This window comes from Odocoileus virginianus, chromosome 6 (genome assembly GCF_023699985.2).
Source record: "Odocoileus virginianus isolate 20LAN1187 ecotype Illinois chromosome 6, Ovbor_1.2, whole genome shotgun sequence".
Taxonomy (NCBI): domain Eukaryota; kingdom Metazoa; phylum Chordata; class Mammalia; order Artiodactyla; family Cervidae; genus Odocoileus; species Odocoileus virginianus.
In genome coordinates, this window is record NC_069679.1 from 73,174,203 (window position 1) to 73,243,956 (window position 69,754).

General features: G+C 47.8%; 3 protein-coding genes and 1 long non-coding RNA gene across 8 annotated transcripts in view; 1 reads left to right on the forward strand and 3 right to left on the reverse strand.

The window, feature by feature from the left end:
* Positions 1 to 11,810: 11,810 nt before the first annotated feature.
* Positions 11,811 to 13,043, reverse strand: LOC139035684 (uncharacterized). Its single transcript, XR_011488380.1, has 2 exons — positions 12,956 to 13,043; positions 11,811 to 12,258 (listed from the first exon to the last, which is right to left on the reverse strand). It is a non-coding gene; the product is annotated as an uncharacterized lncRNA (long non-coding RNA).
* Positions 13,044 to 13,329: 286 nt separating this feature from the next.
* Positions 13,330 to 32,827, forward strand: DLST (dihydrolipoamide S-succinyltransferase). Its single transcript, XM_020906912.2, has 15 exons — positions 13,330 to 13,447; positions 14,040 to 14,073; positions 17,104 to 17,152; positions 19,881 to 19,936; positions 20,068 to 20,142; positions 20,383 to 20,438; positions 20,938 to 21,049; positions 22,582 to 22,737; positions 23,107 to 23,183; positions 24,060 to 24,157; positions 27,378 to 27,508; positions 29,269 to 29,342; positions 29,643 to 29,726; positions 30,117 to 30,284; positions 31,273 to 32,827. Exons 1-15 carry the CDS (start codon positions 13,385 to 13,387, stop codon positions 31,405 to 31,407), a joined length of 1,368 nt encoding a protein of 455 aa, XP_020762571.2. The 5' UTR covers positions 13,330 to 13,384; the 3' UTR covers positions 31,408 to 32,827.
* A 1,127-nt stretch (positions 32,828 to 33,954) lies between these two features.
* RPS6KL1 (ribosomal protein S6 kinase like 1) lies at positions 33,955 to 50,027 on the reverse strand. Of its 4 annotated transcripts, XM_020906914.2 has the most exons (11): positions 49,876 to 50,026; positions 48,194 to 48,478; positions 46,721 to 46,845; positions 45,685 to 45,777; positions 40,051 to 40,098; positions 39,533 to 39,665; positions 37,986 to 38,597; positions 37,456 to 37,545; positions 37,230 to 37,312; positions 35,732 to 35,827; positions 33,955 to 35,482 (listed from the first exon to the last, which is right to left on the reverse strand). In XM_020906914.2, the coding sequence occupies exons 2-11, from the start codon at positions 48,456 to 48,458 to the stop codon at positions 35,372 to 35,374; spliced, it is 1,656 nt and encodes a 551-aa protein (XP_020762573.2). In that variant the 5' UTR covers positions 48,459 to 48,478; positions 49,876 to 50,026; the 3' UTR covers positions 33,955 to 35,371. The 4 variants fall into 4 exon arrangements, with proteins under 4 accessions (XP_020762573.2, XP_070325737.1, XP_070325738.1 ...); XM_070469636.1 differs by lacking the exon at positions 37,456 to 37,545 and having other exon boundaries at positions 49,876 to 50,027; XM_070469637.1 differs by lacking the exon at positions 35,732 to 35,827 and having other exon boundaries at positions 49,876 to 50,027.
* Positions 50,028 to 69,558: 19,531 nt separating this feature from the next.
* The window catches only part of PGF (placental growth factor), a 13,262-nt gene continuing 13,066 nt past the window's right edge, over positions 69,559 to 69,754 (reverse strand). For both annotated transcript variants that reach the window (XM_020906917.2, XM_020906919.2), the window contains one exon: positions 69,559 to 69,754. This exon is cut by the window's right edge and continues 546 nt beyond it. The gene's annotated coding sequence lies outside the window, so the exon portion shown is untranslated.

Here is a 69,754-nt window from a genome sequence, read left to right on the forward strand (position 1 = left end):
GCGATAAATTTGAAATAATGATCAGACATTTCAATGAGGGTGCTGAGAAAGCAGTTGGATAACTAGGCCTAGGGTTCAATGGGGAGATTTGGGTTCAAAATAAATAATTAAGAGTTGTAGGTATGTAGATGGATGTACTCATCAAGGAGTGAATATAGGCAGAGAGGAGCAGGGGGCTGAAGTCTGACTCCTGGGACTTAATAGCATGAAGAGGCTGGGCAAGAGGGGAGCCAAACAGGAAACATAAACAGCAATCAATGAAGTAGGAAGAAGTTTAGTGAAGGAAGTGTTTCTAGGAGACAGGAGAGGTCAAGTCACATAAGGATTGTGAATTGACTGTTTAAGTTAGTAATTCCAGATGTCATTCAGAGTCACTTGGGGTCTTTATCAGAGCAGTTTTGGTGGAGTGGAGGGCAGGGGAAGCCTGGTTGAACTGAATTTTAAGGAGAGGCAAGAAGAGGAATTGGTGACATTGACTGTGGCAACTTTTTCAAGGTGTTTTGTAAGGAAGAGAGAAATAGGAAAGTAACTGGAAAGAGAAGTGGGGTCAGAGAGGATTTCTCAAAGAAACCCTCCCACGCCATTGGTGGGAATGGAAATTGGTGCAGCCACTGTGGAAAAGAGCATGGAGGTTCCTAAAAATAGTTACCACATGATCCAGCAATCCCACTCCTGGGCATATATCAGCAGAAAATTCTAACTCAAAAAGATACATGCAGGGAGTTCCCTGGCAGTCCAGTGTTTAGGGCTCCAACCTTCCACTGCAGGGGGCACAGATTCCATCCTTGAATGGGGAACTAAGATCCTGCTTGCTGTGTGGAAAAAAAAGAAAAAAAAAAGATATATGCACCCCCATGTCCGTACAACTTACAGTAGCCAAGATATGTAAGCAACCTAAATGTCTGTCAACAGATGAATGAATAAAAAATATGTGGTACATACATACAATGGAATACTACTCAGTCATACAAAAGAATGAAATAATGCCATTTTCAGCAACATGGATGGGCCTGGAGATGATCATACTAAGTGAAGTAAGTCAGAGAAAGACAAATATATATCACTTATAAGTGAAATCTAAAACAATGATACAAATGAACTTTTTTATAAAACAGAAATAGACTCACAGACATAGAAAGCAAATTTATGATTTCTAAAGGGGAGCTGGAAGGAGGATAAATTCGGAATTCGGGAGTAACAGATACACACCACTACATGCAAAGCAAATGATAAACAACAAGAACTTACTACATAGCGTAGGGAACTGTAGTCAATATCTTGTAATAACCTATAATGCAAAAGAAGCTGAAAAGGAATAGTACACATGTATAACTGTACATCAGAAACTAAGACCACATTGTAAATCAAATATACACCAATAAAAATTAAATTTAAAAAAAGACAATCTCTCAGGATAGGAGGCATCACAGGATATTTGTACGCTAATAGCAACGCTGTTGTAGAAAGATAATATTTGTTAATATAGACAAGAGGGGGAGAATTTCTGGAGCCTTGTCTTTGGGTAGGAAGGAGGGGGTGTGATATGGTGCAGATGAGGAGGGCTGACTTTAGAGAGGAGAACCGTCAGTTCATTGGTGGTGGAGGAGAAAGGCAGGTATGTGGGCAGGTGCTGGCAGGTGGGTAGATGCGGTGATGGGAGCTCAGTGGGGGAAGTCCCTTTTGATGGTTTCAGTTTTCTCAGCAACATTGTCATTGACATTAATTTTCTAAAATGTAGGTCTGCTGACGCCCCTCCATGGAATCCAAGCCTTTGCTAGCTTCCTATTTACGGTAAGGTGCAGATGTCTGGGCTCCTGGTAACCACGGTCTTACTCTAACTCCCTGGAGCCCCTGCCCTCAACCGTTACCTGTGTTGCACTGTCCTGGGCTGTGTTTCCTGAGCTCACCAAACTGCTTCATGCCTCCAGATCTTCACACCTGCTGTTCCCTCCACCTGGAAGGCCCTTCTGCTTTCCACCTGATGAACCTCTCCTCCTCTTTTAAAATCCAACTGAAATGCCTGCTCCTTTCTGAAGCAATCAGTGGTCTCCCCCTACCCCTGCACTCCGCTTCAGTCTCTGAGTTCCCCAAGTAGCACCTGATCACCAATTGTCACCAAACAGGTTTGTGCTCAATTACATATTCTCTCAGCACTTTATTCGGACTGACTTTTGTCTCTTCATTAGAGGTACGGTATTTCAGATCCCTCCAACACCAAGCGCAGAGCCTTGCGCGTGAAACAAAACCAACACAGCCAGACCGGGAGACAGAAACAGACAGAAGGGCACTGACCCACCAACCGCCAAATCTCCCTTGTGGGTTATTGAAGGTATTGCTCCTGGTGTTCGGTGTGGTCTGTGTGCCCGAGACGGCACAGCTACTAGAGTCAAGGACAGGACTCAGTGTATTCGATGAAGCAAAAATCAGCAAGAATGTTTTGATGTCAGAAACTGGAAGTCCAGCCAGACACTGCTGTGGCCAGTTGCCCAGAGATGGTCACGCCCATCTCTGTAGGACAGCCATGGAAACTCTGCATCCGGGCAGCCAAGAAACAGGAAACCTCTAATGCTGGGGCCAGCCTGCTGCCCGAGCCCTGGCTCTGGGTGTGGCTTGAAGCAGCGATGCTGTCTGTTTGAAAATTAACTAGCAGCACTCTCACACTCACTGATAGATGTGACCATTGTCACAACCCTTTAAAAATAGGTTTACTGCTTTCCTTGAAAAGTGAAAATCATGAAAGTAATACAGGATCATTTTACTTCCCAAATACAGAAATGTGTTAATAGGAGAAGAAAGACACTTATAATGCTGCCTCCCAGAAAAAAAAATCACAGCCAACATTTTGGTGTTCATCATTTTTTCCGAATTTTTTGTCTGTGTACAAAGTTCCATAATTTTCATAATTCTATTTATTTAAAAAAATAAAATGGAATCATACATAGTTCTGTAGTTTTCCATTGTTCCCTTTTTTATGTGTCAAAGAACATTAATATACAGCAACATTGTAAAAGCTGATAGTAGTCCATTGTATGGATGGACCATAACTTATTTGGTAAATTCTCTTCCTGTGTGTGTATGCTTAGTCACTCAGTCCTGTCCAACTCTTTGCATGGATAGTAGCCCGCCAGGCTCCTCTGCCCCTTTCTAGGGACATTCCTCTGTTTTCATTGTTATAGCCATAGAGAGGAGTTGAGAGCAGGGACCCTATAATCAGCTTGGATTTTTTTTTTTTTAATTTTTTTGCTGGTTGACTTTCCACTTGGTGCCAGGCACAGAGTTATGGGGTGTCGGGAAGGTTCTTGTGTGGCTTCAGTAGTAAGGAGGGAGATCCTCTGAACTGCCTTTTTGACGTTTTTGCTGTTTTGATGTTAAAGAATGGAGCTGTTTCTGCTGGCTACTGTCTGTGAAATCTTGAGGTGGGGAGCTGGGGGAAGGGGAGGGGTGGGGCAGAGCTCTTAGCACCTAGGGCCTTGGAAGGAAGCCCGGTGGTGGGCGGTGGCCACTCTGGACAGGGGCCTGGTGTTGGTTTTATTGGGCTGGCCACCAGGCTGCTGCTTCCTCATGGTTTTCCAAGCCAGGTCACAGGTGACCATGTCGCTGGACGCTGGGGTACTGAGGACTTCAACACCGTGGCCATGAATAGGGGTGTGGACTTCTTGAAAAATAAGGTGGCCCATCAGCGCCCGAGTCGGCCTGGAGGGGACTGGGGTGGTAGGGGCTGGCGTCCCCAGGGTACTGGGCACCTCCGCAGGAGCTGTTATCGAAAGTGAAACCCAGGCAGCACTGGCGGCACCGGCGGTCATGGGTGGCCACTGGCCGAGACGCTGGAGGCGCTGGCTGCCTGCTCTTGCTTGTGGGCTGGTGGGAACCTCGGCAGAAACCCGCGGTCATGGCTGGCAGGGATGAGGGTGCTTGATGATGGAGCTCGTCTGCAGAGGAGACCACGAGTGGCCACTCCGTGCCCCAGACATAGGGCTGCCTGCCCAGACTGAATCCCTAGAGCCATTTACTAGCTTTGGGACCTCTTGGTACTCAGCCTTCCTCTCACTTAAACAGGAATAACCATAGTATGCACTGTTATCATAGGGCTGTTGTAAGGATCCAATGAATTAACGTATGTCATGGATTCAGAACAGTTCCTGGCACATAGTAAATTGCTGATGTGTTAGTTATTGTTATTATTATTATTGATGGTATTGAGATGAACACTCCTATCTATATCCTTGGGAACATATTATTTTCTTATGTTACATTTCTGGAAGTGGAAATTCTGGGCCAAAAACTAGGTGTATGTTAAACTTTCATACTTGTCACCCACCTGCCCTCCAGAAATGTACCAACTGATTGGGAGTAAAGATGAGGGTCTGAAGGAGAAATTTTAATTTTCACTGTATACTTCTGTATTAATTGAATTTTCATTAGAAGGTACTCATGCATTACTTGTACATATACTTTTAGTCAGTTTGCTCTCTTAGCAACATATCTTTAAAAGAACACATATGATCTCACCCTCACCAACACTGGGCATGTCAGTTCTTTGTTAGTGTCAGTCTTTTAAATCTTCACCAACATGATAGGTGAAAATGTTATCTCACCATTTGTATCTCTTGCTCATTTTTCATATATTTTGGGAGAAATAGTTATGTTGCATATATTATGAAACTTAAACATGTTTATGTCATTTGAGTCAATGACTCTATATCTAAGAAGTAAAATCAAGACATTATTAAAAAATAAAATACATTTTTAAAAATTAAAAAAAGAAAATTGATGCAATACCCACAGATTTATGTAACAATGGCTACCTTAATATTATTTATAAGGCTAGAGAATGGTTAAATAAATTATAAGGTATGGAATCATCTATGTGATGCTATGTCATGCAGTCACTTAAAAAATCATGTTTGAGAAGAGTGTGTAGGACATTATTTTATAATAAAAAGGGGGAGAGAAAAATCACATATTAAAAATACAAAGAAAAAAGCATGAAAAGGAAATATATTAAATTGTTAGCAATAGTTCTTTGGGGGTGATGGAACCTTAGGTAATTTTTTTCTCTGTTTCTTTTTTTTTTTGTTAACTTTTCTGTATTTTCCATATTTTTAATGGGTATGTTCTCACTCTTGTAATTTAAAAAAGGGATCCCTTGCCTTGAATAATTAAAAACTTGCATTTATAGGGGAGGCTGTGAATATTTAGGGGCAGAGAATATATAGGAAATCTTCGTACTTTCTGGTTAATTTGCCAGGAACCTAAAACTGCTCTAAAAAAAATGGGATCTATTAAAACAAACAAACAAAACAGGCATTTTTCTTTCCCAGACATACATTTCTGGGCACCAGGAAGGAAAAGCCCCGCTGGAGAAGCAAATTCAACTACAAACACGAGCACAGAACTCAGGCCTCCTAAGATCACTCCAAAGTTATGTAGGATTTTATAACTCAAAGGGGCAAAATGTGGGTGAGGTTGAATTTCAAGTAAATAACAGACATAAGAAAGAAGCTCTGTGTCATTTCTTTTCAGCTGAAGTGTTTGAGGTCATGGGCACCAGCTGAAAAGACAGTCAGTATCTGGGGTGTTCTCAACTACATAGATCACCTCCTGACCTGAGAACCTTTCTCCCTGTGGGTTTGTGCCCTTCCACGGGATCTCTCTCGAGATCTCCCAAAAGCTCTTCCCCAAGGGGACAAAGGGGAAGAGCTGCTCACAGTGTAGGCCAGGGTGAGACCAGCAGCTCACAGGCTGTGTCTCTCCTTCTGTGATGTGTCCACACTTGTGGAACAGCAAGCACTTCTGACAGACTCCAGCAGGGCCACTGAGAACCAGTCAATAAAACAAGGTTGGCCATGGGGAGTCCTTAGATAAGAGGCACCATGTGAAGCCCGAGAGATACTGACTCATTCTCATCCCTGTGACTGATGCTCAGCCCAAGGTTTATATGAGGTTTACTGTTGTTTCCTTGATAATGTTCCTTTCAGGTCTGGGTTGGGAAAATTTAGTGTTTGTCTTTGAAGGATTTTGTTCATTCACTTCCTGGACTCAGCTGGATTTTTATTGGACCAGCCTAGTAGATCACTGCCCCAATATGGTTAGAGAAATATGGAAGGAAGCACCTTATCCTGAAACAGCCTCTCCTGAGCAGATTATCATGGGATCTAAGGGCCCACCACCAGTGATTCATAATAACGATCACTTAATCACGTTATATACAAATGCATTTTTGCCTGCTGCTGCTGCTGCTAAGTCGCGTCAGTCGTGTCCGATTCTGTGTGAACCCATAGACGGCAACCCACCAGGCTCCCCAGTCCCTGGGATTCTCCAGGCAAGGACACTGGAGTGGGTTGCCATTTCCTTCTCCAATGCATGAAAGTGAAAAGTGAAAGTGAAGTCGCTCAGTTGTGTCTGACTCTTAGTGACCCCATGGACCGCAGCTTACCAGGCTCCTTCGTCCACAGGATTTCCAGGCAAGAGTACTGGAATGGGTCGCCAGTGCCTTCTCTGGCATTTTTGCCTGACCCATAGTATTTCTAAACAGCTTTCCACCCAAGTCCCTAGCAGGCTCAGCAAACTTTAGCTGCCACCTAAGACCTGTGCTAAGTGGCATATCTCAAGGACATGCAGCATTTCTATGTTCTACTGAGGTGTTTTCACATATGACCTCACCTCTGCTTCATCTTCTGGGGGCCCCCCGCATTAGTGCCATGTGGCTGTGGGCAGGAGCGGAGGCACCCATTCATCTCTGGTCCAGCCCTGAGTAGCTTGCCCTGCTGCACTGGCCGATAGTGGGGATGGTGAGAGGAGGTCAGATGACAGCCCAGTAGGCACAGCCCTGACCGTTGACAGACTGAGACAGAACCACTTCAGAAGCCCTGGTGGTCCGTGTGACTAGTGCCCATGAATTATGGAATCATCTTCTGGTGCTGGACTTGGGTCAGATTCACCAGCTCATGCAAGTTAACTTTGCCTCTTTCCTCCCTTAGTTTCTTTGTCTGTGAAATGGCGTTGCTAACAATGCCATTTTCTAGTGAGAATCCCAGGTGTTAACACATGCCGGGTGCCTGAACTTGCACTCTCCAGCACTGATAATAGGTGTTCCTTAAATTGAAGCTTCCTTTCCCCCTTGGGCGGGTCTGGGAGGCCCCATAGCCTTGGCACTTTAGCACTGGAATGGACTTAGGGATGCCCTAGTACAGTGAGTGGTTTCCAGAATTTTAGATTTCAATCATTAATAAAATTTTAAAAAATAGGATCAGCTTGAGAGTTGCTGACACTTTATTTGCAGGTAAGGGTGCAAAAAATAAGCATACAAAGACTGAATCTACCCTTGTTTTATTTCATAAAAAAAGAATCTTAAAAAAAAAAATCTTAAACCACCTTATTTTAAAAAAAGAGGACTGGCATAATATCCAAATAAATTTAGCTTGGGAAAAAAAAATAAAAAGCAAAACTCTTTACATTGTCTTTTCTGAAAATCAGTGAAAACATCACTGACGATCCGTGATCATCAAGTCAGGCCTTTGCTTTACGGATGAGTCCACTGAGGCCCAGCGAGGTGGAGCGGCATGCCCAAGGTTACACTGTGGCTGCCATGTGGCCCCGCTGTCTAGAACACCACAGCTCAGAGGGAGAGTCCCTTTCTTGTGGCTGAGATGGGTGCTCTGAGCTGACAGTCAGTAGGTCTGGGCTCCACTCCCAGCCATTTGCCCTCAAGCCACATTTTCTGTCTTGTCTGCTTCACTAAAATAGGGATGGTTATCACCCCCTCACTCAAGGCTGTCTGAGAATCTAATGAAAGAAGAGCTTCAAAACTGCTTGGAGGGACTTTTCTGGTGGTCCGGTGGTTAAGACTTCACTTTCTAATGCAGGGTGTGTGGGTTCGATCCCTGGTTGGGAAGCTAAGATCCCACATGCCTCCAGGCCAAAAAACCAAACCATAGAGCAGAAGCAATGTTGTAACAAATTCAATAAAGACTCCCACATCAACAAATCTTAAAAAAACAAAAAAACAAACCTGCTTGGAGATGCATTCCAGGGTATTAGAGAATGAGGTATCAGGAGTGAAAAGTTTCACGGTCTGTGATTTGCTTAAAAGTGTTTCAGTCAACAAAAGGAGTTGAAGCAAATACGGCAACATATGAACAATGGTTAATCTAGGTGAGGGGTGTGTAGATGGGTATAGTTACCCTTTCTCTACACTTTTCTGCATACTTGAAATTTTTCATAGCAAGCATTCCATCATCATACAAAAAAGTGCTCGAGCAAGGTAAACGGAAGAGACGGTGTTGTTACTCACGGAGAATACGCCCTCGGAGAGTTCCGGTCCTGGGCTCTTCAGCCAGGTGGGATTCACCACCCCAGGAGCTGGAGCAACCCACCCTTTACCAGCCTTGGGCACAGAGCCATGGTCAGGAAGTGACTTTGGTTTCCCTGCTTCCTCCCCAGGCAGGCCTGGTGCCTGTGGCTGGGTGAGGGAAGCCTCCCACCTCTCCTCAGTGCGAGGCACTATCTGACAGACCCAGCTCTGAAGAAGCAGCCGCAGGCACTGGGGACAGTGGGGGCTGCCTAGCACAGCCAACCAGTGGGGGGGTGGGGCGGGGGGGGGGGTTAATGAATATGCAGATAGAGGCCGGAGCTGGTTGGCTGCCCCTTGCCATATCCCATTCCCACCCCAACTCAGATACGCAGAAGAGCCAGCTCAGAGAGGACCTTTTTGAAATGCCATCTCTTCTGCTGTTGCCTAAGGATCCACAGAGCCTCTTGAAATTTTGAGACTGAATTATCAAGCTTCTCCCATTACATAGCGCTCCTGACCTCTGCTTCCAGATTCTCCAGGGAGTCAGCACCAAAGGGATCATCTTTCTCCCTGTCCCTCATCTTGAGGATACGGAAACCAGTCCAGCACCAAAAACATGGCATCTCAGCTCTGCAGGAAAGCTATGTGACTTCTCCCCCCAGCAGAGGTCTGGAAACCATTGGGGAGGTCATTTGCTGGGCCCAAAGCCCCCTTCTCTGGCAGAGCTGGGGAGAACTCACTGGCCAAATCACTTCCCCTGAACATCACTTGAATTTTAACAACTTCTTCTTCAGTTTGGGAAGTAAAGTGAATGCTGTGAAACACAGCAATGAAAATAGATGAGCTTAAAGCTCAATTCACCATGGATAAGTCCTGAAAACATAATGTTGAGTGAAAGACTTAAGTCACAGAATGATACAGGTACTGTGATTCTATTTATATTACATTTAAAAATAGGCCAAAATGTCTAAATATTTGCTGAGTACTTATCCATCCATTATTTTTAATTACAAATGAATGAAGAGATAGATGGATGAAATCTGGGTATCATGAGCAATACAAAGAGAATATAGGATATAGTCTCTATGGACCCCAGGCTCTAGCCCTGTCTACCATCTGGTAAATATTAGGAAAAATGTAAGAAATGATGTGAGTGTGTAGTTCAGGCCACACTTACGAATATTGGAGGATTTCAGTTAAAGAAAAACGAGTCTGTGTGTATTATTTAGGCTGAGCTGCCTTCTTTGTGGGGCTTTCCAAGTGGCACAGTGGTAAAGAATCTGCCTGCTGATACAGGAGATGCAACAGACGTAGGTTCGATTGCAAAGACCCGACACAACTGAGCATGCACGCACATGTCCTCTCTGTGGTGTTTATTTTATTTTTAATTAACTGAGCCATTTATTCTTCCTAGAAGTATATATTTTTTTGTACAATTTGAAAGTAAATATGTCTTTTCCTCAGTTTGAAGAAGGGCCAAAAACATGTGTACAGTTTCGGACACATGCATACTGAAACTGCAATGAAAATAAGGAGATGGTTAACATACAGTCCAGTATAGCAGGGGTTAACTCTGGGATGACCAGCAAGGAGGGTCACACAGGGCTTTGTCATTTCTTAAGTTGCATGGTGAGTATGGGTATTCTTTTTATTCCTTTTCTTTAAATCACACACATATATTTTATATGCCATTTTGAATATATATTTTACCATAAAAACTTAAAAATTTTATCACCCCTGCCGTAATCACAAGTCTATGAACTTGTAGTCATCAACTCCTGTCCCAATAGATGATGCTGTGTCTTGGGAGGCTTTAAATACAGAAGAAGGTATAAGCTGATTGGGTTGGACCTTGGGCTCCATGGAAGCTCATATGAGAATTTCAAGAAAATTAGTTTCAACCTTTATCCTGAGATAAACTTTGCATGTTACCACATATGTGTGTACACGTGTGTGTACACACACATGTATACTCCTACATATGTGTTATCTAATACTGTAACATGTAATTAACTTGGGTGATGACTGAAACTCCAGGAGAAATGCTTTGCCACATTGTCCAGGCCTGAGCTTCTAAACTGTCAGTGAGAATCTCAAAAACCAATTGAAAACTGCAAAAATTAAGTAGCTATTAAGAAATATTAACAGCTACCCCTGGAAAAGATTGCCATACCCCTGGAAAAGATTGCCATGACTCCTGATTACTGTTTTTGGATTCTTCAGCTGTAACCATCAGTGTTGTCAGCATGGCAGTATGTATTCATTCTACTTGTATTTATTGAGTACCTATGGAATACCAGAGACTGCATCCTGTGCAGAGCATTCAGGAAAACAGAGTCAAGTCTTTCCTCCTGCTACTCTTTCCAGTAGAGGAGACAGGTAAAAATGACATTACAATGCAATGTAGGGATACAGGCACATGCTTTGGAAAAACAGAAAAGATATAATTCTGCTACATGGGATTGGAAGGGATTCAAAAGGTATTTAGAGGATGATTAGGAGTGCCTAATCAGGAGTTGGGAACAGCCCAGGCAAAGATTCGGAAGGAGTGAAATAACTAAAGCTACTAAAGCTCAGCACCTGTGAGAATGGGGATGGGCAAGTAGGGAGCGGATTACAGTATAGCCAGAGGCCAGATTATCAGGTGAAACTGAAGAGTTTGGACTTTATCCCACTGATAGGGAGAAGCAATCTAAGGACTTTACACAGGGGGGGTGACAGGATTAGATTTGCATTTCAAAGACATCTTTGACACAGGTGTGGAGAATGAGTTAAGAGAGTTTGGGAGTGGCCCCCTGGGTCCTTTCAGGAAGCTTTTTAAAATAATCCAGGTGAAGGATGCTGAGGACTTGATCAGGGGCAGTGACAGGGCAAAGATGTTTTCTCTATTTCAAGTTAGGGCTTCTGCTCACCCCTCCAGAATTCCAGGGCAAGTGCTTTCAGGGTTTGAGTCATTGAAGGCACCAGAAAGTTCCCAAGGACCAGGCAAGAGGACTCAACGAAAGAAACCAACATGAGTAGGCACCAAGCGGCTCATTCATTCATTCTTAATTCAAGCAGAAGCCTATAGAACACCTTTTCTATTAGGAAAGTGAACTATGAAAGTGAATACTCAGGAGCTTGGGGCTTTAAGGGGAGGGGGAGCTAAAGAATAGAGGAAGTGCCATGTACTTTCACTTTGAAGCAGGGCAGTCCAATTCAGCCCAGAATTTTTTACTGCACATCTAAACTATGACAATCTCTGTTCTAAGTGCTGGGGATACATTATACTCCAAAAACAAACAAACATATAGAGAAAGAAATCTGACTGGGGTTACCAAAAGAAGGGGAATTGGATGAAGGTATAAACTTCCAGTTATAAGTAAGTACTAGGGATGTAATGTACAACATGATAAATTATGTTTTATGTTATTAATATATATGAATGTTTTTATCTTTTTTCTTTTGCTTTTCTTTTCTTTATTTTTATATGAATGTTTTAAAGAGCATAACTGCTAAGAGTTCTCATCACAAGAAAAACAGTTTAAAAAAATTTCTTTAATTTTGTACCTATGAGATGATTTGTTGTTCAGTTGCCAAGTCATGTCCGACTCCTGGAGATACCATGGACTGCAGCGCGCCAGACTTGCCTGTCCTTCACTATTTCCCGAAGTTTGCTCAAACTCATGTCCATTGAGTCAGTGGTGCTATCTAACCATCTCATCCTCTGCTGCCCTCTTCTCCTCCTGCCCTTAATCTTTCCAGCATCAGGGTCTTTCCCAATGAGTCGGCTCTTCGCACCAGGTGTCCAAAGTATTGGAGCTTCAGCATCAGTCATTCCAAAGAATATTCGGTGTTGATGTCCTTTAGGATTGACTGGTTTGATCTCCTTGCAGTCCCAGGGTCTCTCAACAGTCTTCTTCAGCACCACAGTTGGAGAGCCTCAGCCTTCTTCATGGTCCAGCTCCCACAACTGTACATGACTCCTGGAAAAACCATAGCATTAACTAGGTGGACCTTGATCCTCAAAGCGATGTCTCTGCTTTCCAATATGCTGTCTAGGTTTGTCATCGCTTTTCTTCCAAGGAGCAAGTGTCTTTTAATTTCATGGCTGCAATCACTGTCTGCAGTGACTTTGGAGACTTTATTAAGTCTGTCACAGTTTCCATTTTTTCCCCATTTATTTGCCATGACGTGAAGGGAATGGATTGACAAGATCTTAGTTTTTTGAATGCTGAGATGATGCTCACTAAACTTTTTGTGATAATCACTTCATGAGATGCATAAAACAAGTTACGCTCTTAAATTTATACAGTGCTACAAGTCAATAATATTTCAACAAAAACTGTAATTTTAATAAATGGCCGGATATACAAGAAGTGAACAAGATAGACCAGGTTCCTAAATCTCATGGAGTTTATTTTCTAGGGGTAGAATGACAAATGAGCAGTCTCCAAAACGCGCAAGAGGTATGGGGAACAACCAGCTCGGCTGGAGAGAGTTTGAGCAGGGACGATGAGGAGATAAGGATGCAGAAGGAGGCTTGTTGAACATCTTCAGGTCAGTTAAAGGGCAACGGGAGCCCTTTAGAGGTTCCTCGGCGTTCCGTTTCTTTGTTCCGGGAAGTGATCCCCCCCCCCCCCCCATCTTTGAGGAACCTGAGGCTTAGGGAAGCAACGTCACCTGCCCAAGGCCACACGAAGTGTTAAGATCGCACGTGCACGTCAGCCAAGGTCCGAGTCCGAAGAAGCCCACGCCGCCTTCTGCTTTTTTCCCCCCGGGAATGTGGGGGAAGAATGGCGCGGTGTCCTGGGTGGGGTGGGGGTTGTCCCAAGGGAGATGGGCGCCGAGTTTATCCGAACGCTCCGCGGGGAGATACGGGGAAGAGGGGACCCCGGGGCGGGGCGATCTGTCGCCGGAAGGTTTCAGGAGCTTTCGGGAGGCCCAGCCTGAGCTACAGCGGCCCCCCCCGTCCCGCCCGGCAGTGGTTCGGTCCCAACACCCTTTCCCACCCCCCCCCTCCCCGCGCAGCGGGTGCCGCGGCCCGACCCGCTTCCGGTTGCTGCCGGGCCCAATATCCGGTGTCCGCCCGCCCTCGGCTCCGCTGCCGTGATGCTGTCCCTGTCCCGCTGCGCGTCCCGGGCTTTCAGCCGCTCGCTCTCCGCCTTCCAGAAGGTACGGTCCGACGGAGCCGGGACCCCCGGCGGGTGAGAAAGTCGCCGGCGGGCAGACGGGGGTAGGGTGGGGACGACAAGGGGCGTGGCGCACCGGCCAGGCCGGGCACCAAGGGCACCGGGACGCGGAGGCCGCCGCCGCGGTGCTGGGCTGCCCGGAGCCGCTGTCGTCTCCCCGGCCGTCTTGTGGAGCCCAGCGGCCGGGCGCCTTTCCCGCGGCCGCCGGCGCCGCGGCCCCTGCCGTACCCCACCCTCCGTCCGCGCGGGCGGAGGAGCCGCCCAGAGCCGCGCCCGCCCGGGCACTAGACTCTATTAGAGCTCGGGGGGAGGCGCCGCGGAAGCCCCCGACTGGATCCGGGGACCTCTTTTCTTCTCTGTTAAAAAGCCAGTGGGTTATCACTCCGTGGGGGAAGGTTGAGATAGTCTGGCAGGCCAGGCGTCCCGCCCGCGTTGTTGCTGTTGCCTTTGCCTTTGGGAGGAGGCCTGAGATTCACCTGTCAGCAGTCCCGGGGGCAGCTTTAAGTCTGTACTTGAAAAAGCTGTTTCTTTCCTCACTTTTCGTCTCGGGTGACCGACGTCTTCTTTCTCAACAGGGGAACTGCCCTCTAGGGAGACGTTCCCTGCCCGGTAAGTTCTGCCCTTTTGCCGTCCCCTAAAAATGTTCTCTCCTGGGCAGAGCCGCGTGTGAGGAAATCGGGTGCCTGTGTTTTTTCTCCGCCTCGTGTTCAGAGAGAGAGAGAGAGAGGAGCGAAACAAAACACTCTTATCTATTAAAAAAAAAATTACTGATTTATTTGGCTTCACCGGGTCTTAGTTGAGGCATTTGGGAATCTAGTTCCCCGACCAGGGATGGAACGGGGATCCTACCCCCCCACCCCCCCCTCACCTTCGCTGCATTGATTGAAAGTGCCGAGTCCTAGCCACTGGAAGCCACCCCAAATGCTATTTAGTAACAGCTGCCGTTTGTTCATTTAGCACATAGTTACTCAGTATCTACTCAGTGTCAGGCACTTCTGCTGCTAGGCACTCACAAGGGATACAGCACTGAAGTGGTGGGGCGGGGGCGGTTTCTCACCCTCCGGGAACTTACAACCTAGTTAGGGAAAGACAATATGTAAATTGCTCAACAAATGGACTATCATGAATGCTGAAAAGGAAACAAATGAAGCTGAACACTGAAGCTGTGACCCAGAGGACGTGACAGGAGCCATCCAGATGAAGAGCAGGAAAAGGGAAGGGAATGGCATGTGTAAAGTCCCTGAGGAAGGAAAGCTCTTGTCAATATTTTGGAACTAGCAAAAGAGGTGATTTAGCCAGAACATTTTGGTTGAGGCAGAGAGTGACATGAGATAGAAGATGGCAGAGAGACGAGTGGAAAGAATTCAGGTTTTTATCCCAATGGTTTTTTATATGCCTGGCATAAATATTCATTGAATGAGTTGATTTTCTTATGGGCATTCTATGTGCTAAGTATTGTTCTGAGTGCTTTCTGTGCCTTTTTTCAGTTACTCATCAAGAAACAGTAAAATAAATATTTTCTCTATTTTACAAATGTATGACTCAAGGCTAAGAGAGGTTAAGTGCCTTGACCAAGGTCACTCTGCCAACTATTGGTCAAGCCAGGTCTGCTCCTCAGCCTGAACTCCTAACCCATCATATTATCATTTACTCATAATGAATAGATTATTTGTTGAATTCTCACTCTATGCCAGACACTATGCTAGGTGGCAGGGATAGAGGTGGTCTCTACCCTCCAGGCGGAGAAGGCAGTGGCGCCCCACTCCAGTACTCTTGCCTGGAAAATCCCATGGATGGAGGAGCCTGGTGGGCTGCGGTCCATGGGGTCCTAAGAGTTGGTCACGACTGAGCAACTTCACTTTCACTTTTCACTGTCATGCATTGGAGAAGGAAATGACAACCCACTCCAGTGTTCTTGCCTGGAGAATCCCAGGGACGGGGGAGCCTGATGGGCTGCCGTCTATGGGGTCGCACAGAGTTGGGCACGACTGAAGTGACTTAGCAGCAGCAGCTACCCTCCAGGAGGGTACATAAGTACCCTTAATTACATAAGTACATAGTTACATTGTGATTACTGTGAAAGAGAAGTAGAGAGTGGGCTGATAAAGCCAGGCTTGGGAGGGTGGAGAGTGAGGTGGCACCATCAGTAAAGGCTTCCCCAGAGAAGTGACATTTATGCCAAGTCTTGAAGAATGTATAGGAGTTGGCCAGGAGAACGATATTCTAGGCACAGGGAATTGCTTATGCTAAGTTTTCAGACCGGAAGAGGCATGGCCAGTCATAGAGATGGAAAGGAAGCTTGTCTGGAAGGGCTGGACAGGAATGTGTAGTTTTTGGACTTTATCCTTAGAGTCATGAGATCATAAGCACCTAACACAGTGTTAGCTCATTGGGGACTCTCAGTAATAAACTCTTTAGCTTGGAATTTTGAAAAATGTCAGTAAACATTTTCTCCATTTTATAGACTGGCAGAACAATGGGAAGAGCCTTGTTCTTGCCATTTGTGTTGTGATTCAGGGCTTCTCCTTGGGCTAGCCACTTAACCTCCAAAAGCCCTACTTATATATGAAATGAGAATAATGGCAATGGTCATTCCACTTCAGGGAGTGTGAGATGAAAATAAAAATGAGGTCATTATGTGAAAGCTTTTTATAAATTCTAAAGCACTGTACAAATGAAACTTGCTGTAGGATAAACTCTAAAGTGGACTTAGAGTTCCAAAAATCAGTATGGGCTGCTTGCTGGCTGCAAGCTCATACATGTTGTGTTTGGGATTTGTACTATAGTCGTTGGCTATTGGACATCAAGAGGTGACTTACTTAACTGAAACCTTGAGGATGTTTGTGGGAAGCTGGGACAAGAGAGAATTGTCTTCCAGTTGGTATTTCCTGTGCTTATGGTTCAGAGAGAGCTGTTTTTTGATCTGAAAAAAACAAGACACATGAAAGAATAAAATCTGGTGAAGCAGATAGAGCAGTTGTCTGTTGTGGCAGTGTGGTTATTTGTAATAAGGACAATTGGTGGGGCAGAAAGAAGCTCTCACCTTGTTAAGTGTGACCAGAAGGGAAGGTCTCGGCAAGAGTGGGAGGCAGTGAATGGAAAGGAGGTGTAGTAGTTTGAGCAAGCCGAAGACCTTGGGCCTGAAGGAGCCTAGTCTTTGTTGTTGGGATTCAGGGCAAGACTTCCAGCTCAATGCATTTTAAGTAACCAGGGAAACAAACTCGGACCAAACGTTCCACTGCTTCTCTGACTAGCCTGTGTATAGTCATAGGATAAGCTCTCATGTGTCTCTTTCAGGCTTCAATTGTATTTGAAAACTTGGGAAATAGAGGCATTCTATTGTGAAAACATACAGGGATAATGAAAGTTTATGAATTTTGAGATAAATAAGATTATAGAATTCTCCCCTTTCTTTCTCAAACCCATTCCCCACAGTTGCACATACCTGTTGTTTTCTGCCATTACAATTACTGTGGTGGAAAAGTTTAAGAGGCAGGACTCTGTGATGTAGATTATATTATTGCCTGCTGTTGATCCTGCTGTATCTCAGAGTTAGGGGGTGAACAAATTCTCCATTCCCAGCAGGTATCCTGTATGAGATAAAGAGTTGTTGGTTAAGAGTTGTTTTGTTTCTTGCAGGGATCTCCTTATGTCAGGGACCAGGTTACCCTGACAGCAGGAAGACTGTGTAAGTATCACTGGGGAGCACAGATATGTGGACCCGGGGTATTGAAGACACCAGTTTGACCATCTGCTTTCTTTCCTGTCTTTCAAGCCTAGTAATCAAGCTGGTTATATTGAGTCCCTTGACCTGACCTTAATGTTAATTTATGTTATGAGCCTGAGCTTCAGCCCCATGTGAAGTATTGGACCAGGAGTGTGTCAGGACCAGGTGTTCAGATTATAATGAAAGTGAAGCTGGAATCCTCTTTTTATGGGAATAGATAGAAGGGTGCTCCTACATATTCTGGTTGGATACAAGTGAAGCTGAAGGACTGAAGGTTACATTTATTGTGGAGATTAAGAGCATGCAACTTCCCTGGTGGCTCAGATGGTAAAAGCATCTGCCCACAATGAGGGAGACTCAGGTTCAATCCCTGGGTTGGGAGCATCCCTTGGAGAAGGAAATGGCAACCCACTTCAGTACTCTTGCCTGGAAAATCCCATGGACGGAGAAACCTGGTAGGCTGCAATCCATGGGGTCACAAAGAGTTGGACACAACTGAGCGACTTCACTTTCTTTCACTTTTGGTTGCATAGTTAATGCATTTTAGAAACTGTAAAAGCAAGAGATTAGTCATTTAAGTCCTGGGACTTTGACTAGTGTAGAGGGAATGAATGCTACTATTGCATAATGCAAAATTTGGAGAGAGGCCACCCATGTGTGTTTCAGATTAACTTCTGCTTATGAACGTTGCTTAATGCTACTTTGCATTCCAAGTATTTTCAGGGTGGTAGTAAGAGGACGCTCTTTAGTTTCCTGTTGAGCAGCTGTCAAGCTATTTTTCTCTATAGGTAGAATCTTCAAAATGAAGGGTCAGCAGATTTCTCCTCCTTCACTGTGCATTACAATGGCAATTTGGCATTCCTAAGTCTTTGAACTAGGTGTACCTTTTGATCTAGCAATCCCACTTCTAGGAATCTGTACTGAGCTCCTAGTGTACCTGTATTTCTCAGAATGGTCAGACAACAGTGGATTGGTTAGGCTATGCTATGTTATGTGTTCATTCTATAAGTGGGAAAAAGCGGGTTATAAAATTATTCCTTTTGTATTGTATGGTATAGTCCCATTGTAAATGTTCTTTTTACTGTAAGTTTTCTATTGTTAACATCTAATACTTTTGTAAGTTAAAAATAATTTAGGGAGAGTTAAAGTGTGTTTCTCATCTACAGTTTAAATGAAAATTAGAGCGACCACAAATCCTATGCAATAAATACAACAAATAACTCTTTGAAAGTAAATTATTTTAAAAACTCCTAAACTTTGAGTGTTGAGGATCACAGATTAGGGAATTTAATCTAGTAACTGTTTCTGTATTGTATATTGTCTTTTTTCTGTGAATAAGGTACCCGTTTTACTTAAAAATCTTTTATTGTAAAAATGTTTGGTTTTATGTTTTTATTTAATAGGTTACACATTTACATGGTTCAAAAGTAAAAAGAGTGTCCGTGAGAAGAGTTTATCCTGTGTTACTACATTCCTCTTCCCAGAGACAGCCTGTGTGCTGGGTTCTGGGTGTCCTCAGGGAGCAGTCTGCATTGACACATTACCCAGTAGTTCTTGCCCATGAACATGTACCTATACATGGTTGGAAACTTTTATGCAGAACACTTTGTGTTCTGTATTTTTTTAATAACACATATTTTCCCTTGATTTTACATAGAACTTAAACATACCAAAGGCAACTTAAATCTATTTCACTTTTTATTGTAAAGGTGCTTGTTGTAGAATATTTAGACAGTCCTGAAAGTGTAGAAAGTGAAAGTTCCCATCAGTCCAAATCACTCTTCCAAAATGTGTGTGTATGTGACAGATAACCACAGATAACCATATATATCAACATTTCCCACTCTCCAGTGGTAACCACTGTTCATGGTTTTGTGCATACAAAGTCATATCATTCTCCAGGTTACATTATTCCAAGTTAGTGTCATATCAGAGAATACCTTGCTCTTTTGAGGTTCCTCTTCAATGAGTCCAGAGTGGACTGATGTGCTGCCTTCTGGCAGAACGGGAGATTGTGAGGTTTTCAGTGGGTTTTTTGTTTGTTTGTTTTACATATAACCTTGTTTTACTTTCATCTTGCTGTCTTATCTAAATCTGTAATCACATAGACAGAAATTCTGTTTTACTTGGCGTAGTGGCATGTACCCTGAAGGCACACAGTTTTATCTTACTTGGATTTAGTTAAGAAAAAACCTAATCAGGAAGCTGAGTCCTTTTGTGGTTATGCAAAGGACCAAGACGCTGTCTTTTTCTTCAGAGATGCAAATGTAAGTCTGTTAAGTCTGTTCTGGCATTTAACTGCAGCACATTTCACTCACCCAAGGGCCTGCTACTTAAGGCACCCAGGTCATTCAGGCTTTACTCTAGACCTGCTGAGTCACGGTCTCTGGAAATGGGGCCTAGATAGGTATGCTTTGAAAAAGTTGCCCAGGTAACAGTGATGGGTGCTGCTAGTCAAGAATCACTGGTTTGAAGGGAAGGTGAAAGACTCTAGAAAAGAGTGGATGTTTGTATAACTAGCTCCCTTTGCTGTCGAGCAGAAACTAGCACAACATTGAAAGTCAACTGTGCTCCAGTAAAGGTCAATTAAAATAAAAAACAAAGGGGAGGTGATCCGCCATGCCTTATCTAGACTAAAATGTGAGTGATTTGCCTGTTAAAGGAGTTTATTTTTATGTTTGTTTTGTAGCATTAACAGCAGTAATATCTTCAGCGTTCGCTTCTTTAGAACTACAGCTGTGTGCAGTAAGTACCTTCAGCTCCCTCCGTTCTTGGGAATGGAATTTTAATGAGAAGAATAACAATTGACTGAATTTAATGGCAGAAAAAGAAAGGAGAAATATGGACTGCGTGATTTTCCCCCCCTCTTTTCCTAGAGGATGATGTGATTACAGTCAAAACCCCAGCGTTTGCAGAATCTGTCACAGAGGGGGATGTCAGGTGGGAGAAAGGTAAGATCTACTACCTTCTCACTTCTTAAATTTAAATACTTCTGAAAAGTCCCCTTTACTCCCCTCACCTCCATGATAATCAGTGGAACCTATGGCTCCACCCTTTTCTCTACATGCGGTGTACTTTCCCCTGGCCTGTAAGAAAGGGGTCCTGTAACACCTGCCAAAGGGGATTTTATGGCTACTTTTCTTGTTACCCACTGCTCACCCCTAACAGGTAGCCTTTGACTGTCTTTTCAGCTGTTGGAGACACAGTTGCAGAAGATGAAGTGGTTTGTGAGATTGAAACTGACAAGGTAGGCTTGGCCTATTGGTGCCATCTTTCCATGGTCTCCCGTTGGTTTCTCAGCCTAATGAGAGGAACAGGGGCTTAGTTGTTGTTTGAAGATAATTTTTAGCTGCCTCAGTTGTAAAATTGTTGGAATAGCTCAGTAAAAAGAAAAAACACTTAAAGTTTAGTTTTAGATTGTTCTAGGTGTATGTACTATGTACTTTAGTAGCTTTAGTTTTATAGCTTGTGTGTGTTTATACATGAACTGTTTTCAGTTGTTTTTTATGTATCACTTGGAAACACATTAGCTGAATCCTGCTTTAATGTTTATGAGAAAGGATAGACAAGGTGAATCTTCACAGTAGCATTGATTGCTCTTGTTCTGAAAGTGTGGCCTTGATGTTTATGCGGGGTCTTGTATATCTGTGTTGCAACTCTTGTGACTCATTTGAGATTCTATACAATTAATTTTCTAATGCTGAGTAAAAATTTGGACTCTTTCTCCATCTGTCTTCCTTTTGAAGACCTCTGTGCAGGTTCCATCACCAGCAAATGGCGTGATTGAAGCTCTTTTGGTACCTGATGGGGGAAAAGTAGAAGGAGGCACTCCTCTTTTCACACTCAGGAAAACTGGCGGTAAAGAAGTTCTCCTGGTTGTCAAGGTCTCCAGTGTTCCCCCTTGGAATTGGGGCTGAGCATAATATACTAATTCCTTGATACATCAAATACCATTTTGCACTCCCACTGCCTTTAGTGAGGCAGTAAGAGGAGATACATATATATATGTGTGTATATATATATATATATATATATATATATAGTGTGAACTTTAAATGTCAAGTTTTAGAAGAAAAGGGTATTAAGAAAATAAATCTCACAATAGTGTTCTTTCTGGTGCTTGACCTTTTCTTAAATAGGAAGGAAGAAGATTCTAGAGATAATGTTTTTTTTCCTGTCCCCTCCCCCCACCCTGGCAGCAGAGTCTCATGGGGACTTTAAAAATAATACAAATACCCAGATTCTGAGGCCAAGGGATTCTGATATATTAAATTTGGGGTTTTCAGATCCTGGTTATCTATCATAGTTTTTGTTACTGTCTTTAACACTTTCCAAGTGATTCTGATACATAGCCAGGGCTGGGAGCCACTATTCTAAAGTGAGAAGAAGCAGTGTTTCATCATGTCTATTATGGAGAATTTTGGACTAGTTTTTTCACATCTGTTCTGTCACAATATTTTTTAGGGAGGGTTGAATTTTTTTGGGGAAGAAATGAGAAATAAGGAAATGAATTTATATTGGATCTTATAGTCAGTATTAGAGATTAGGAAAGAAAACTTTTGATTTTTAAGTGCTATAACTACTAAAGTCTATTTCATGGTTAAGATAGTTAAGCAGAAAGATGGTAGATGGCATCATTATGTTCGATCAGGATAAGATCAGAAGCCAAGAATGGAAAGAACATACAGTAGAAGACTAGGGAATAAGATTGATTCTTCTAGTTGGAGAATTTCACCTTCTGACCATTTCTTAGAGGATATTCTTCTGATTTAAATATAAACCCAGATGGTGATATCCAAATGGGTAAAATAAAAAGATATTTAAAGTTGTGAATTTCATTGCTTGACCACCTCATTAGTTTCTGAGAGTTACTCTAGATAAAATGCTTTGAACTCTTAAGTCTAAATGTGTCCTTGATTATTTAAGCGTTTATTTTTTAATAGTTAAGACAGTTCTTCCACATGTGATGTTAAAATAGGAGACACAGGAGACAATCAGTATTACTGTAACTGGAAAGTTGTTTCTTTTATTTGTGTGTTTCAACATCTTAAATTGCTGGGTTTCTTTTGCTTTGAAGTCTATTACCATTGACTTAGGTGCTTTGAAAGTATTGGCTGAACTTGATGACTAATAGATATTTATGCAATCAGGAAGGCAGCTGAATTCAGTCAGTTATCTAATGTAGGACATCTAGGAATCCTGGGGAAAGAACAGTGCTTTAAATCACTCTGTGTATCTCATAGCCTTACACGTATAGCAGGTACTCAGGAAGCATTTGTTAATTGATGAGAGAGAGAGAGCTTTTGCTGTTAAATTCTACTTAGTATCTGCAGTTTGGTTGCTTTCTGTTCCACATAGTGCCAATGGCATCTATTTTTCTTGTTTTCCAGCTGCTCCTGCTAAGGCCAAGCCAGCCGCAGCCCCTGCTGCCGCAGCCCCAAAAGCAGAACCCGCAGTGTCTGCAGTTCCTCCTCCCCCTGCAGCATCTGTACCTACCCAGATGCCACCTGTGCCCTCACCCTCACAGCCTCTCACTAGCAAGCCAGGTAAGCCTCTGCCTCCCACGTGTCTTTCTATGGCAGAACATCTCACCTAATGTCACATTCCCTCGGAGGGCAAAGTCTAAGACTAATTATGGCTCTGGACAGGCTTCATTGGCTGTGTTGTAGAAGAAACTCTAGACTTTGTATCAGAAGACCTGAGTTTGCATCGCAGCTTCCTGTGTATAGCTGTGTGACCTTAGACTAGTTATTTAACTTCTCTGACCAGATTGTTCATTTGTGAAGTAGGAATGATACTAATATATCTCAGCATACCTTGAAGATTAAATGACAAGTGCAGTGTGAAAGCATGGGCATATATTCAAGTAAATGTTTCTCATTTTCTGATTCAGTGTACCCTCTCTTCATTTACAGTGTCTGCTGTAAAACCCACTGCTGCCCCTCCAAGAGCTGAGGCAGGAGCTGGTATAGGTCTGCGTTCAGAACATCGGGTAAGCCTGTAAGGACCACTTCCAAGAAAGAAGCCGAGGAGCACTGTTAAGATTAATAAAATATGGGTATGCTCTGCCTGCCTTTGAGTGGCCGGCAGCTGATTCCCTTGGCCTGGCAAGGAAATTCAGTTTAGGAAGTGACTTGTTCATTCACATGACTGTCAAATGATAAGACTAGAATTGGAGGTCTTCTGAACACTTGTCCATTGGTTTTTTTCCCACTCTGTCATGCTACCACTGAAGTGCTGTGGGTGAGAAAGGTATATGCAGGGGATGGTAGCCTAGTAACGCTTCTCCTCCCACCAACACTTCAGAGAGGTGGTTTAGTGAGCTCTATTCCTGTTCTTCCGGGATGCTTAGCTGAGGTCTGCCCAGTGGCAGTCAGGGGCAGGCATAAAACCTCAAGGAAGTATGGTCAAGAGTGTGGGTTCCTCTGCCTGAGAATACCTCCTAAAAATACGATAGCCTGAAAAATGTGTTGCTTCTGAGTTTCCATTCCACAAGTAGCTACTCTCATGCAAGTCTTTATCACCAGAAATTGCCTTGTCTATAATGACTCTTGGGCTGGCTCGCCCTACACCACACTCTTCCTTTCCATAAATTGGTTTTGGTTTATAAACCAAACCATTTCCTGGGCCTCTATTCTTCATCAGACTTCAGGGCACATCCGAGTGAATAGTTTTTGTCTGTGTTTCCTTGTTCTCACTCAGAGGAGCAAGCCACCACAGGAAAGAGGAAGCCTGGATCTCTTCCTGTATTTAGATGCTACGGTCTTTAATTATCCCCTTCTAGCATGCCCATGCTCCTGCAGACTAAGTGGGAGGGCTAGGCCCAAAGACACCAGGTTGGCAATACTTGTCCCACTCTCCCTTTCAGGAGAAAATGAACAGGATGCGGCAGCGCATCGCTCAGCGTCTGAAGGAGGCTCAGAACACCTGTGCGATGCTCACCACTTTCAATGAGATTGACATGAGGTGAGAGCTCTAGTCCTGCTCCCTGTGCTCTTTTTCTTGCAAAACTCTTGAACTTGCCCAAAACTAACTTAACAGAAAAGAAGTACTTCTTTGCACTATTTCTTGAGTGACCCACTGGTTTCATTCTCTGATTGACTTTCCTAATACTATGCCTGCCTCCTCCGTGACTTAAAAAACTTAGCCTGTAGATTTATACCTGAATCTTGTGATTTCTGATAAATGAGGCTGGTAATAGTCTTAAACTCTAATGGCCACTGTTAACAAGTAGAGACAGGGGAGCCAGGCCAACAAGGCTCCCCTTCAGGATGGAGAATCATTTGACACCATGCCCAGAGTCAGGGGGCCATACCCTGCTTCCTTCTCACTGTGACTGCTGCTTATGTGTGTTCCTAAGCCACTCAGGATTGAGTGGGTAGAAAGGCATAGGCTTTTCATATCTTTCACCTTTCTCAACTTCGATAATGAAATGGGAAGCAAGTTTTGCTTTTAAAGAAAAAAACCTCAGAATATTAACCAAAGGGGCTGATTCAGTATGCTCCTTTCTATAGTGAGCTAATTGTTGACTCACTTTTCTTCTCGAAGACTTTGTTTACAGGTGTAGGGAAGAGAATGTAGTTAGAGTCAACAGATGGTTTTTGATTGCTTACTGTGTACAAGATACTACACTATATTTTGGTGGGATGCAAAGATGAGTGATAACCCTTAGCCTGGAGCTACCATCTTGTTGGATAAATGCAAAGTAAAATGTAGAAAAACAAGTATCAGAAACATAAAAAGTGTGAGGTGGAGAAGATGAGATTGTTTGTTTTTGAGGTGGAGGAAGGAGTCTGGAAAGGCTTCCTGGAGAAAGAGATCTTTAAGGGGCCTTAACGATTCACATTTTGGCATAATGGAGGAAGGTCATTGCAGAAGATGTTAACAATATGGACCTGGCACAGATAGGAAAGTACAGGACACATCTGAGAGACAATCACTGTGAGGAAGATGTGTAGAAAATTTCAGAATGTTTTAAGGGCCAGGGTAAGAGTTCATATATAATACAGGAAGTAAAATTATCAAGTCTTTAGGTCATCTCGTTGCTTCTTTTTATCCCAAGTGCTTTAGTCTGCTAATCTGCATTTCACTAGGGTAAATGGTTTTCTTTGGAAAGGGTCTGAAAAGTGTAGAGAGGGAGATGGTTTAGTGACAGCGTGCTGTAGCATTGTTCACAGAGTAGGGTTCTGTGGTTCATTTCACTGGATGTCATCTATTCTATTGTGAAGCTTCCCCAAAAGACTAGATGTCATCCAAGCCAAAGATTTCTCTTGTATCCATAGGATGTAGGGAAGGACCTTGACTAATGAATCACAAAGGCTGCAGCTTATGTTTCAGTGCATTAGGGCCAAATTGTACACAAATTGAATTGGATTTTGAAATTCTACCCAATTCCTTAAGACAAACCATGTAAATATTTGTGGCCTTGAAAGATGCAGTTGGCCCAACAGCTTTGATTGGAAAGTAAGTACAGTAGTTGGATCTGCTTTCAGCAGCTAATCTAAGTGTCACATAATGATGGCTTGGGGTCCCTCTGCAGTCAGTAATCTGGTTTAGATTGAGTGCCCTTTAGGTCTTGTGCTGATCAGCTAACCCATAAGGGGCCTTTCTGAGACCTCCTCCTCTCCCCTGTTGTCCCAGCCTCTGCCTCCAAGGACAAAACTCTGAAATAGAAACTACTTAATGACCAGACAATAGCATTTGGGCAGTTTTGAGAGCAGAGATGTTTATCGCTTCTCTTTCCCTCTTCTGCAGCTCTTGTGTCTTGGGAACCAGTAATGTCTTTAGGGTGGTAATCCTAGCACTAAATGTAGTTAGACTCAGGAAAACAAACATTTTAAACCCAATCAGTCCCCCTAGGAAAACTTCCGTTTTAAAAAACAAGAGGTCTAAAGAGGGGAGTTAAAGTTATACCATCTTACCTTTCGTGCTAATGTCACATTAAGCCATTACAGGGAGAAAGAGAAAACTGAGCATTTGGGCCTGAGATAAAGTTAAATTCGATTTCCATCACGGAACTGTCTTCCCATAAATACGGAGATTTCTGCAGCAAAATGATGGGAAAGCCATTTCCTGCTAACTCTAGTACATGTGTTGTATGTTTGTGAAAAACCAGCCCCAAAAGAACAAAAATTGGTCACGCTGCAAAGGTTTCCCAGTAGCCTTGCTGCTTATACTTTAAAAAGCTTAGGTCCACACATGGTCACTTTTCTAAATACCAAGGAAACTATGTCCATTAAATTAATTTTAAGGGCAAGAACTGTGTATTATCTTTATGTCTTGGTGCCTTGCATTGACCACCATGTGTGGTGGGTGTTAGTGCCCATTTGAAGGAACCAAGCAGATGGAACTGCTCACTCTGGGAGATGCTTGAATATACTGACTTCCTCATGAGCCTAACACAACACTGGATTATATCCATCCATAGGTAGTCAAGACTGCTTTTGTTCAAATGAAACCTATGTGGTCTGGGGGTTTTTTTGTTTTCATTTATTAGAAATGTCACAAGGAAGTCATAATTAGGTTTGGTGGTATTTTGAAAATAAACAAGAAATATTTAATGAAAAAGTCACTCAGTCATGTCCAATTCTTTGTGACCCCAAGGACTGTAGCTTGCCAGTCTCCTCTGTCCATGGACTTCTCCAGGCAAGAGTACTGGAGTGGGTTATCATGCCCTTATCCAGGGGATCTTCTCAACTGAAGGATTGAACTTGGGTCTCCTGAATTGCAGGCAGATTCTTTACCATATGAACCACCAGGGAATCCTATTTAATAAAAAGAAAAAGAATGGTGCTTATTTTGTGGACTTTATGCTTTTAAGAAAAGAAAAAGATATTTTCAGGGTAGATAGCTCATGAATTCAGTGTAGCTAGAAGTCACTTTCTTGTCCAGGGTGAGGCTATTGATATGCTGTATGAACTCATTCATTTTGTCTGTCACAAAATCTCTGACTTCTGGAGCATGAAAACGCCCTTACACAGAGTGGATCTGATTCCTTTGGATCCAGGTTTTTAAAGGAATGAAGTAATTGTGTTACCCTCTAGTGGAATATTTCAAAACTTGAACTTAGATGGTCCAGAGAAAGGGAAAACTTTACCCAGTTGTATACCTGGAGTTAGAAACCAGTGTGAAAGTCAGAGTTGAGGCTTCTTTTGTGGTCAGTTTGTTTTGTAATGTGTTCTTGCAGTAACATCCAGGAGATGCGGGCTCGGCACAAAGATGCTTTTCTGAAGAAACATAACCTCAAACTAGGCTTCATGTCGGCATTTGTGAAGGCCTCAGCCTTTGCCTTGCAGGAGCAGCCTGTGGTAAATGCAGGTGAGTTTGTGGTGGCCAGAATCAACAGAGGTCCTGGAGGTATGTGTGTAAATACAGAAATGCTCCCCCACACTCAACACACAAAAACGACGGTCCTCTGACTGAGGCTCCTTATTTCAGATGTGTGAGAACGTGAGTACCTTTCCTAGGGATTTCTGGACTGACCTTCCTGAATGGGCATCATGAGTGCTTCCTCCCCATCAGCTGGACAGAACAGGTTCCCTTCCCAGTGCAGAGCTTGGCAGCTGCTCTGGTGACAGGCAGTTCTGAGCCAGTCCGTTTCTCCAAGCTTCTCATGTCAGTGTGGAAACTCATGTTGTGGCTGCTGCCCACCCTCCCACAAGCCCTGTTATCTTGGGACCCGACTTCTGTACTTGGCATAGCTCCAGGGTGACCTTTGATTTCTGGCCAGTGGACTTCACTGGAAGGCCCTGGGCTTGGCCCCTCTTTTGTGGGCTGGGTGCTCATTTTCCTTACCTTTTGCTCGCCTGCATCGTTGAAATGTTGACCTAACAAGCAGTTCTCTTCTCCCCTGAGACAATTCTCTGTGTCCTTGGATGATTAGAGAGAGGACATTGGACACTTTTGCAACCCTCAGCAGTGCAGGGTCCCGAAAGGTCTAGAAATAGAAGTCCTAATCCCTTCTGCCAAGTGGTGTGCCCTCAGGTAGGGGAAGGGCTTTGTTTCATCCAAATGTGAAACCTCTTTACTGCTTCCATTCTTATGCTTCCTGATGACTCTCTGCATCTCTTCTGCCTGCGCATACATGTAGGCATTTCTCAGAGTTCCCTTGGCCTCCTTTTCACTTTATATGCTTTTCCCGGATATCCTATCTACAAAACAACATAGAATTCCTATGGAAAAGATTCTCAAGCCTGTATTTTCTCATGAGCACCAGACTTAATTTCTTTTTTTTTTCCATTTATTTTTATTAGTTGGAGGCTAACTACTTTACATCATTGCAGTGGTTTTTGTCATACATCAAAATGAATTAGCCATGGATTTACATGTATTCCCCATCCCGGTCCCCCCTCCCACCTCCCTCTCCACCTGATCCCTCTGGGTCTTCCCAGTGCACCAGGCCCGAGCACTTGTCTCATGCACCCAACCTGGGCTGGTGATCTGTTTCACCCTAGATAATATACATGTTTCGATGCTGTTCTCTTGAAACATCCCACCCTCGCCTTCTCCCACAGAGTCCACAAGTCTGTTCTATACATCTGAGTCTCTTCAGACTTAAATTCTTAGCTACTGGTTTGCTCTCTCAGGCTAGCATATTAAAGACAGACCACACCGCTTCCTACCGAGTCTTCTGGAAAGAGGCTTCCCTTGCTCCTTGTTGGGAGTGAGCAGCAGAATGGGCAGCATCCCCGCACGTCACTTCCTGTACTGACTTGCCCTTTCTGGGGGCACTTCTAAACCTGCCCTTAGCTGAGGGAGGGCTGGAGTAGAGCTGGTGAGCGAGAACCTGGGCACATGCTTGGCCCCGTGTTAGCCTGTGGACCGACCCGCCTCAGGGCTGCCGAGGAGACAGGTGCTCCTGTGCGCCAGCCTAGTCAGTACACCTGGGAGGAGTCACGATTGGTTGGCTTGGGAGTAAGAGGACTGCCGGCTGCCCACTTGGATCGCGGTGCTTTCTGTGCTGGCTGCTCAGTCCACACTGTACGAAGCATCTCAGATTTTTACTCTATTAATGCAAGTGTTTCCTCACTAGCCTCGGCCTGGGGAGTTACATGTAATGTGTGTTTTCTCTTTCATAGTGATTGACGATGCAACCAAAGAGGTGGTGTATAGGGATTATATTGACATCAGTGTTGCGGTGGCCACCCCTCGGGTATGTTGGAGCAAGAAGTGGGGATCTCTGGTCTTTGACTCTTACCCATTTGAAGAAGCAGGCCTCTTGAGAGACTTTTTCTGTAATTTTGTTTTTCTAGAAGGGAGTTGTTTGAAGAATAAACCTGTTTTTGACCATACCACATTATTTTATCTTTTGCAAGTCTAAATATTTTAGACTATATTAATCATGTTGAGTAATTAAGATACTCTGGGGAGACCTTTGGCTTGAATCAAGAGAGTTGTAACTATAAAGGGTACTGTTAATTTACATCTGAAAAGAGATTTTTACTCTCATCAGGGTCTGGTGGTTCCCGTCATCAGGAATGTGGAAACGATGAATTATGCCGATATTGAGCGAACCATCAGTGAACTGGGAGAGAAGGTAAAATGGAAGGGTGTGTGTGAGCTGCAGGGCAGGTCAGGGAAGAGAGCCTGGGGAGGCTGGGCCAGTGAGCGGTGCTCAGGGAGCTGGGGCCTCCCTTCATTGTGAAAAGGGGACATAGCCCTGAGAATGGCAGTCACGAGCAAGAGCTGAAGTATAGCTCTGGTGGAGCTTGTGGTGCTCCTGTGAGTGAAGATTTCATCTCATCCGGGTAAACCTGCTCGGAAAAGGGAAGGTCCAGAGTCCTTTCCTCCGGCCTGTAACGAGTCACAGGCATCTCAGTTAAAGCTAGAACTTGGACCATTGATCTCAGATGTGAGCCTTCTGGACTTCCTTTAGGTGGAGGAAGCTGGGTTGACATTACCTTTCAATTATAAAATCTGTTTTTAGGCCCGGAAGAATGAACTTGCCATCGAAGATATGGATGGTGGTACTTTTACCATCAGCAATGGAGGTGTTTTCGGCTCGCTCTTTGGAACGCCCATCATCAACCCCCCTCAGTCTGCCATCCTAGGCATGCATGCCATCGTTGATAGGCCAGTGGTTGTGGGAGGCAAGGTAGGAACCATCACCGTTAATGTCCCAGCAGCTACGTGAAGAGGTGAGGGAAGTCTTAACTAAATGCTCGTTAAAGGTTCACTGTAATTTCAGGCATAAGTTGAATCTCTTCATCTCTAATTAATAGCTAAGGCATTGGTTCTCAAATTGTGTGTGGAACAGCAGCACCTGGGAACTTGTTGGAAATGCAAACTCTTGGCCCCTTCCCAGACCTAGTGAAGCAGAGAGTATAGATGGTTCTGAGGCACATTAAGGTTTGAGCACCATCAAGCTGAGAAAGCTTGCTCCTTCATCTGGGACTAGTCAACAGGCTTCCTTCTATAGAGGTTGTGGGGGTACCATTGAAGGCGTGGTCCTCGCCTTGGGAAGTGGAGGACAGCAGTGCAGAGCCGCTGTCAGCTTGCCGGGTTGTAGTGATGATGTTTAGAGCTCTTCTGGGAGTCAGGGAATGAGGTTGGAGGGTCTTGAGCTGGCCCTTCAAGATATGTTGGTAGGAAAATGTTTTGTGGGACCCTTGTGTTTAGAACCTTTTGAAGTCCCTAACTCCTTGAATCCAAAAATTGTAGATATCTGCTGAAAATGCTCATATACCCAACCTTGCATAGAGGTTCAGAGAATTTGTGGACCCCAAGTTAAAAAAAAAATTATTTTATCTTCAAAGAAAAAACTGCAGGTAGCCAAAATTGAAGAGGAACTATTCCTTGTAGATGGCAGATACGTGAGAGGGAAGAGCATGGTTTTTATTTAAAGACAGTTGTAAGGAGACGCCTGTTTTCTTGGGTTAAGCTTTTTGTTTTTGAGTGTGGGAGCTTTGCACTCAGGGTCTGGCTTGGTCTTTGAACACATTATATCTAGAAGCAACAAAGCAAAGTAGGAAAGTCTCTGGACCTGGGGACTTAACTGTGGGTTGTGCTTAGTCATCTCCCCGCTTCATCAGGGCTTTCTCTGCCCCACTGCAGACAAACCTGTCAGCCTCTCTTCTCTGTAGGTGGAGGTGCGGCCCATGATGTACGTGGCCCTGACGTATGATCACCGGCTGATCGACGGCAGAGAGGCTGTGACTTTCCTCCGCAAAATCAAGGCGGCGGTAGAGGATCCCAGAGTCCTCCTACTGGACCTTTAGGAGGAAGCCTGTGCCCCACACAACCATGCAGGAACTGAAAACCAGTCTTCTCCCTGTCCCCTCACAGGCCCCAGGTCAGCCTGGTGACAGGCACATGCTGTTGGCCTCAAGCAAGGAAACCAGGGCACTATGTAACCAGCAGTCGCAGGTCTCTCTCGGTGTTCCTGCCAGGCTCTCTCCCTCTCTGCACCCTCTCCTACACTCAAATATCTGATTTCCTTAGGCTTGAGGGAGAGAGAGAGCCTTATGGATGCTTGTTATTCCTGCCTTTCCTCCCATTAGCCCTCCACAGAGATGATTTCGCTTTCTTCCTGTCCAGTACACCATAGGGAAACTGCCGGGGACCATGTGATTAAGTTTCTATCTTTTGAACGTCTGTTCTCCAGAGATGCTGAGGAGGGTGCTCTGCCTCCCAGGCTCGGAGCCGCCTCCGTCCTGGTGGCGCCGTCCTCGCTCGATTCCCCCCGTGAGGAGGTGCCGACCACAGGCCGCAGGTGCTGCTCTGCCTCGGTGGTGCCTGCGTTCTCAGCTGTCATTGTCTAAGAGCTGCCTCTTGTACCTCTTCCAGGAAGCACATGCTGGGGGATCTGGAGGGGCAGAGCGGGGGAGTAGGCAGGTTCTGAGGTCATGTGTCATAAACAGGACTGGAGCAGAACCCAGGCCTGCCCTCACACTCTCCGTCATAACTGCACCAGGAAGACCCGTTTTGGCACAAGCACACACAGCTGTGGCTGTGCCGACCTTTCCAGGCTGCTAGGAACCATTTCTGCCACCTTGTTCTCACTTAGATGCTAGCACCTCTTGGCAGGGAGACAGAGCGTGCCCCAGCCTCGGGCTCCTGGTAGAGACTGGCGTGAAGGTGACTTCCTGTGGACTGGCTCAGATTGTCTTGAGCTGTTCAATTCCCTTGGTATAAGCCTGTGGGCTGCAGAGGCGCTTCTGTTCCTCCCTGTGCCAGTGCCCTTCGGGAGTGGACCCTCAGCTCTTCCTCGGTAGAACACAGGTCTGGTGGAGGATGGATGTGGTGGAAACCCGCCCAGGGTGCTTGCACACAGTGGGGAAGAGGCCAGTGTCGCCTCTGAGGTACTGCCTTGGGTCTGGGCACTGACATTGGAGTTCTTCGGAGCATGGTTAAATGCACACATCTTGTCGGGAAAGTTACTGGGCTTCATCACGTTGTATCCCAACTGCATCCAGGCCTGAGGCTGCTGACCCTTGACAACCGGGAGCCATTTACTTAGTGTGGAATGCCCATTCGTATCTTGAGGGAAGAAGCAAGGCCTGGGGGTTGGGTGGGGGAGGGGTGGGAGCCAGTACTGAGTGCCTGCAGCAGCTACTCTGTCTTCACTATTCAGAACTTGTAACTCAATATTTAAAGAAACTGATTTTAAATGCAAATTAAAGGGCAAATGTTCGCAAACAGTGTTCCTGCTTCTGTACTTCTTTTGGTTACTGAGGTTGTACTGATGAAGAAAAACTTGTTCCACCCTACTTGAAGCCCTTCAAATGCTGGCATTTTGGTGGGGCCTCATGTTATTTCTGGGATGGACTGGGGAGAGGTGGAGCGACTCATAATTTCACATTTTGCAGTTGATGGCCACATCGGTACCCAGTTGCTCAAGGTTGGTCAGAACAAATGAGGGTAGATCACCTCCTTGGGGCAATGGTCTGTGAGGGCTAGCAGATGGGGCTGAGAGCTGATGTGTGCGGAGTACTTGTGACAGTGCTTGGTAGTGTCCAGGCTGAAACAGTCTGGCTGTTCCCCACGCAGTCCCCGCCTGCTGACCTTGCTCGCAGTGGTACCATCTTTATATGAAGGTCTGTCACAGGAACAGAGTGGCTCCTACAGGGCAGAACTAGAGCTAGTAGAAGAAACTTGGGTTCAATGAAAGAATTTTAGAATGATCAGGTCTGGGGCATGGAGCTACAAGCTTTCATATCTTTACTAAACCTACAACGGAGGTATATTTAGCCCTGTTTTTATCAAATGGAGACAGACTGTAAACCCTGCTGAGACCACAGATCTAAACCCAAGGCCTAGCAGCGTGTCAGATGTGCAGTACTTATTGCATGAATGAGGCCCAGAAGTTCCAGAGGTAACTAGTGCTTCATATGGTGCTTGGAGGTGGTCTGGCCTGACTTAGTGTAATAGAAGGAACAGACTTGTGAGCGTACTCCACCAGGCTCTGGCCAGGTCCTCTCATTTACCTCCTTGAATTCCAGTCTTCTCAGCAGGAGCCACCATGTGTTCAAGGGGTCACTGTGAGGATTGCCCCCTCCCCCCAACCCCCACAAGCACCATGACCATCTTTGAAGACTTTCTTGTTTTATATCCCACAGAGCCCAGTGTCCCCTACATGCTGGGACTTTTCTGTGGGTTCACAGCTGCTCTGTGGGGTACAGGCTGGCATGCTATCCACTACCAGCCCTGCTTCCTCCTTCCTAGCAGGTTCCAAACACACTCCTGGTTATCATGGAGCTCCTCCTCCTCTATTCCGATTCTCGCAGGGCCCCTCTCATTGCGTTAATGAGGCAAGGACACCAGAGGCAAGAGCAGGCTTTATTGGAGTGGGGGTGGAGGAGGCGGGCAAGCCCAGGGAGAGCCAGCACCTCCCTGTGTCCTTGGCCTCAGGCTCATCCCAAGGACCTCCCTGCAGCACAGGCCCCCAGCCCTTCACAGCCAGGACTGGAGGGCGGTGTCAGAGATGCCGCCTGGTGTGATGGAGACTCAGGCGAGAAGGAGTTGTGGGCAGAGGTCTATGGAAGTTTCTGTCTTGGATTCCACACCTCAGTGACAGGGTGAGTCCTGAGAGGAAGAAGGGGGCCCCCAAATCTGGGGAGGGAATTATCTTTAGGGGTAACTACTTATCCTAGCTCTTCAGAGACCAGAAACTTCTTGCTTCTGGCTAAAAGCTTGGGCAATCATTCTGGGTGTTGCATGGTTTCATTTCAAAAGGAAATGAAGTCACAGTGGGTAGTGGATTGAGTGGACCCTCAACACTGAAATGCAAAATGGTAAACAGGACAAATGTCCAAGAAGGGAATCCTAGTGGAGACAACTTTCCTTCAAGTGGCTTCAGGCTGGAAACAGAATCCTGGTTCCCCCGGCTCAGACCCACGGGCCAGGGTTTGCTTTCTCTCCACGTGAGTGGGCTAGCTGGGGAAGGGAGCTCTTTATTCTGTTTTCAAAACTTCTGTAAGTGGCAGAGCTGTGCCTTCCCCTCTTTCTTCCCCTTCCTCCTTATCCTTATTTTCCTCCCCTCCTTTCCTTTTGCTCTCAAAGGTCTGTAATCACAAGATAAGCGGCATGGTCAGGAGGGGATGGGTTGTCCTGTCCCTCCCGCTCCACCCCATGTCCACTACAGACTTCTTCCCTGCTTCCCCACCTCCCCCATCCCCTGGGGAAATAGCCTTTGATAGAAGGGTCACACTGGTTGCGTGGCTAAGATGACCAACTAGGACAGCCCTGGTTTGGAGCCAGGAAGCCAGGGGACTAGTATCCTGAGATGAGTCTCCAGAGACATCCTGAGTGGGGTGCATGGCAGATCACAAGTCAAGAGTTCTCGGCTCAGCAGGTGGTCAGTAGCTCAGAGCTAATGCCAAGGAAGGCACCTTTTAATGGCAGGTCCGAGTTCAAGGTACAGGGTGTAGACACAGCAGGTGACTGTTGACTGATGGGCGAAGGATGGACAGGTGGAGACGTTCAAGCTGCCTAACAGGCTGAGATCTTTGTCCCTCAGCACCAACTAGAAAGCATTTCTCTGAGAGGTGGCTAGGGGAGTCCACAGGCCCTTCCTGGTCAGTGGCGATGAGACTGCTGAGGCCCAAGGGTGGGGTCCTGACCAGGAAAGGCAAAGCTGCCTTGCATTCTTTGCCTGTGGGCCACTGATGGGAGGTGGCAGGCAAAGAGACAAGAGGAGATCCAGACCAATCCGGCCACCCTGATTGCCGATGCCACACCCTCCTACCCCACCAGTTTGCTCCACTGGATGGAACTGAAAAAGGGGTGGGCCTTGAGCTTGTGGACACCGTCTCCTCCAGAGCCCAGGCGCTGGGCCGGATCGAACTGCAGCAGCTGCGGAGAAAAGCTCAGTCAGCCCTGGGCAGGCCGGCCAGACCCCCGGAATCCCATGCTACCCTGGTGGGGGAGGCGGACATTGGTGTTTGGCCACTGAGATATAGAAATTTGTTGGTCCTGGGACCCTCCTGCTCCCACACCAGACACCTAGTACATGGGGTGAGTTGTTCACACACAGGGCTCTGTCCTCCCTTCTGTCCACCCTCAGGCCAAGAAGGCGCCACTGGGAGGCCACCTGCACCTCACCTCAGTCAGCAGGGAGGCCGCCGGGCCACTGAGCTGCTCTGGCAGCTGCAGCTGGGTGTGGGGCTGGATTCCTGAGGGGTGGCTCTGGGACAGCGCCTGGGAAGACACGGGGAGGTGGCCCCCAGGAGTCTGTACACTCCAGTGGCGGCCGAGATTTTATTTCTTCCCCCTGTGTCACACCTCACAGGCACGGTCATCACTCTGTCGCCCTCTGCTTTGGATCTGCTGCCTGCCGGGCTGAGGAAGTGCCTGACACCTGTGATCCCTAGTTTCTGCAACAACCTTCAAAGTAAGCAATTGGCATCCCCATTTTAAGGGCAAGAAGCAGGCTCTGAGAGGTCGACAGATCTGTGCTGATTTCAGGGCTTGAACCCAGGCCCCTGTGGCTCCAAGCTTGCTGGAAGCACCGGCCTTGGGTTGCCATCGGGGCAGGCACTCTATCAGGAGCAGCACTGAAACCTCTCTCCTTACAGAAAGCAAATCTCCATGGGCGGCTCCTTTGCCATGGCATGCTCCTGCCAGGGTCAAGGCAGGGCTGTGGTGAGACAAGAAGGCAGGACCTATCTGTGCTCCAGAAGGGTGCAGCTGCAGGGAGCAGAGAGGTGTGTCTGGAGGTCAGGAAGACAGGCAAGAAGCCACCTGGAGGAAGGCCAGGAGCCCTGAGCTGGACAGGTGGGAGGGCCCCAGCTAATAGGAGAGAACCACTCTGGGAGGTTGTTTCGCAGCCAGGGCTCTCAGAGGCCCTGGCCTCGGGACCAAAGCAGGAGGCAGCCAGGAGTGACCGGTCAGCTCTGAACTTCCGGTTACACTGCGTCCTCTAGGGCACTTTCTGCTCAAATGGAGCTTGGCCTCTCCCTGATGTCTGATTTAACCGGCCCCAGGTGCAGCCCTGAGCTCATGGGGGAGGACAGAGAGCTGAGCCCACCACCCTGAGCAAGGTGCTTGCGAGGGAAACTTCAAGCTCTGGGTCGACCCAGGCTGGACAGGGCAGCTGCTGGCCTGGGATGATGGAGACCCTCTCTCTGGCCTTCCAGCCAAAGTCTGGGAGTCACAGCTCTGAAGGGTGTGGATGGGGGGACGTGGTGTGAGCAGTGGGGAGAGGAGGCCTGGGGGGATGATCCGAGGAAAAGGGCTGTGTCACACTCAGCCTCCCTCCAGAGCCAGGCCCAGGCGCCCTCTTCCAGGAACCTTCCCTGAGCACCGCAGCTCGACTCTCCCTCATCTAAGTTGACCGTCTCCCTAGCTATCGCCACTTGCCTGATGAGGGTTGGGGGTGCAAAGTGTGGCCAAGGCCTGGATGGGAATTGCTTCCTCCTTCGCGCATGGCCTCTGGGCTGGGGGAGAGGGGGCCTGTGCTGACAAGACATTGGGCCCAATGGCCAGGTCTTGAGCAATCAGGTAGGCTCAGCCCCCAACACTGACCGGTTGGACTAACCCCAGCCCACGCTATGCTCAGTGACACCCGCCAGGCTCCACACCCTGCCCGCACAGAGCTCACCGTCCCGGTCAGCAGTTCATACAGGAGAGACCCAAAGCTCCACCAGTCGCAGGCTTCGGTCAGCTCCGAAATCCCACCGACCTCTGCGGGAGCCAGAACGCAGCCTCGCTGAGCGGGCAGGTCTCCCCTCAACCCCTTCCCCCCCACCCCCACCCCGGGATGTGCCTGTCCCCGGGCCCCACCCACGCCCAGACGCCCAGGGGCTGCCCCGCCCCTCCCTTCTTGCCTGGGGCGCTGTAGAAGTTTCGCGAAGCCTCCCTGCAGCACTGGGGCTCCACCTCTGACCACTGGCCAAAATACGTGAGCCGGATGTGGCCTTGTCATCCCGCGCGTGTGCAGGGAGGAGCCAGAGGGGGCGAGAGCTGCAGTGAGTCATCCTGGAGCCTTTGGCGTGGGGCAGGGGACCCCAGGAGCCAGTGGGCTGTGCTGGGCAGAGGTTCCCTAGGGGCACGGCCCCTCCACCCCGAGGTCCCCGGGATAACCTGGTCTTCACAGGAGCGGCTGCCCCGGAGCAGGGTGGGGAAAAGGGTCTGCTTTCCAAGCTCAACCACGGCCAGCCAGGCGGGCTTGGCCGAGGCCTTCCCGAAAATGTAGGGGGTGGGGGTGCCTCAGGGGAACAGGCAGATAACGTCTGCCTCCTCTTGGCTCTGGGGAAATCTCAAGGCTTTGGGGGCCTCCTGCCTGCCTGAGGGGTGGGGTAGGGTTAGGGCCCGCTCCTCTGCCCCCAGCCCCCCACCCCCAGCCCGGGGCACCTACCAGCCTGGTCCAGGAGCAGATTCCGGGGATTGAGGTCCCGGCACAGCACCCCTTGCTGGTGCAGCGCCTCCAGGGCCAGCAGTGTCTCGGCTGCCCACTGCCTCACCTGCTCCTCCTTCAGACTCCAGGCGCCCCCGCCGGGCACCGGGCTGGCCCCTCGAGAGGCCGAGGGGTGGCTCGGACCTCTGCCTCGGCCGCAGCCCCCCAGCACCCGGCCGGCCCCGGCCCGAACCCAAGGGAGCCCCCAAGGGGGCGTGGGCTCTGAGCTCCGGCCAGGTCCTCGCCTGGCCTGGCAGGGCAGGCGGCCACCGGGGGCCTTTGGAAGGTCCCAGAAGCAGGCGGTGCTCGTCCTGGCGGGTGCTTCACCCCCAGCCTCTCTCTGGGGTGTAACGAATGCCGCACCCCTGGCTGGGGTGGGGCTCTGAGAAGTCCACGGAGGCTTCAGAGGGATTCCGTCCTGCAGGCGGGTGTGTCCCGGGGGCACCTGAGCCGGGGTCCCGAGGCTGAGGTGGGAGTTTAGTGGAGCCTTCGTCTTCTCCAGGCTGGAGCCAGACCCCGTCCCAGACTGCTGGGGGTGCGGCTGGGAGAGCAGGTGGGACCAGAGTGTGCCTCCTGGGCCGAGCAGAGGGAGCCGAAAAGGTGGGGACGGGAGAAGAAATGAGTGTGGACGCATTTTTGTCCCACACCTGCTCCCTCTCTGTCTTGGGCACAGACCCTCTGCCTTCAGGTCCTCACTTGGCTCTCTCCCCTCCGGAAGCCCAGGATGCCCTCTCTCCTCCTCTCCACCCACCCGTGATGGGGCCCCAGGCTCACAACCTGGCACAAAAATAGGTGCTTAACCCCTAAGGAGATGTAAATTATTCTCTAATGTCCTTGGTCTAGGTGACGGGTTCTCCGGTGTTCCATGTATTATATATTTTTCAAAAGGAGAATCCTGGAGAAGGGCATGGCAACCCACTCCAATATTCTTGCCTGGAGAATTCCATGGACAGAGGAGCCTGGAGGGCTGCAGTCCACGGGGTCACAAAGAGTCGGACTTGACTGAGCGACTAAGCACAGCACAAAGGGAGAATGGTGTCGTCAATTTAATTAAGTAAAACAAAAGAAGGCTAGGCATGGATCTGTGATGACTATATGTCATGATCCAGAGAGGTGTACCTCATTGAAAACAAAACAAAAAAAATCCTAACTGATCAATAAATATCTGCTGTGGCCCAGTTCCTGTCCTTACAGCTTTGGCACCATCATCCCATGTGGCCACTCGGAGGGGTGGGCACAGACTAGAAAAGTGAAAAGAGCCAAGACTGGGGGAGGTGACAAACGGGACACCTGCATACGTGCCCTCATTCACCCAAGACGTGAACATCCTCCCAGGATGTCCCCTGCCCCCTGGCATCACTGAGAAGCCCATAGCAGGCTGGTCCTGCCTTCACCCTCCAGGCAGGCTGGGCCTGTGGCTGGTCACCAAGCTCAGCATTTCAAGGGGATGAGGCAGGACCACCTCCCAAAGGCCTGAGGAGCTGACGTGGCCCCCGGGGCCCGCTCACCTTGCACGTGCTCCAGGTGCAGGAAGATGGAGTCCTCAGTCACAAAGTACCGCAGCAGCTGGGTCATGTAGGGGACACCGTGCGGGATGATGGTCAGCCGCTCCCGGCTCGCCACGTGGCACCTGGACAAGCCCTGAGGAGGGGGCAGGCCAGGCAGATAAGCTGGGGGCCAGCCAGAGGCCACTCTGCTCTTCAGGGGCAACCAGATGAAGTGTGGGAGCCCCCCGAGGAGCAGCTGCCTCCCCCCAGTTCCTGTCCTGACCCTCAAGCCTCTTCCCACCATGGAAGGCAGGCCCTCCCCTCCCTGTCTGGCCAAGGGTAAGGCAGTATATGTGTATGTGTTTCTGGGAAGTTGGGCACATGCCCGGGGTGCAGAACTAGCAGCTGTGGGATCTGGAGGGAACATGGGCTTCCCATATGGGTTCTGGGTAGAGGCTCCCCAGAGGGCAGGGGTTTCCAAGAGCTCCGAGAAGGTCCCAAGGGGAAGGAGGAATGGCAGGGGGTGGGGTGGCACCTGCCTTCACCACGAAGGTCCCTCCAGTCGCTAGGTCCTGGACCAGCTGCACCTGCAGAGGTCCAGGAGGCACTAGTCAAGGCACAAGCTAGTTCCCGGGGCTCCACGCCCCCACCCCCCACCCCCGCCCAGGCCCCGTGCTCCTCCACCCACGCTAGGCAGGGACATCAGGCTTTGGTGGTACAGAGTATATGCCCTCTTCCACCAACATGACCCTGAACCTGTCTGATTCATCTACCCTCGTTAGACCTGCAGGTCAGCTCAGGTACCACCTCCTCCAGAAAGCCTTCCCAACCTCAGATTGGGCCAGGACTCCTAACCTGTCTGCAGTGCTCTCTGGGCTTACCCCCATCACACTGTGTGTGATTTCCTGTTGCTCCACTGGGCTGTGAGCTCCAAGAGTTCAGGGACCATGCTGCCTAGCTCTGTATTCCCAGAGCCCTGCACTGCACAGGGAGGTAGTCAGAGCTTCTCACACGAGTAGTGAGTGGTCCATCCTGCAGGATCTGAGGGTGGCATGGCTGGAAGGGACCTCAGGACCAGTCACCTTCTCTCAACTTTTATTTTATAGGTGAAGAAGCCAAGGCTCTGAGAATGTAGCCCCAGTGGTGCCTGAAACCATGTGGGCTTGGCGAGCTCCTTCAGGTCGCACCCCCTGCCCCCCACCCCCAGTGGTGCGATGGTCTTATTCTTGGACTCTGTCTTTGGCAAGCAACCCATTCCTTCTCCTGTTGGTTTTGCTTGGTGGCAGTGGTCTGCAATTGCAGGGCCAGAGCCTTGTTTGGAGCTGGGCCCTAGACTCATCTCCATTATGGGCAGGGGCGAACCCCAGCCATAGGAGAGGACCTGTCAGGGCAGAAAGGTGGAAGATTCAGCCCAGACGGGGGCACATGAGGGCAAGACCAGCACCCTGGGTCAGAGCAGTCCCTCCTTCAGAAGGCCATTAAGAGGATGCTGCTAAATCAGACAACTCAAGTAGGCGGCAGCTCGAGCCTGCCATATAACATGCTCTCTATAGTCTTTGCTGATGACTATTAATATCAGCACAGGGAAATTTGTGTATAGTACTACTCTGTATAGTATTATTATAGTATAGGATAGTATTATACTGTATACTGTATAGTATTACTCTGTGCTAAGGGCCTTATCTAGTTTACTTCATTTTATTCTTACAGCCCTATAAGGTGAGTATTTCTGTGCTGTTCTGCTGTGCTCAGTCATGTCTGACTCTCTGAGACCCGCCAGGCTCCTCTGTCCATCCGATTCTCCAGACAAGAAGACTGGAGTGGGCTGCCATTTCCTCCTCCAGGAGATCTTCCTGACCCAGGGACCAAGCTCACGTCTTTTGTGTCTCCAGCATTGGCAGGCAAATTCTTTATCACTGCGCCACCTGGGCAGCCCCAAGTATTACTAGTGACTCATTTTACTGATGAAGAAATCGAGGTTCAGAGAGGTAACGCTGACTGCAGTCCCACAGAGCTGGGATGCGAATCCAGATGGGCTGACCCAGGAGCCTTGAAGACATAACTGAAATCAGGGACACAACTAGGTGACCTGGCACATGCCTTCTGCTCTGGGCCTCAGATTCCCCGTCATCAGCGAGATGAAGGTGGTGGACTCTGAGGGCTGGGGCATCAGGAGTGAGGTACCCCTTCTGACCACTAGAGGTCTCTCCCCCAACAGCCGGAGACGAAGTCCAGCCTGATCCCGGCTCCTCCGCCCAGTGTGTTTCAAAGAGAGAACTCTGGGGTCATTTAGGATAACACGGTTTCCCACAAGTGCTGACACCCCGGATAATTCCCCACTGCCTCTTGCCAAGTGGGATTCCCCACCACCTTGTCCTGGGCAAGGCTTCTCGTTTACAGATTAAAAAAAAAAAAACCCATCAGGGAAGGTCAGGGAGGCCAGAAACAAAACTTGATCAGTACACTGAAACCGTATGTTAAAAAAGAAAAGAAAAAATACATACACACACACACACACACACACACACACACACAAGAATCAAGAAATTAGGCCAAACCATTAATGCTGATGATCTTGGAATGAGGTAGGATGGTGGGCAATATTTGTTGTTGTCACTGTTGTTTCTGGCCACACTGAAAGCCTTGCAGGATCTTAGTTCTCCAACCAGGCATCAAACCTGTGCCCCCCTGCAGTGGAACTGCAGAGTCCTAACCACCTGGATAACGAGGAAATTCCCATTTATTGTTTCAAACTCTTTTCTTTTACATCATATTTCAAAAGGGTACAAAAGGGGCATCCCCCCCGCCCCATTAAACCAAGCAAACAAAACAAAACAAAAAACCCCTTCCTCTTTTGTTCTGTGCTATGGGAGACAGAGCACTGGTTTGTCACTTGACCTCTATGAGCCTCAGTTACATTCTCTGTAAAAGAATGATTAAAATGCAGCAGCACTGCGCAGGAGGACTTTCTGCTGTGACAGAAATATTGTCTATCTATCCAATATAGAAGGCATGAACCACATGTAGCTATCAAGCCTTTGAAATATATTGGGTGCCACTGAGAGAATATTTAATTAAAACTGGACTTCCCTGGTGGTCCAGTGGTTATGACTCTGCGCTTGCACTGTGGAAGGTCTGAATTCAATCCCCACTCGGGGAAGTTCTACATGTCACATGGTGCAACCAAAAAAAGGTTTTTTTAGTAGTCTTACGGGCTTCCCAGGTGGCACTAGTGGTAAAGAACCAGCTTGCCAATGCAGGAGACATAAGAGACTTGGGTTCAGTCCCTGGGTTGGGAAGATTCCCTGGAGGAGGGCATGGCAACCCACTCCAATACTCTTGCCTGGAGAATCCCCATGGACAGAGGAGCCTGGTGGGCTACAGTCCATGGGGTCACAAAGAGTCGGACATGACTGAAGCAACAATTCCATTCCATTTCATGTGGCTGGTGACTACTATATCTGACTGTACAGTATAACCCTTCTTCCCCTGCAGGGAGACCGAGTGGGTTTAATGCAACAGCTGTGCCAACTACAATGGGCCTTACAGATGCCAGGTGAGATTGCTATCTGGAAGGTATAAGGCAGTTCTGAGTGCCAGCTCCCCCATCTTTTTAAAAAAGGAAGTCTCTTTTTTAAAAACTAAAACCCACTGAGCTCTCGGGATGTGAGGACAATTAAAACTTTGGTAAAACAGATTAACCCCTTCTTTTAAAATGTCCACAGTGTCAAGGCCAGGAGGACTCCCTCCTGGAGCAAACAAATCCAGAAGTTTCAAATAGGTTCTCAAGCACGAAGGTCCAAAGGGGCTGTTCATGTGTGCCAGTGGGCAGGGCAGGAAAGGGGAAGGGCTAGCGCCTCATTAAAGCGGGCAGCCCTTCCTTGGCCCCGGGCTGACAGGCCGGAATGTGAGCCTGCACTTCCAGATCCTCTCATTTCTCAGGAGAAGTAGGAAACTTGGACTTTCTTTATGAAACCTGCCAATTTTTAAATGCTGATAAATAGTAATAATTTTAAAAACACCCTTGTGTTTGAGCCAAAAACACAGAAGGGACTTGGCTGTCCTTCTCTTTCTTCCCCATTCCGGACTCAGGGCCTGGCTCATGGACGAAGCTCAGCAAATAGCCAGTGTTGTCTCCCAAGCCCACCAAGGCTCCCCAAGAGCAGAGCCTGGGCATCCTGGCCAGCTGCCCACCTAGTCCCTGTCCTACCCACCTCACTGTTCTCTGCCACCCCCAGCCCTGCAGCTATCTCTGCTGGCCCCAAGGAACCCCTCTTCGGCCCTGGGAACCCTCACGGTGGGACCTCTCTGGGGGCACTCAAGGCTTCCTCAATGGGGCCCTTTGCTGCTCTGAGTCTGGGGGCTGCTGCAGACTGGCACTGCTCTGCCAACCACCCGCCCTGGTCTGTCTGGGCACGGCGATGGAATGAAAAGCAGTGACATCCATCCAGGCCTGGCTGTAGGCACCTGGGCCCAGTGGCCCTAATATCTCTCCTAATTTGGGAGACTGATTTTCCTGGCTTGTGAATGACACAGGAAAAGGCCACAGGATTTTACGAGGGATGTGGAGTGGCTAAGTTGAGTGCTCAAGAAAGGATAATAAAGGAAAAAAGAGGGCACTTGTAAGACAGAACGGTTGGGCTTGGCCTGAATCTGTTTTTCCCATATGCACAGGCCTTGGAATAGAGGATTCCAAAAATGCTTTGCACATGTGTGTCTGGGGTTAAACAAATTCAAATTCGGGGAATTCTGTCACAGACCTCCCTCTTGGAGATTCACTGTGTACATTTGCATCCTCAAAGCCTGAAACTTCCTAGAATTAAAGCAATGAAGTAATGTAACTTTAACTCACTGTTTCTAAAGCTTATTTGACCCAGAACCCCTCTCTCCATAACACCATTGGTTCAGTGGGATCCCACACGGGCAAACAGTGGTGGCTGTCGCCTTCTCGGCCTGCCCATGGGGGCGGCTGAGCCACGTGGATGAATGCAGTGGGCGGGAAGGGCTGGGCAGATGGAAGCTGGCTGGGCCTTGGCTGACAGACCAGGCGCCTGCTCCAGGGACCGGGGAGCAGCCGCTGGAACGAGGCCAGGGATGGGAAGCCTGCTTGCCGCTGACCCACTCTTGTCATCAGGCTTCAGCCATCAAACTTGCATCAAACACTTTAGTGTGTGCCAGGCTTTTCCCAAAAATTATTTCACTTTAGTTCCCACATCCCGCTGGGTGGGAGGGTGCGGGTGGGTGGGAGGATCCCTTCTCCACTTCCAGATGAGAAAACCGGTGCCCAGAGAGGGCAAAGAGCTTGCCTGGGGCCACGCGGTGCCCGTCCAGACAGCACTTCATCCTCGGCGGCGTGTGAAGAACACACACCAGTTCTTTTTTCTCTGCCAGCTCCCACACCCGCCCAACTCCCCCATGAGTGTCTTAAATCACAGATGCCTGGGTTCAACCCTAGAAATTCTCACTCGGTGGGTTTGGGATGGGGCCCAGGCATCTGTGTGGTTAGGAAACTCCCCCAGGTGATTCTGATGAACAGTTCAGTTTGAAAAAAAAAAACAAACAAACACTTCAGCAAATACTCCAGCTATCTCGGGTCGGGGCGGAGAGCAATTGAATACTGGCTCAAATCTCATTTGACCCAACCTGTCTGTCCTGCTGAGTGTCCAGGTCCAGTTTGCGCTTTCGACTCCTGTCTGCCCTGAATTAAGGGAGCCAATCCCGGACGGGGGGACCTCGGGAGAAGCCAGGAGACAGAGGGCAGAGCTGCCAAGGCCCTGGACAAGGCAGGTTTCTAGCGATGAGTACATTCCTGCCCCAGGAACCTCTGGGCTGGGCTTGGCGGGGGAGACTCTTGGTTGCAGCCTTGGAGGAAGCGGGAAGCGGGGGCGCGCGAGGCTGCACAGGCTGGCCGGGTGCCCCTGCGGCTTCTGTCCTCAACTGCCGAGGGAGCGGTTCTGTGTCTGAACTGGAGGATCTGTGGAGAGGCGCTGTCTGCCTCTGCGGCTTCCTCACTTTTTCCTTTCCGGGGCTGGTGTGTGCTGGGCTGGAGGAGGGGTGGGCACCCCTGGACCCGGCTGCCCTTCTCCGCTTGGACCCCCTGACCCCTTTCCAGCACCGGCCACACCTGGTCACACACGTCGTGTCCTCCCACACCTTGGGCGTCGCTCGCTCACCTTCTCGATGACCCCGACCACCTTGCAGCCCCTCAGCTGCTCCAGGGCAGAGCTCAGCGTGCGGATGGGCCGGAGCCTCAGGCTGCTGAAACCCTGCAACGGCAGGAGAGAACCCCGCGGTGGCCTCAGGGTCACAGCCTCCTCACCTGGCGGCAGGCAGGGCCTCAGCCTGCCAGGAGACCAGTGGCCTCAGAGGGCAGGACTGGGGTGCGGGCAGACCCCCACATCACAGAGACAGACCGAGCGGAGAAGCTGACCTTGGTCCAGGGTGGCCAGGCCACCCTCTCAGCCTAGCGCCCCCCCAGCCCTCCTTCCAGGCCCAGGGAGTCCTCAGAAACCCCCTCTTAAAAGCGCCAACCACACGAGGCAGATGCTCCCACGGGTGGGTAAATAACCCGGGCAACAGGCCTCAAAGACCAAGGCAGGCCCAGGTATCTGCACTGGGGGAAGCATCTTACAAGGTGCATCAGACCTAGAAGGAGTGTGTATGTGCACACCTGAGGGCTTCAGAAGTGTGCGTACATTCTCAACCCTCTCTGAGGGCCCGCTGGGTCAGGATGTGGGGAGAGGATTTGTGCACATTTGTATATGCATGTATTCACGAGCATGTATATGCACATGGGTATTCATGTCTGTGTATACGCATGTGGGTATTCATGTCTACTCCAAACACTCATTGCAGCCCAGCCGAAAAGCACTCTGGCAGCCTGAGTGTGTACACAGGTGAGCGTGTGTATGGGCTGTGTGTGAGGGTGAGGAGCTGCCTCTGTGTGTGGGTCTCCTCTGTGAGAGTGCTAGACTGGACTGGAGATGATTCACTAAGTGTTAGAATATGAATGAGCTACGGAGAGTGTGGGAGAGAGGGAGGAAGCCAGGAGGAGGAGGGCAGGGGGGCAGCCCCGGGACACGTGCCAGCCTGCCTGTGCTCTCCACCGTCTGCCCTGCCGGGGATGGCAAGGCGACAGCTCCCTGGCCTGGGGGGTGGGGGCCTCAGCCCTCTCCCCATGAAGCCCTCAGGCCTCTGGGGGCTCCTCACCTCATCAGGGCTGGCTCCACTGCCCAGCGTCCTCTGCAGGTGGCAATTAAAGATCTCCTCCGCCCGCCGCAGGTATTTGGTTATCTTCAGCTTGACAGCCTCACACCTCTCCTTGTTGGGGTCGACTGTGGGGAGAAGGGGTCAAGAGGACCCCGCCAGCCCTGGGAGGAGGCAGGGGTTTGGGCTCCCATTGCCCATGCTATGCCCCCCACAGGAGGGCAAGGCCTATTTCTGAGGCTGGTCAGTGGATTCTGACCCCACATCTGTACTTGGGTCCTCTTCTGGGTGGCAGAGCAGCAGGGGAGGAGGAGGAAGGATGGTGGCAGGAGAGACTAGGAGCCAGGGGGGCCCCTCGGACTACCGCACTTTACCAGTTGGCACCCACCACCTCCTGGCCACTGTCACACCCTGGGAAGGAATGGAATGGAGTTTCCCTGTCTGTTTTTTACAGAAGGAAGGAGAAGCCCCCCAGAGAACACACCTTCGGCTATCTTTGATGTCCAGTGTGAAAGAGGCCAGAACAGGCATTGGGCCTGGAGGGTAAAGGTGTTCATGGGACAGGCATGAAGCCAGCAGTTGAGAGGCAGCATCAGTGCAGGGTCCAGAAGTGTGAATTGGGACCTGACTCTTACCCCTGGGCTGGCCATCAAGGCCCTCGGGTGTCTCCAACTGGCCTCAGGGCCAGCCTCTCCCACAGCTTGGAAATGCCTCCCTTTGCCCTGAACAGGCCTCCCCTCTTACCTTCAGGCCTCTGCCTGTGTTCTCTGCCTGCCCCCTCTCTCTCCCCCTCCAGGCTCTTCAGCTGGACAGCACGCCTACCATTCTTCAGTGCTCAGATTAGGGTTTTGACTTTTAGAAAATGCCCTGTGCCAGGCTTGCAGGCAAGCCTCAGTCTCCCTCTTCCCTCCCTTTACTTCCTCCACATTGTCCTCGCCACCTGAGACTATAATTGTCCATCATCAACTCATCAGTCTTCCGCCATTAGAATGCAAGTACCCAGAGGGCAGGACCCCAGCCCAGCCCCAGGGATAGGAGGGCTTAGTGGGCCAAGCTTACAGCCTCTGGAGCCCAAACTGTTCAAATCCCAGCTTTGTCACTTGATAGCTGTGGAGTCTTTTTTTTTATTTTTATTTTTTAGCTGTGGAGTCTTAAGCAAGCTATTTAACTGCCCTGTGCCTCAATTTCCTCATCTGGAAAGTAGGAATAAAAATCATTCTTGTATATTTGGAAGTACATGCCAGAACATCCACAGTGGTTTGTATTACTGTGAATCAGAAATGAATTGATACAGGTAAAGTCCTTAGACCAGTGCCTAGTGTAAAGGAACTGCTTTATAAATGAAGGCTATTCTTATCAATACTACTGTCCTTCTCATGGGTCCTGCAGGGCCAGCGCAGAGCCCTGCTTACCCAGCACAGATGGACAGATGACAGGATGAGCCCTTCCTCAGCCCCTGCCCAGCCCCAGCCTCACCATGCATGCCTCGGAGGAGAACGTCCACGCCGTTCTGGTAGTGGTTGAAGGCGGCCTCATAGTCCTCACTGACGTCACGCTCCAGGGCCAGCCGGATCTGAGTGGCTGCGTCCACCAGGTAGTCGTGCTTAGTCATGTCAGCTGCCCCGGGAGCCACCCGGTTGCAAATCTGCTCCAGGTACACTCGAGCCTGGGACCGAGCTCGAGAGCAGGGCTCGGGCTCCGGGCCAGGGCCAGGAGGGCACTCACAGGCCACAACGCTCATGGCTGCCCTGGGTCAGGGACCTGGAATGAGCAGAGGCATTAGGAAGAACCCAGTTGGGGACAATGACCCGTCTGTACCCTGGTTTCTTCCACTAGTGTTGTGGAGACTGATACTCACCTCCAAGGGCCGGAGGGATCAGAGCTAATGGGGGTAAAATCCCTCAGTAAGCCAGATCTTTCCCAAGTGGTGGCCATAACACAGTAAAAACGTGCTTTGGGCTCTGAGTTGTTTTTACTATTCTTTACATTCAAATTCAGTTCAACAAGTATTTCTGGAGCACCTACTATGTGCTGAGCATTGGAGAGAGCTGAAGATATTTGTGACTCAGAGCTGCCTTCAAAGGGCCTCTGTGCCCATTAAACATATGCAGGTCACCATACTTTGAGGCTGAAGCAAAAGCCCGGGGCCCAAAGGCCATTTCTTATATTGTGCCCTGTTCACCCCTCACTCCTCCTCCCATGGAAATCTCACTTATCCTTCAGGGTTTGGCTCCATGGTACCTCCCGGAACAGGAGGGATTGCCCCTGCTTTATTTAATTTCCCTTGGTCCCAAGATCAGTGTGGCCAGGGAGTGAGGACCCCCAAGGAGCCAGGAGGAGAGCTCGGCACAGGGCTTGGCCTTAAAGACTGCAGACAAATGAAATGACTGACTGGCAGACTCAGTACCACTCTGGATGGAATTAGATGAATGAGGTCAGAGCCCAACCAGCCCTAGGGAGGGGATGGCTCTGTCCCCCTGGCTCTGCTCTGAGAAGTCCAGGAGGCCACGTGGCCTTCAGGGACCGGACAGCAGCTCCACCCTGAGCAGCAAGTGATACAAGTGGCCACCAGGGTTAGAGCAGTGGCGGAGGAAAGGAAAGAGCTCAGAGAGAGGCCAGAAAGCTGCCTCTATCCTTCCCTGCAGCCTCTGCACCTTTGCTCTCTCAGGCCTCATTGGGAAGGGGCAGGGCCCAAATCCCAGGTCATTTCTACTTCTGTGGAGAGAGGGAAGAGAGAACAGGATGGGGACTGGGGCCGGGAGGAAAACCCACATCGCCAAGCCAGCGGGCAGCTGAGCCCCGGCCAGGACGCGGCCAGGAGGTGGAGGAGGGGAGGAGGGAAGCCGCGCCCTTCCCATTCGGCCGTCACCAGCGCATGCAGCTCGGAGGCCGGTGATCATAGGCACCCTGGTCGGCAGTGTGTGCTGCTCTGAGTCAGGGCCTAGCTTCACTGTCCACCCGACGGGCCGGGTCCTCCCAGACAGAGCTGCAAAGCCGCATCTGGACCCAGAAAGACGTGCATCCAGCCCGCGAGTCCCCTGCACGCAAGGTGCACCGCCCCGTGAGGGTCGCCAAGGAAGGGGACTGGGGGAATGAGAGGTGAGGGCATCCTCTCCAGGGGAAGAGGGGAGGGAGGAGGAGCCAGGCTAACACCGTACCTGCCCGAGCCAGGAGCTCGGTCCGCGCGGCCGGACTCAGCCCTGCCGCCACCTACCCTTCGCCCACGCGGGGGACATAGCACCGCAGGCGGCTGCTTTCCGCCCTCCTCCCAGGTGCAGGGGTCTGGCCGGTGCAGCCTGGTCATTGGTTGAAGATGAGCTCATCCGCTATCGTTAGAATAAACCACCAATCAGCGCCCGGCTCGGCTTCTGCGGGCTCTTAAAGCCGCAGCGCCGGGAAAGCGGAGCTACGCGAGAGGGCATGGGGAGGGGATGGGGATGGGCAGGCGATGCGATGAGGATGGGGATGAGGGTGGAGATGGAGTTGGGGACGGGCAGGTGGGGTAGGAGCTGCGGAGAGTGGAGGTCGAGACTCTCTCAGGGATGCAGAAGGAGTTGCTTCGGAAGTTTAGGCCGACTAAAAGCACACGCGCCACTTCTGGGACTTTTCTCATTCGTTATTTCATGCATTTATTCAACTATTTGAATATGGTTGAAGATGGTGACTGCAGCCATGAAATTAAAAGACACTCCTTGGAAGAAAAGTTATGACCAACCTAGACAGCATATTAAAAAGCAGAGACATTACTTTGCCAGCAAAGGTCCGTCTAGTCAAGGCTATGGTTTTTCCAGTAGTCATGTATGGATGTGAGAGTTGAACGATAAAGAAAGCTGAGCGCCCAAGAATTGATGCTTTTGAACTGTGGTATTGGAGAAGACTCTTGAGAGTCCCTTGGACTGCAAGGAGATTCAACCAGTCCATCGTAAAGGAAATTAGTCCTAAATATTATTGGAAGTACTGATGCTGAAGCTGAAATTCCAATACTTTGGCTGCCTGATTAAAAGATCTGACTCATTAGAAAAGACCCTGTTGCTGGGAAAGATTGAAGGTGGGAGGAGAAGGGGACAACAGAGGATGAGATAGTTGGGTGGCATCACCAACTCAATGGACATGAGTTTGAGTAAACTTTGGGAGTTGATGATGGACAGGGAGGCCTGGCGTGCTGCGGTCCATGGGGTTGCAAGGAGTTGGACACGACTGAGCAACTGAACTGAACTGAACTGATTCAACTCTTTATTTATTTATTTATTTTTTTAGTTCTACCAGTTTATTGCTACCAACCCATCTCCCTCCACCCTCATGCACACATGCTCAGTCATGTAATCCCATGGACTTCAGCCCGCCAGACTCCTCTGTCCGTGGATTTTTCCAGGCAAGAATACTGGAGTGGGTTGCCATTTCCTTCTCTGTGATTCAACTATTTAAATATTATGTATTTAAAGAATACTGTGTGGGAGGAGCTAGATGGCAAGATACGGCAACTGAGTAGACAGTCTCTGCTCATATCTTCCTGGGGTTTACAGTCTAAGTGAGGGGACACAGGGATTAAAGAACTAAAGAATACTAAAAAATGATATTTCATTCCAGGTGTGAACAGAGTTTTAAGAGAGAAGCACCATAGGGGCCGTGAGACTCACAGCAAGGGGAGTGACCTAGTTTGGGGGTCAGAAGACCTTCAGGAGTGGGTGATTTCTGAACTGGACACACACACTTCACCGGCACCCTATTGCTGCCTGGACTTATACTGTTCTTCCCTAGTACACTTGCTCCTTGCTAGATATCATTCCATTCCCTTCTGATTCCTAGCACCTCCCCCCTCTCCTCACTCTCAGCCAAAGAGCATGCTTCTTCCATCCCTCAAAAACATGGAAACACAGACTGCTGCTCTGCCTGCTGGCCAAGTCTGCATCCACATACCATCTCCCCATCTCTTTCCGTAGATGACCTGTTTGTGCTCCATCAAAGGCCAACCTTCCCCTCAGGGTCAATCTTGTGCCATCACCCACTCAAGGAACCTCTTCCAGCAATTCTCCCCTCTCTTTCCTCCACCATTAATTTTTGGCTTCTACTGCATCCTTCTTTCCCATCTGAAACAAACATCATGCTGATTCTCGCATCTTGAAAACCATACAAAAGACATTCATGGCCTCACCTCTCCCCTCTCTACCACCCCAGGGGAGAAGAGAAATTGGAGAAGAGAAGCTACTTGCTGTCCCCAGTTTCTCTTCTCCCGGTCTTTCTTGAACTCTCTCTGATGAGGCTTTCTTCCCCAGCACTGGTCTGAAATAGATCTTTGTCATGTTACCATGACCTCTTGGTTGCTAAACCCAATGGTCATTTCTCGGTCCTCATCTTACTTGACCTCTTAGGAGCCTCTGAGACTCAGGGGATCACAGCCTTCTCTCCATGTGGTTTCTCCCCAGGCTTTCAGGACCCCCACTCACTGGTGCTGCCCCTTCTGTCTCCTGTGATGGCTTCTTCTCTCCCAGATGTCTGAGGGTCCCAGGGCTCAGGTGTCCTAGATGCTTGACATCTTTGTTCTCCCTGTGCTTACTTTCTTGATGAGGGATTGCACTTCATCTCATTATTTGAAATAGTGTTATTCTATATGTTAATAATTCTGTGCATCTATTTACAGATATTGTATATCTTCTGTATCCCTTAGCCCTCACTTCTCTACTAGACCTAAATATTTAGAAGTCTAATAAAACACCTCAAATTCAACAAGTCTGGAACCTTGAAAACAGAATGCTGAGTGAAAGAAGCCAGACATAAAAGGCCACATGTTGTACCATTCTATCTATATATAATTTCCAGAAATAGGGAAATTCATAAAGACAGAAAGTAGATGTCAAGGAGTGGGGAATGGGGAGTGGATAGTGGGTATAGGTCTTTTGAGGGAGTCAACGAATTTTCTGGAATTAGATAGTGTGGTGGATACACAACTCATGAATATACTGAGAAGCATCGAAGCCACATTTTAAAGAGGTGAATTTTATGATATGTGAATTATAATCAATAAAAAAAATCATCATAATGAAAAAGAAAAACAACTGAATTCTTGATCGTCCCCCACCTGAAACCTTATCCACCTAAAGCCCCTTCTGCTCTTCCAGCCCCATCCTTCCCATTGCTTAGGCCAAAGTTTTGAAGCCACGTCGGCTTATTTTCTCACACTCTAAATCTAATCCATTAGAATATCATCATGGTATTTTCCTTCAAATTATACCCAGAATCTGATCACTGCTCACCATCTCCACTGCTACGACATCTTCATCTCATACCTGATTTACCGTAGTGGGATTCCTCCTGTCTTCTTGTTTCTACCCTTGCCACCCTTCAGGCAGGTTTCAACACTGCATCAGGGGATCCTTTCAAAGCACAGTAGACTCTGTACCTCTTCTGCTCACAACTCTTCCAGAGCTCAAAACTCATCAGCCCAAGAAAAACTCTTAAGTTTTTGCCATGACCTCCTAGGCCCCCGTGATCAGCCTCCTCTACTATTTCTCCAGCTTCATTGCTTGCCAGGGTCATTCACTCAGCTTCAGCTCCCGAGCTTCCTCACTGATTCTAGAATCCACACGGCAATCCCACCCTAAGGCCTTTAGCTCGCAGCTGCCCTCTGCCTGGAACAGTCTGCCTTTGGATACCTACCTAGTAATCTCTGCTTCCGTTTTGAGTTGTTTCCCTGATGCCACCTCTTTGAGAGACTTACCCTGACTGCACCCTCCCTCTACCCCCATCTCTCCCTTGCCCTCCTCTGCTGTGTCCAGAACTATTGACACAGACTTCCCTGGTGCTCTAGTGGTTAAGAATCCGCCTGCCAATGCAGGGGACATGGGTTTGATCCTTGGTCCGGGAAGATCCCACATGCCACGGAGGAACTAAGCCCTTGCACCATAATTACTGATCCTGAGCTCTAGAGCCCAAGAGCAACAACTACTAAGCCCATATGCTGCAACTACTGAAGCCCATGTGCCTTAGAGCCTGTACTCTGCAACAAGAGAAGCCGCCACGATGAGAAGCCCGCGCACCACAGCAAGGAGTAGCCCCAGCTTGCCACAACTAGAGAAAGCCCATACGCAACAATGAAGACCCAGCACAGCCATAAATAAACAAATAAGTAAAAGTAAAAAACACTATTGGCATGAATCTAATTTACTTATTTGTTTCATATGTCTATTTCTTTCCACCCCCCCTCACCCCAGGGTAAGATCCGCATGGGCAAGGCTTTCATCTGCTTTGTTCACTGCTGTCCTAAAAGTGCCTAGAATAACATCTGGCACATAGCATTGCTCAATCAGTATTGATTGGATGAATGAATGAGCTCCAAAGAATGAGAAAGAATTAACAAGGAAAGTGTTTGAAGAGGACTGTGGAGGCAAATGTTTTAGGCAGAGAATCATCATGTATAAATGCCTTAACAAATTAAGGCAGAAAAACAATATTTATACATAAAACAGATGGCATAAAACCAGTTGATAAAATTTAACACTCATTCAAGATAAGGATAAATTCTTTGCTTAACGAATTCTAAACAAACTCATGAACTTACTTCTAAACTTGATAAAGGGCTATCTACCAGAAACTTAGAGCAAATACCACATGTGATGATGGAGCATGAGACACATTCCCATGGCTCAGCTGTCTTTCTGACACATGGCAGGATCACACCTTCCTACTTCTTTGGAAATTAGACTTGGCCGTGGGACTTGCCTTGAAATGCTAGTGGACAGAATATGAGTTACTTCAGGACAGAGGCTTCCAAAGGCAGTGTGCAATTCCTTCTGTCATAGTAATTGTGGAAGTGCACGTCCATGGAGAAAAAGAGCCTCCATCAGCCTGAGGCTTTGAGAAAGAACAGTAAGGAATGCCTCCTTTACCCATGACTTGCGTTGAATATGAGCTGCAAGTAAGAAATAAATTTTGATTGTGTTGAGCCACTAGATTTTGGAACTGTTTGTTATTGTAGCAACCTTTGACCTTTTTTGAATGATACCCCCAATGCAGTCAGAAATGAATGAATACCTCTACTTGTCAATAGTATACTGGACATGACAACTAACACAATGAGAAAGTAGAGACAAAGAAGAGGTTTACAGACTGGAAAGGAAGAAGCCATATTGCCATTATTTGTGATAATGTGATTCAATCACCCACCTTGAAAACCCAGAGCAACAACTGACGTGTTCACCAGATCAATATTTAAAATCAAGAGACCTTTTCTATACATCAACAATAGCAATTTGATGGGACTTCCCTGGTGGTCTAGTGTTTTAAGAATCTGACTGCCAGTGCATGCAGGTTCAATCCCTGGTTGGGGAAGATCCCATATGCCAAGGAGCAGCGAAGTTCCTGCACCACAACTACTGAGCTCTCTTGCCTGGAGTCCCTGCTCTGCACCAAGAGAGGCCACTGCAATGAGAAGCACCCTCACTGCAATGAAGAGTAGCCCCCTCTTGCCACAACTGAAGAAAGCCCATGCATAGCAATGAAGACCCAGTGCATCCAAAAATAAATTAATAAATTAAAAAATTTAAAGAAGTTTAAAAAATAGTAATTTGAAAGTCTAACAGTAGCTTTAAAATTCCACTCATCAGAGTAACAAAAACTATGAAATACCTAAGAATAAACTAATTAGAATTATATAAGACCTTCTCCAATGCAGGAGACCCAGGTTCGACCCCTGAGTCTGGAAGTTCCCCTGAAGGAGGAAATGGCAACCCACTCCAGTCTTCTTGCCTGGAGAATCCCATAGACAGAGCAGCTTGACCCACTATAGTCCATGGGGTCACAAAGAGTCATACTCGACTGAATGATAACTTGAGAACACACTTGAACTTTCCTGGAGAAAATAATGAAATTGAAAGTCACCAAAAAAGGAAGAGATGTGTTGTGTTGGGAAGATTCCCTGGAGAAGGAAATGGAAACCCACTCTAGTATTCTTGTCTGGAATATTCCATGGACAGAGGAGCCTGGTGGGTTGCAAAAAATCAGACACGACTGAGTGACTAATGCTGGACAGCTATTGTGTCCAATAATGGGATAACTATCATCATAAAAATGTCAATTCTCCTAAAGTAATTGAAAACTTCAGTGCAATCTCAAACAAGATACTAAAAGGACTCTTTGTAGAACTTGACAGGATGCTTCTAAAACCCATATGTTTCTTCATTTCCTTAACAAAAACTTACAGAGGGCCTACTTTGGGCCTAACCTTGTTCTAAGTACTGAGGATACAGTGGCAAATAAAACAAAAAAAAAAAACAAAAAAAGGCTTCCTGGAGCTCTTACTCTAATGTAGAAAAAACAGTAGTAAACACATAGACATAGATACCTAATATCTCATAGTGATTTTATGCAGTATATATAAATGTTACATTAGCCCCCTAAAAAAAAAAAGGCAAATGATGGGAACCGGGATCCACTTCACCAGATCTAAAGACTTACTATAAAGCTGCAGTTTTATCTTATTTATTTTTTTTTTTGCAGTTTTAAAAACAGGTGGCTACTGAGACCGTGTGCCACAACTACTGAAGACTACAGGTCCTAGATAGAGCCTGTGCTCCACAAGAGAAGCTACTGCAATGAAAAGTCTGTGCTGCAACAAAGAGTAGCCCTCCACCCCTGCTCATCGCAAATAGAGAAAGACAGGGTTCAGCAACAAAGACCCGTGTGGCAAAAAATAAAAAAATTTGTAAAAAGCAGGTGGCATCAGTGCACATAAAAACTGTGTTGGCTAAAAAGTTCCTTTGGTTTTTAAGCTTAAAAAAAAAGACACATTTTTCGTTTTTACCGAGAATGTTATTGAACAACATATTCACTGTTTTGTTCCACTACTTCCTGCCATTTTCCAGGCAATGTCACAATTTCATCTTCTCATCTTTTTCAGCAAAGAACCATTCCAGGTGACTTTTAGTTTTCCAGAGAATTGAAATTTTTTCCATTTAAGAGAATTTTGTAAAGACTGAAATAATGGAAATCTGAAGGTGCAATGTATGGTGAATACGGTAGATGAATCGGAACTCCCCAGCCAAACTGTGACAGTTTTTGCCTGGTCATCAAAGAAACAAGGTCCTGTGTTACCCTGGTGGAAGATTACGTGTTTTATGTTGACTAATTCTGGATGCTTTTTGTCAAGTGCTGTTTCCAGTTGGTATAATTGGGAGAAATACTTGTTGGAATGAATTGTTTGGTTTTCCGGAAGGAGCTCATAATAGAGGACTCCCTTCCAATCCCACCATACACATAACATCACCTTTGGATGAAGACCAGCCTTTGATGTGGTTGGCGGTGGTTCATTTCACTTGCCTCTTCTATTCTAAATTATTCTACAGTACCCACTTTTCATCTCCAGTCACAGTTTGTTTTAAAAATGGAATGTTTTTGTTATGTTTAAGTGGAGAATTGCTTGTGGAAATATGGTCAAGAAGGTTTTTTCGCTTAACTTATGTGGAACCCAAGCTTCCATGCAATTAACATGCCAAGCTGGTGCAGATGGTTTTCAAGGCTTGATTTGGATATTTTGAGTGTGTAGGTTATCTCCTGCATGGTACAACATTGATCATTTTCAGTGAATGTCTAGGTTTGATTGCTACCAACTTCAACTGGTCTACCTGACAACTGAGCATCATTCAGTGAGACGTATTCAGCATAAAACGTTGCAAACCATTTTTGACTCTGATCAGTCACAGTACCTTCTTCATATGCTGCACAAACTCTTCTTTTTTTCCTTTGCATTCTAATTGCATTTTTACCTTTCTTGTGATAATAAAGCATATGATGAAATGTTCCTTCTTTTTTCCATCTTCAATATTAAAATGGCTACACAAAAATTCACCAATTTTGATAAGTTTTTTTAAAAAACACACGCTGATATAACAGCTGTCACAATACAGTCCAACAAAATTGTTTTGAACGAAATTAAAGACAACTATGTGCTACAAGAGGCTGCTTATAGAAGAAATTTTTTTTGGTCAACCAATTCTGTAAGAAAAGACTAGGGTCCAGAAAAAAAAAAAAAAAGATAAAAGCACCTCATGCATCTGAGGGGGATTTGACTTAGGATAAGGAAAGCATTTTGAACCAGTGGGGTAAGGACAACTCTTCATGAGAGTTGTCAGGACAATTGACTTAAGGGAAAAAAATTGATCCCTTCCTCACACTGTATACAAAAATAAATTCATGTTTAAAATTCTAAATTAAAAAAAAGAGAACAACCTCACAATTTTATAAGAATTAAAGAATGTCAGCAAGATCTTCAGGTAGAAAATACCTTTAAATATTCTTGGTAGAGAGGGATATATAAATTAATGCATTTTGGAGGGTGATTAATCAGAACTATTTAAGTGGAAATACACTTAACCTAAATTATCTATAACCTATCAATTCTACTTCTAGATATTTAAGGAAAAAAAAAAACACCAGCCCAGATTCATAAGGATATATGTGGGTATTCATTGCAGCATTGCCTGCAATATTAAGAAAATTTGGAAAAATTCCAAATTTCATGTATTGTGTAATAGTGTAGACTAGAATTAATAAAATGAGGTATATTTATATATTGATTTGTTATTAGTTATTTGGCATTTTAAAAGGATGAACTAGGACTAAATCTATATGTACAAACATGCAAGATCTCAAAAGTGTTTTGTTGAATAAAAACAGTCAGTTCCTAAAAGCTACCTACAATTTGATGCCATTTATATTTATATTTTTAAAGTACACACCAAGACAATACTAAATGTTATCCATATTTTGCAGACTGTTAGGATTCTCCAGAGAAACAGAACCAATGGGATGGATAGACAGTAGATAGACAGATACTCTTACTGTAAGACACTGACTCGTGCAATTATGGAGGCAATTATCCCATGATCTGCTGCTCTGTCTGCATGCTGTAGACCTAGAAAAGCCTGGCACAGTTCCAGTCTGAGTCTGAAGACCTGAGAATGAGGCACAAGGATGGTCTAAGTCTCAGATCAGTGTCCCAGCTGTCAGGCAGAGAGAGTAAATTCTCCCCTCTTCCACTTTATTGTTCTATTCAGGCCCTCAGTGGATTAAATGATGCTCATCCACTTTGCGGGCTTCCCAGGTGCCCAGGGGTAAAGAATCTACCTGCCAATGCAGGAGATGCAGGAGACGGAAAACATCCATTCAATCCCTGGGTCAGGAAGATCCCCTGGAAGAGGAAATGGCAACCCACTCCAGTATTCTTGCCTGGAGAATCCCCTGGACAGAGGAGCCTGGCAGCCTACAGTCCATAGGGTTGCAAAGAGTTGGATACAACTGAGCAACTGAACATGCACGTACGCATCCACGTTGGGGAAGGCCATTTGCTTTACTTAGTCTACCAATTAGTGCTAATCTCATCTGGATACCCTCTCACAGACAGATCCAGACATAGTGTTTAATCAAATATCTGGGTACTCCATGACCCAGTCAAGTTGACACATAAAATTAACTATCACTGACAGTAATAGCTAACATCTATCCAGCACTTACTACAAGCTTGGCACTACCCCAATTATTTAACAAGGAACACCTTATGTGAATCTTAATCCTACACTATTATTTACTATTATTAATCCTTACTTTACAGATGATAGAACTGAGGTTAAGTAATTTGCTTAGTCTTACCCACTTAAGAAGGAGGAGCACTGGGAATCAAATCTAAGAAGTCTGGCTCCAGAACCAAGCTCTGGACCCCTATGCTGATCATATTAAGCTTCTAACAGTGGTGTTATCCAGGGAGTGGGGGAGGCAGGGACCGAGACTTGGGAGAGGAGATGGTCAGTGGGCAAATAAAGCTCTAGAATACCTGTAATGTTCTATGTTTTTAAAGGGCAAAGTAAACTGTTATATTATTTGTGATAATAAATTAATTTTAAATATATGCATTTAAAATGATATTAAATATTATATTGAGTGGGCCAAAAAGCTTTCTCTTACCAGCCCAATACATGAAATTATAGAATTATTTTTCAGAACATGGTGATTCACAGGACTTCCTTGGTGCCTTCCAATGTAGGGGAATGTAGGTTCAATTTCTGATCAGGGAACTAACATCCCACATGCCACAGGGCAACTGAGCCTGTGCACCGCAGCTGGAGAGAAGCCTGCGTGCTGCAACAAAGACCCAAAGCAGCCAAATAAATAATCAAATGTTTCTAAAAGAAGAATACAGTGATTAATGCTAGTAGGCAGTGCTCCATAAGCCTCTAATGGTGGGCTAGACCTGGTTTGATGGGGAGTGGTGTTTGGGAAACTTTCCTGAGGAAGTGTCTTTGAGCTGAGTGGTGGATGATGTGTGTGTGTTACTCAGCAAGGGTGAGGAGTTGGGTGTGGATGGGGGGCGGGGGCATAGATTTCCTGGCAGAGGAAACAGCATGAGTAACAGCCCTGATGGGGGCATCACACACCCCCAGAACTAAGACAAGGCAAGTGTGTTGGGCTCCAGAAAAAAAGAGGGAACATGGTTTGAAATGAGGCTGGAGAGGTGGGCAGGCATCCAACCTCACGGAGGCTGGTAGGCTGAGGAAAGGCCTGGGAATTTAATTCTCAGAATAGGGTGTGCTGTTGGGTAAGGTGGAAACTGGACACTGATGGCACAACAGAAATCCCTGGAGTCATTTTTGCAGGGCTGTGTCACGGCGGTGGGTAGAAACGCCAGGAAAGAGACTGAAGATGTAGTGGTGTTGTGGTCACTAAGTCACGTCTGAGTCTTGCGACCCTATGGACCCACCAGGCTCCTCCGTCCATGGGACTCTCCAGACAAGAATACTGGACTGGGTTGTCCTTGACAACTCACGCAGGATGAGGCTGGGATAGAGAGGCACCTGGAGGGTGAACAAGTCATTGAAAGCTGAGTTTAACTTCGGCTGGCTGTTGTTTTAGTTAAGATGAGAAAGATTTACACCCAAAGACACATCCACAAGAATGTTCACCATAGCACTGTTTATTACAACAAAAAGAACTTAAATATCCAACAACAGTTCGATTTGTCGAATAATGGAATATCCAAGTGATGCAAAGCAAACAATAGTATACTCAGACTCTTGTTTCAGACAATGAGTGGTCACATCTTCCTCTAAAGCAATTCAGTGCTTAAAAAATCATTTTGTAGAATAATATCTATTGTTGTGGGGGAACATATTAAATTCTATAGCGTATTAGGCTTAAGAAGCTAGTTATAACATGATGAGTATGTTATGATTTCATTTTGATATTGGGAAGTCTCCTCCACCTCTACCTTTCTCCCCATCTTCATGCCTGGTGGGGTGAGAGGAGGGGGTCTTTTGACATAATGAAACATGGCAAAAATTGTACCAAGGGAAGTGACCCACTTTATCAAATGAGAAGTCTGTTTGTCTTGTGGATGCTCCATGTGGGTTCAGGATGGAGCTGGGATGTTGTGGGGAGGGCAGAGGATAAGAAGGAAGGCCTTATGGCCCCAGCTTAGGCTAACTTTATACCAAAGCTGAAAAAAAAATGTATTGTTCATCCTCTAGACTTTGGAGGAATATGTGATAGGTTATAAGAAAGATTTGGAGTGGGGGTGCAGTTTTAAAGGAAAATGTGACCACTCACTACCTGAAACAAGAGTCTTTGAGTCCACTGCTTGCTGTGGACAGCAAGGGAGAGCCGTTCTTGCAAGGCAGTCTCTGAGCAAGGCAGAGGGGTCACCTCTCACAGGCTTTGGGGAATTGAGGAGTGCAGCAAAGGGTCAGCTTTCAGAGGGTTTAGGAATGGTTGACCTTCTGGTTTAGGAATGGTTGACCTTCTAGAACCACGGTCAGTGGAGTGAGGCAGCTGGTGCCTGGTTGTTCTCAGAAAGGTGGGCCGTTACTGGTTGAGCATGAGATTCCAGGTTACTGAAGAAGTGCTCATAGAAGCGAGGTTTATACCTGGTGTTAAGAGTTCAGTTCAGTTCAGTTGCTCAGCCGTGTCTGACTCTTTGCAACCCCATGGACTGCAGCACGCCAGGCCTCCCTTTCCATCACCAGCTCCCGGAGCTTGCTCAAACTCAGGTCCATCAAGTCAGTAATGCCATTGGTGTTAAGAGTCACTAGCTACCTAACATCTTATCTTTGTGTGTGTTGTGTGGGGGGGCATGCTGCCGTGGCTTGTGAGACCTTAGTTCCCTGACCAGGGATCAAACCCAGGACCCTGGCAGTGAGAGCACTGAGTCTTAACCACTGGACAGCCAGGGATTCCCAGCAATTCATCTCTTCTTAAGAGGACGGGAAATGTTATTTCCTTAGGGGAGAAGGACTGAGACAGCAGGACAATCTACACGTACGTAAAGATGAATGGTCTCAGTGAAATAGCCCAGGTGGGGCCTTTGTGCTGGAGCTAATCCCCATTAGCCAGGACTGGTTTCTAAAGAAGGATCCCAAAGACACCCAGAGTTTCCTGGATTTGAACTCAGGACGTGGTCGTGAGGGAAAAGTCCTACCGGCTCCTTACCTCCCGAGGCCTGGTGAGAGGGTGTATTTCATGTTGATGGGCTACTCAGTCCTTCTCAGTAGCCCCTGGGCACCCCCCACCCTCAGGTTCTGACTGGGCCCTCCTCTCGCCTGAGTGATGCCCTCCATGACCCCACAGAGCCGGCCCTCCGGTCCACAAGCAGATCAGAGCCTGCGAGGCCTCGGCCTCTGCCTCACCCTGCGTGGCAGCCGCAGCCAGCTGTCGGGCCCCCCAGACCCTCCCGAGACTCTGGGGCTGGAATTCCCTGGGCAGATTTCTCACCGTCTCAGTACTTCCTTCCAGCTTGTCTGGCAAACGAGAAGACTTCACAGGCTTCAGAAAGAGGGCTGTGGCAGAGACGGCTTTGAGAGGGATCAAGAGCTCAAGGAGGGGAGGATATCACCGTTACAGTCTAAACCTCAGGCCCCGCTGGGGGCGTCAGGCAATCACATGTCTGTAAACAACCAGCGCTGCTGGCCCGGCTGTGTGAGTGCAGAGGCTCGCGTTACCGAGTGGCCCACATGGTGACTCATGGGGGACCCTGGCTGACGGCTGGGTGGGTGGGACAGGGGCCTTAGAGGGGAGAGAGGAAGGGGGAGACTTCGAGATAGGGGTCGGGAGTGGGGTGGGGGGGGTCTCTCCTATTCTGAGTCCAATGAGGACAGGGAGCTGGACCCTCTGCCTATCATCCAGGTGACGCCCTCTCAAGTGAGAGAAATGGAGGCGATGGGGTGGGGGTGGGGGTTGCCCAGCTCTGTGGGGAAGCCCTCACCCCCCTCCCTGCCTGGTGGTTTCTATGGTAACAAAGTTACCTCAGAAACTAGAAACACGCCATCTTGTTGGCCTGGAGCCCCATGGCCTGTGAGGTGGGGCCCACAGACAGCCAGCAGGGACCAGGCTCTCATCTGCCTCAGTCACAGCCAATGTTGGGTGGGCGGTGGGGGGCCGGGGGGGAGCTCCAGGCTCCCCTCAGGAAAGGGGAGGTTCAGCTTTCTCTAGAAAAACAGCTGCTGGGCTTTGGTGCTGACAGAACCATCTTTCCACACCACAGCCCTGTCCTGTCACCGCCCTGTCTGGAGCCTTGGTTTCCCACCAGAGTGTGCAGAGGGGCCTGTTCTGTGGACCCACCTCATAGATGTCTGGCCTGCTTCTCAGATTTGGAGCAGACATCGTTTGCCTCCCTGCCTCCTCTGCTCTGTGCTCCATCCTGAGACGAGATGACATGGTGAGGGTAGACAGCACAGGTTCTGGATTCAGATCTGGCTTCAAATCCATTCCAGTCACAGGTCAGTCATGAAATTCTGGCTCACTTAACTTTGATAGCTTTGGACGCACCTGGTCCTCAGCTTTGGGGCTTCCCTGGTGGCTCAGAGGGTAAAGAATCTGCTTGCAATGCAGGACATCCAGTTTGATCCTTGTGTCTCAGCTTCTTCATTTGCAAGATAAGGAGACAGAAATTGATTATTTCTAAGTTTTATTTCAACCTTGAATGCCAAGATCATGCCACACTCATGCTTAAAACATTTCAGTGCCTCCCACTGCTTTGCAAAGTCCTAATTCCCTAGGATGGTGTCTGTGGTCCAGCCCACCTTCCCCTTCCTGCCTTTTCTGTCTACTGGTACCTTAGACATCACATCAGCTACACTGAACCACTTGAAAACCCCTGGCTTTTCTACCCTGGGTCTTTGTTAATGGGTTTTCTCCAACCTGTTAATCGGTTCCCCAGCCATCTCCCCACACTCAATCTGGCCTATTCCTCAATGTCACTGCCTTGGCGAATCTGACCCTGATTTCCCCCATGTATAAATTGGTTCAGACTTCTTTAATAGCACTCCATCTGCATTTACTGAATCTACATGGACTTTTCCCCTTTTATTGTGATCATCTGTGCGTATCTGATTCCTTTGACTCTCTTTTTAGGGTCAGGGAAAATATCTTAACTGTCTCTGTATGTGTGTGCATGCATGTGCTAAGTCGCTTCAGTTGTGTCCGACTCTTTGTAAATCAATGCACTGTAGCCTGCCAGCCTCCTCTGTCCATGGATTTTCCAGGCAAGAATACTGGAGTGGGTTGCCACACCTTCCTCCAAGTGATCTTCCCAATCCAGGGATGGAACCTGAGTCTCTTATGTCTCCTGCATTGGCAGGGGAGTTCTTTACCACTAGTGCCACCTGGGAAGCCCTAGCCCTATATATATTTGTATATACAGAAAAATATAGAAGCCCTGGCCCTATATATATCTCTCTATATATAGAAATATATAGCCCTATGTATCTATTTTTTATATAGCCCTCAAACTACTGCACAATTGCACTCATCTCACACACTAGTAAAGTAATGCTCAAAATTCTCCAAGCCAGGCTTCAGCAATATGTGAACCGAGAACTTCCAGATGTTCAAGCTGGTTTTAGAAAAGGCAGAGGAACCAGAGATCAAATTGCTAATATCCGTTGGATCATCGAAAAAGCAAGAGTTCCAGAAAAACATCTATTTTTGCTTTATTGACTATGAGAAAGCCTTCGACTGTGTGGATCACAATAAACTGTGGAAATTTCTTCAAGAGATGGGAATACCAGACCACCTGATCTGCCACCTGAGAAATCTGTATACCGGTCAAGAAGCAACAGTTAGAACTGGACATGGAACAACAGACTGGTTCCAAATTGGGAAAGGAGTACGTCAAGGCTGTATATTGTCACCCTGCTTATTTAACTTATATGCAGAGTACATCATGAGAAGTGCTGGACTAGATGAAGCACATGCTGGAATCAAGATTGCCAGGAGAAATATCAGTAACCTCAGATATGCAGATGACACCACACTTATCACAGAAAGCGAAAAGGAACTAAAGAGACTCTTGATGAAAGTGAAAGAGGAGAGTGAAAAAGTCGGCTTAAAACTCAACATTCAGAAAACTAAGATCATGGCATCTGGTCCCATCACTTCATGGCTAATAAATGGGGAAATAGTGGAAACAGTGAGAGACTTTGGGGGGCTCTAAAATCACTGCAGATGGTGACTACAGCCATGAAATTAAAAGACATTTGCTCCTTGGAAGAAAAACTATGACCAACCTAGTCAGTCAGTCAGTTCAGTTGCTCAGTCATGTCCGACTCTTTGCAACTCCAAGAACTGCAGCATGCCAGGCCTCCCTGTCCATCCTAGACAGCTTATGAAAGAGCAGAGACATTACTTTGCCAGCAAAGGTCCTTCTAGTCAAAGCTATGGTTTTTCCAGTAGTTATGTATGGATGTGAGAGTTGGACTATAAAGAAAGCTGAGCACCAAAGAATTGATGTTTTTGAACTGTGGTGTTGGAGAAGACTCTTGAGAGTCCCTTGGACTGCAAAGAGATCCAACCAGTCCATCCTAAAGGAAATCAGTCCTGAATATTCATTGGAAGGACTGATGTTGAAGCTGAAACTCCAATACTTTGGCCACCTGATGTGAAGAGCTGACTCGGTTGAAAAGACCCTGATACTGGGAAAGATTGAAGATGGGAGGAGAAGAGGATGACAGAGGATGAGATGGTGGGATGGCATCATGGACTCAATGGAAATGAGTTTGAGTAAACTCTGGGAGTTGGTGATGGACAGGGAGGCCTGGCGTGCTGCAGTCCATGGAGTCACAAAGAGTCGGACACGACTGAGCGACTGAACCGAACTGGAAAGACTTTCATGTGCTAATATATTTTGCCCCTTCATACATGTATCCATTACAAAATGCCTGATCCTAATAGACTCAAAAAATGTTCAGGAATGAATGAATGATCAGGGTAACCCGCTCACATGCATAATTAAGACCAAACTCTCTTTGGCCTTCTCAGTGGTATTTGTACCTCTGGTCGTGTGCCCCTAGGGTCCATTCTCCACACAGAAGGCAGAGTGAGCTTTCAAGAAATGTGCAGATTATCACTTTATTTCCTTGCTTGAACCCCTCCAATGGTTTCCCTTCACATTATAACAAAACTCAGAAACTCCTTACCCTGCAAAGCCCTTCACGATCTGCCTACGTCTAACATCACATCTCACGGCCCTTCCTCTCTTGCCCTTCAGGCTTCAGCCACACTGGGATTCCTTCCAGGCTTTTGCATCAGTGTTTTCTGTTTGAAGGGCTCTTGTCCCGCTTTGAAGTAATTGTCACATGACTATAACTTCACCATAAAGGTCACCTCCACAGAGAGGCCTTCTGTGACTTCCTGGTCTAGGAGACTTTCCCCAAACACTGTCTCATCGCCTTTCCTTATTTCCATGAAGCCTCCTTTGCTGCATGACAACTGCCTCCAAATACTCTGTTATTATTTTATTTCATAATTCAACAATGATGAAATCAAGTAGGGTACAGTGGGTACAACTTCTCTCTCCTCTGTCGCTTTTTAATATTTTTTTTAGTGGGAAACAATTTCATTATTTATTTGGATGCGCTGGGTCTTTGTTGCGGTGCACAGGCTTCTCTTGCTGCGGAGCAGGGACTCTGGAGCGTGCTGGCTCAGAAGTTGCAGCTCACAGACTAAGCTGCCCTGCAGCATGTAGGAACCCAGTTCCTCAAGCAGGGGTCGAAGCCACTTCCCCTGCATTGGAAGGCGGATGCCCAATCACTGAACCACCAGGGAAGTCCCAATCTGTCTCTTCTCTCGGGGGTCTGAGGCTTCATTTGAGATGACTGTAATGCCCGGGAGCTGGAACAGTTGGAGGCTGACTGATCCCCGCCTGCCTCCTCCCCACACATCTATATTGCTGGCTTGGGCTTCCTTCCAACATGGTGACCTCACCATAGTTGGATTTCTCACATGGCAGCTCAGGGTTCCAAGAGACCAAGGCAGAAGCTGCCAGTCCTCTTTAAAGGACTTGGAACCATTATAGGGTCCTTTCTCCCATACTCTATTGGTCAAAGCAGATCCAGGTCTACTCAGATTCAAACAAAGGGCCATCTCTAATGTGCCAGACCCATACTCTGGCAATAAGACCATTTTCTCATTAATTTCTCTGTTTACATGTATCAGTTGCTTATTGAGCAAGCCGCAGGAATACAAACAAACCAGTTTCTCTCTCTCATCGTTGCTTCTAGATGAACTGTGTTGATTCTCCTTTTCCTGTTTCTTAATAGCATCTTGGGCAGATCTTCTAATGTTCCTGTCACTTTAATTTATTAAAGGCCTGGCCTCATTTAAGCTGGTCCATCTAATTGAAGGCTAACTCCTTTCACTCCTGGGCAGGGCCTGGATTGAACTAGGGAGCAGGAAGAGGCATGGTCTGCCCTTAGACTCCTCACCACTTTCCTGGCCAAAGTCCTTTTCTCTTTTTCACAGGGTCAGGAAGGAGAAATTAGGGGGAAAGTTCCTCTTAGCAGAGGCCATCTCCTCTCTAGCTGTGCATGTACCTGGTATGGGTTGCCCTACTCCTCAGTTCCCTAATGTGCTCCTTTTCCAAATCTATACCTGACACCCCCACTCAGTGATTGCCCCAACTCTATGCCCACAGCCTATAGACTATGGGGCCTCTTCACCTCTTGGGAGACCATGGGCAAGGCAGATCATGGCCATTCACCTTCCCCACGCCCCCCAACCTGTGGGAAATGACTGCTGGATGTCCTGAAGTGTCCCCTCTCCCTGTCACCTGTCACTATTCACTTCTCCATCCATCTAAGCCCCAGCCAGATAGCACACGGGCTAATCTGAATGGCAAATCCAGCTCCAGGGAGAGGAGGGGAAGACACCAGCAACCCAGGTATCCAATGACTACCTCTCCCTCTCTCTCCTCCCCCAACCCCTGCCCCTGGCCCTCTGCTTATGGAGACTGGAGAAGGGTGTGCTGGGTGATGTTTGAGCCTAACAGGACTACTTCAGCCATCTCTTATTAATAATAAATCCTGTAGACAGATGTGTCCAGCCCCAAACTGCTGCTTCTTTGTTTTAAAAAGTGGGGAGGGGTGCTCAAGACACCTTTCTCCTAAGCGCTGGATCCAGTCTGCAATGTGAAAAACAATAAAGTCCACCCCACATCCTGAATCCATGATTGTGGTCCGTCTCTCCACTCAAATATGAGATCCATGAGAGCAGGTCCTGGATGTTTTATTCCCCACTGGGTCCCTGGTGCCTAGGTACCCAGGTGGGGCTCCACAAAGAGATAAAGAGCAAAAGAAAAGGGCCTGCTATGTCCAGAATGACCTGAAAGCATGGCCAGAGTGGTCAGATGCACCAGTTAGCTCCCTTCCTACTGGGTCCAGCTGTGAGGTTCTGGCCACAGATGCAGAGTTCTGCTTCTGGCCTCTGGCTGCTCCCCTGGTCTAGTTCTCTCCAGGGGTGGCTGGTCTGGGTGGGGAGGCAGAACTCCATGTGGGTGACTTGTGAAGTTGAGAGCCTGGGACATGCTACAAGGGCTGGGGGAGTGTCCCTGGGGCCCCATCAGAGACTGACTAAAGGGGAGGGGTGCCCTTCTTAGCTATCCATCCCTCCGAGGCAACAGCTCGGAATGGGTGTAACCCAAGAGGGAAGAGGCAGAAGAGAAAATACCTTTCTCCCACGAAGTATGTCCTGCGGGGCCGGCCCACACCCACTCTGTGATCACCGGCCAGAAGCACACTCTGACCGGGGTGTCCTCCAGGGCGGCCCAGGCCTCAGTGGTGGACAGACCACCAAGGGCAGCTGCCTCGGCAGGGCTACCCCACCCAGACCATCCCTGGCTTCCCTCCAAAGCCTGAGGAGAGCTCCGGCCCCGGACCCTGAGGCTTTATCTGAGCAGCTTGCAATCAGAGAGAACAGGGAGCACCCTGTCCCTAAACACAACAGGAAAACAGACATACCTCGGGGGTTGGAGGCTGACGGGAGTCAGATAATAAGTAGTTTGGATTGGGGGGAAGAAAAAAGCATTTTTTTCCTCCTTTCATGCCAAGGCATTCAGGAGGAAACAGGAAGATGGGAGGTCCAGGGCAGAAGAAATCAGGTAGCATCTGCCAGTCCCTGCATTCAGCAGCTAGAGTGGGCTGGAGGTGGCACAGTTTAGGCCCCTGGAGCCAGGAGCTGTGGCACCTGAGAGCCGGGCATGGGGCTGGGGGTAGGGTGGCCCTGGGGGAGGTGGCAGGGGCCAGGGGAAGAGGACTGAGCTCTTGAATTTGAGGGTGTTCAGGGGTGGCTGAGGCCTGGGCCCCCAAATTTAGGGCCAAGCCTCCATTCTGGGAACCCCTCATTATGGGAAGAGCGGGCCTCGGGGTTTTGCCTAAAGCATCTGGAGAAGACACCCCAGGGACTGCAGGCTGGACCCCCACCCCCACTCCCACCCCAGGCAGCCTTGGGGCCCACGGTCCTCTTTCCTCTGTCCCCCTTCCATTTCCTGCTGTCGCCTGCTGCTCTGGCAGGAACACTCCCCTGGAAAGCAGTTTCAGACTAGAATACTTTATTCAAGAGAAACTGGCTTGGTGGTCAGACAGCCACGCGAGGGCAGCTCGCTCCATGTCCAGCTTGGGGCCCACTCTTTGCCTGTGTCCTTGAGAGGGGCGGGATGATGATGCTTTGGCCACAAAGAACAATGTCTCAGCACAAGCAGCAGTTAAGAGGTGAGGCGAGACCGAGGGG

What these genes read in the sequence shown, in the direction of transcription:
- DLST (XM_020906912.2), top strand. Translation starts at nt 13,385, where the DNA reads ATGCTGTCCCTGTCCCGCTGCGCGTCCCGGGCTTTCAGCCGCTCGCTC. An exon ending in AGGGAGACGTTCCCTGCCCG is followed by an intron (nt 14,074 to 17,103) that starts GTAAGTTCTGCC and finishes TGTTTCTTGCAG; the next exon opens with GGATCTCCTTATGTCAGGGA. An exon ending in GCCTCTCACTAGCAAGCCAG is followed by an intron (nt 22,738 to 23,106) that starts GTAAGCCTCTGC and finishes CTTCATTTACAG; the next exon opens with TGTCTGCTGTAAAACCCACT.
- RPS6KL1 (XM_020906914.2), bottom strand. Translation starts at nt 48,458, where the DNA reads ATGAGCGTTGTGGCCTGTGAGTGCCCTCCTGGCCCTGGCCCGGAGCCC. An exon ending in GTGGAGCCAGCCCTGATGAG is followed by an intron (nt 45,778 to 46,720) that starts GTGAGGAGCCCC and finishes CTGCCGTTGCAG; the next exon opens with GGTTTCAGCAGCCTGAGGCT. An exon ending in CGGCCTCCCTGCTGACTGAG is followed by an intron (nt 35,483 to 35,731) that starts GTGAGGTGCAGG and finishes TTTTCTCCGCAG; the next exon opens with CTGCTGCAGTTCGATCCGGC.